General features: G+C 35.9%; 2 protein-coding genes, 1 long non-coding RNA gene and 1 other non-coding gene across 13 annotated transcripts; 3 read left to right on the forward strand and 1 right to left on the reverse strand.

Annotated features, from left to right (window-relative positions):
- Window positions 1-3,685: 3,685 nt before the first annotated feature.
- LOC113314478 lies at window positions 3,686-3,843 on the forward strand. Its single transcript, XR_003342420.1, has one exon. It is a non-coding gene; the product is annotated as a U12 minor spliceosomal RNA (small nuclear RNA).
- Window positions 3,710-12,117, forward strand: LOC113307995 (DNA repair protein RAD51 homolog 4-like). 6 transcript variants are annotated; one of them, XM_026556458.1, is made up of 9 exons: window positions 3,710-4,072; window positions 4,388-4,467; window positions 4,568-4,683; window positions 4,774-4,855; window positions 4,967-5,101; window positions 5,367-5,481; window positions 5,568-5,654; window positions 5,896-5,966; window positions 11,955-12,117. In XM_026556458.1, the coding sequence occupies exons 1-9, from the start codon at window positions 3,985-3,987 to the stop codon at window positions 12,105-12,107; spliced, it is 927 nt and encodes a 308-aa protein (XP_026412243.1). In that variant the 5' UTR covers window positions 3,710-3,984; the 3' UTR covers window positions 12,108-12,117. The 6 variants fall into 6 exon arrangements, with proteins under 6 accessions (XP_026412243.1, XP_026412242.1, XP_026412247.1 ...); XM_026556457.1 differs by having other exon boundaries at window positions 5,367-5,480; window positions 5,564-5,654; XM_026556462.1 differs by lacking the exon at window positions 11,955-12,117 and adding an exon at window positions 11,582-11,855 and having other exon boundaries at window positions 5,367-5,480; window positions 5,564-5,654.
- A 28,561-nt stretch (window positions 12,118-40,678) lies between these two features.
- On the forward strand, window positions 40,679-43,807 carry LOC113313462 (protein SLOW GREEN 1, chloroplastic-like). Of its 3 annotated transcripts, none has more exons than XM_026562244.1 (2): window positions 40,679-41,783; window positions 43,629-43,807. In XM_026562244.1, the coding sequence occupies exon 1, from the start codon at window positions 40,773-40,775 to the stop codon at window positions 41,736-41,738; it is 966 nt and encodes a 321-aa protein (XP_026418029.1). In that variant the 5' UTR covers window positions 40,679-40,772; the 3' UTR covers window positions 41,739-41,783; window positions 43,629-43,807. The 3 variants fall into 3 exon arrangements, with proteins under 3 accessions (XP_026418029.1, XP_026418028.1, XP_026418027.1); XM_026562243.1 differs by lacking the exon at window positions 43,629-43,807 and adding an exon at window positions 42,413-42,979; XM_026562242.1 differs by lacking the exon at window positions 43,629-43,807 and adding an exon at window positions 42,986-43,429 and having other exon boundaries at window positions 40,680-41,783.
- An 8,315-nt stretch (window positions 43,808-52,122) lies between these two features.
- LOC113309396 lies at window positions 52,123-56,049 on the reverse strand. 3 transcript variants are annotated; one of them, XR_003340564.1, is made up of 6 exons: window positions 55,722-56,049; window positions 55,586-55,639; window positions 53,985-54,136; window positions 52,883-52,966; window positions 52,439-52,695; window positions 52,123-52,306 (listed from the first exon to the last, which is right to left on the reverse strand). It is a non-coding gene; the product is annotated as an uncharacterized LOC113309396 (long non-coding RNA). The 3 variants fall into 3 exon arrangements; XR_003340563.1 differs by having other exon boundaries at window positions 52,123-52,695; XR_003340565.1 differs by having other exon boundaries at window positions 52,123-52,695; window positions 53,048-54,136.
- Window positions 56,050-72,089: the final 16,040 nt, after the last annotated feature.

The following is a 72,089-nucleotide window of genomic DNA, read 5'->3' on the forward strand; positions in this document are numbered from 1 at the left end:
TTTTTATTTTTTTAATTTTGGGTTTGCCTTATAACCGAGCTTGTGATAATTCTGATTTTATATTAAAAATTCGTAGAAAACTGTGATTATCACAAAATTGAAATTGTGAAAAATGGAATTTTCATTAGGATGATAATTCTGATTATCATATAATTATGAAAATCGAAGTTTTCATTGGTGGTGATAATTGTAATTTTTTCAAGACAATTGTGAAAATTCGAGTTTTTAATAGTGGTGATAATTGTAATTTTTTAAAAAAAATTGTAAAAATCAAAATTTTCTATTATGGTGATAATTGCAATTTTTTCAAAAACTTGAAAACTACAATGTGAAAACTAAAAGTTTCAATGTGACAATTGTGATTTTGCAGAACTTTCAGTTTTTTCTACCATATAGTAACTTTTTTCGGTGTGTGCTTATAAATTTAAAAGAGGCAAAAAGAATATGTTTTCACTCTTAACGAGAAGTAAAAAAAATTAAAAATAGGAACGTAGAGATTCTTGTTTGGATTATCATTAATTAAAACAGTTTTTTAGGGAAAAAATCACGTTGTTTTAGTTAAAAAAACTTATTTGTTCCTTAATGTATGGAAGAATCGCTAATTTAAGATTCTCAATTTTGGAAACAGAATTAGTCTCCAATATTACAAAAAATTAATGGGGAACGAGATTTTGGGGATTTTCCTAAATAACTTCCTTATTTACGTTAGTTTAATAAAAATAGCAAGACTAAAACTAATTATGGGTTTTAGATATCTATCATGCAGATCCCATGTCCCCTTCCTCCATGTGCCCTCGTGTCCCACTAGTTAGATTTCGACATGTGGCTTCATTTTTTTTCCATAATTCAAAAAGGGTAACAGTATATATGTTTTTATGTTTTCAAAAAAGGACAAATGAAACCACATGTCAAAATCTAACTAGTGGGACACGAGGGCACATGGAGGAAGGGGACATGGGATCTGCGCCCTCATCTTATTGGTGGGTTTTAGATATAACAAAAAAGGAATACGGGCTAAAAATATTTTTCCCCAATTAAAAATCTCATAAAATACGCTTTTAAGAGGAGATTTTCTCTAAAATATAGAAATATTAATGAATTAGTCAAAAAATAAAAGAAAAAAATTCAATTAAGTAAATACGCTAACGGCAAACCAAAAATAACAAAATTCTTGATATTCTTATATCTTTGACTAATATTATTTTCAAAAATAATCTTTTTTGGATTATCGGTGTCCTCTATAAAAGACGTTAGTCAAAGTAAACCCATTGTTCTGCGTTTGCGCTGCTTTTTTGTTTTATTTTTCAGTGTTTTTCAATTTAGGGTTTTACGGTCTGATGCGTTTGTATTGTCTGTTTTGCAGGTATCTCATTATTAAACATATGTAGTCGATTGTTTCATTTATTCCTCTCTTTCTCTATTAGTTGTTTTTCTCCCATGTCTTCTTCCTTCAATTCATTGTGTATTATGTTGTAATTATTTTATTTATGTTCTATTTATTGTGATTATTTTTGCAAGTGCGACTTTGGCAGAAGAAGAAAACAAATCTCGATTGGTAAACCCTAACCCTTTTCTTCTGCTCCGGTTTCTTCTCAATTCTCCCTGTACGGGTTTCTTATATTTTGTTTTTACTTTCATTATTATTGAACTGATTTGAAATTATTAACTTTTGATTTATATCATATCATTGTGTTTTTTTTATTTTGTAGCCGAGAATCTCCCCGCACTCAGCTTGCCTATATAAATCTTTCAAAATCAAATTCCTTATTTTCTGTCTGACTCGCTTTTATTTTTTTTACGTGTTTTGTTCAGTGAAAACAGCTCGGGTGATATTGTCTGTAGCTTTTTTATCCATTTGTGATTTGTTTTTTTGATAAAGTTGTTAATTGTTCTGATAATCCATCTCTTCAATGTTTTGATAATCTGTAAATTTTATTTGTGCACGTCTTATTGATGGATAAGCGAGTTTTGAATCTTTTATTGTTGCTCACATTAATTTTTCGTTTGTCATGTGGTTGTATTACTATATAAGATGGGATCTTCTGAATCATAAGATGTTTGGTGTCCGAGATTTCTGTTGTTTAACGAGATGCTGAATAGTTGAGCAATAATACTATTTTGGTGTTATTTTGAGATTACGATAATTTAAATATCTATAAATGATAGCTACTGGAAATGAAAATGTTTTCATACTTTGTTGGCTTGGTTTGTTGCATGAGTCGTAAATTAGAAGAGTTTGTTATCCGGTAATTAACGTGGAATGGGAGCTGGTCGTAACCACGAGTCTCACCTTGGAAGACAAAGATGGGATGACAAGTCTTACAAGAAGTCCCATCTTGGTAAAGAATGGAAGAAGCCTTTTACCAGTTCTTCGCATGCCAAGGGTAGTGTTTTAGAAAAGATGTGAGTATGTTATGTAAATTTAAAATTCATGTTGCTCTTATTATATGTTGCTAAATTATGTTCTACGGTACGTTAGAATGATTTACTTATTGTCACAGAGATATTAAAGCTAAGCACCTAACTTTGTTATCCGTAAGTTCGCTCCTGTTCAATTGATTGCTACTTTTGTATCCAATATAGTTGCTTAAACTACATGGAAGAAGACGTAAGAATTTAAGATTTATTAGTCGGTCAAACGATACATCTGAGTCTTTGTAATTCACGATTTTTTTTTTCTTTTTGATCGATCAAAGAGGATAGATTAAAAGGCACACAAGCTGTGTGCCGACGTATACTACTAAAGTGAGCATAAGACCAAAGAAAAATAAAAAGCACAAATCAAGAACAAAAGAGAAAGAAATTCAAAATTTCAAAGTACACAAAGAGGATCAACAGAAAAACACATATCTTGTTGTACCTGAAATTCAAAAGACAACTTGCAAACTAAAACACATCAAACATGAGACTCTTCAGCATCCCCAAAGGTTAAACCAGCATGGCTATTCGCACGGGTGCAAAACTAGTTCCCTAAAGGATTAGCAGCTGCATAAAGACGAGCTCTTCCTTTTTGCTATACAGAAACCAATGATGAAGCACACTGATGGTTTTCATGCTTTTAGTGGAGAGATTGTAATAATAGACCAAGAAGGATACCATGATTAGCACATTTAGCAGCTGCATGACTGAACCTATTACATCAACCAGGAAGCACACATTTTAACAGCTGCATGACTGAACCTATTACACCAACCACCACTATCACTACTAGCTTGTGCGAAATTTTGACCAGAAGGATACCATGATTAGCACATTTGAGTTCAAAACATGACCCACGGCTTAAACCACTGTTGAATATGTTGAATATTACTGCTCATATAGCCACAAGCTCCACCTGTTAAGAAGCAAAAAAATCATAGCAATCTTTGATTTGAAATTAATGTAGGTTTAAGGGTTTGAAGAATTTAAGAAGCGCGTTTTGGATTATTATTCATACCCATAGTACATGAGCTCTTTGTCAAGCACCTCCTTGATAAATACCAGGGAGTTCAGCCATAGAAACGAGAGACACTAAGAAATGATTAACTTGGTCCATCGTGCGCATACGGAGAGGAGAGTCCGTTCTCCCAGATGCCAGAAATCTGTTTTTCTTCTACTTCAACTCAACAATTGTCCCACATCGAATGAAATAAAGAGTAGGCCATATTTGCTACGCTATATAAATCAGGCCCAACTACTTAACAAGTTGCCTTAAACTAATGAGTAAGGAAAACAAAGCGATCGGTGAGAGCCGTTCGCCGCGCTAAGCAAAATATCTTGCGCATTAATTTTTGAAGGGGTTATAGGCTGGCCAAGTGTTGACGCTGCTTACTTTTGCAGAACTCGCTTGTGCGGGCCTCCCTAAACCCTACAAATCATAATACCAAAATTTACCCTAACTCTCCGTATTTAATTTAATTTACTGTAGTTTGAAAGTGCCCTCCCGCGAAATAAATAGAGATCAATAGAAAACCCTAAAATGCCAGATCAATAGAAAACCCTAAAATGCCACCGTTGGAGTCTCTAGAGCATGAATTTCCGATTATTGATATTGGTTTCCGTCAGTTTTGTGCTTCTCATAGTCTTTTCTCAGGTTAGCCGTTTCTTTTTATCTCTACTCAATGTTTTGAATATTGGTTTCAGCGAAGTTATTACTCGATCAGAACTGATTTTTCCCCTAATTACGAATATTCGGTAGTAATCTATTAGGATTTTGAGGTTCTGTATTATTTTTGACTATTAATAAGATTAGTTGTTTTGAAGTGTGAGGATCAATTGAATTCCAAATTTACATGTTAGGATCAAAACCCTAAAAAGCAATTCTGTCCTAGTGAAGATATATTAGGTTTTATCAGTTAAATGCAGTTTTCAATTTAGTATTAAATTAAACATTTGAAAATCTCTGCAGTTGAGGATTTCCTTGTCCATGATATCACTGTATTAGTTCGAGTTGCCGAACACCAGTCTGATTCTAACAAGTTGAAGCAGGTTAATATTTTTGCATCATTTGGCTTGTACATCTTACATGTTTAGGCTTTGTTTCTTTTTACCTAGTCCTCTTAAATGTGTACTTGTTCCGCTTGTGTAGGGCATTAGCCAAATCCTCTCTATTATAGATAGTCAGCATCAGCCATGGGTCAATGGTGTGGAGTTGTTAAAAGATGCTCGGCAGAATAAGCATGTTCTGTCTACGGGATGTGAAGGGTATGCATTATTCTGTATTTAATTCTAGGGTTTCATCTAATACGCTCAGTAGTTTTATATATATGTAACATGTCATTGTGCTGCTTTTAGGCTTGACTTAGTTCTTCATGGTGGATTGCGGAAGGGTCAGTTGACAGAACTTGTTGGTCCATCATGCTCGGGTAAAACACAAGTAAGAACTTCCAATGTTTACGAGTGTCGATATGTTCATCTAGATGGATTCTTTTAAGACGTCACTTGATGTTATCCTCTGTTAGGTGATTTAATGTTCTATGGTGGTCAGGTCTGCCTACAAGCTGCTTCAAATGTGGCGTACAAGTACGTGAGTTCTGTTATGTTTTTAGATATGAGTAACTCGTTTTCCGCCAAACGTGTTTCTTGCTTCATCGATCATCTGTTGGGTCCATCTCCTGCACAGGTCAAACTTGCTCAGATTGTATCTGTTTTTGTTCGCATCTTTTTACTCTTTTCCAATCCCTTTTCTTATTTTAGAAATTATTGTGGTAACAGGATTGTGTTCTTGGCATTACATCGAATAGTGTTCTTGGCATTACATCGAATAGATCTGTCTTGCATACTAAGACTTCGTAAAGATAGCATATATCTACCAACCGCAAGGCATTTGTATGCCGTGGAAGGCCTGGTACAGGTTTTCTCATCCCCATCCTCTCTTTTTGTTTCAGGTCACACGTGAAAGCCTTGAAAGATTAATGAACAGCATATTATGCCACTTTGTGTTTGACATTTTTGGGCTGTTGGGCTTACTGCATGAGCTAGAATTGAAGTTGAAATCTCAGGTTTGTCTGACTGGGTTGTAACTATTCTTTTAGCAGCCTGTAATGCGGTAATTTACATGACACCAGTTCTTCTTTTTTTCCAGGTAGGAACTGGAGAAGGCAATGTACGATTGCTGATCATTGATTCAATTTCATCCCTCATAACACCAATACTTGGAGGCTGCGGTGCTCAGGGTATAAATCCAATTTTGTATACTTCGGTTCCGTGATATAGGTATCTAGGGGCAACGTTATACATTTTTTTTTGACAAAATAATCTCATAGGTGTCAACATATCGTATTGAAACCCATAATCTAAAGAACAAAATCCATAATACTAGGAAAATCTGAATGGCCAAATGCATCTTGCTTACTGTGTTATGTGCATCTCTCAAATTAAGAAACTCTTGATGTCCTGTCTGATTTAAAAATGCAGGACATTCTTTGATGATCTATGCTGGGTATCTCTTAAAGAAGTTAGCACACGAGTATAATATTGCTGTGTTGGTAAGTTCACTTTGACTACTCAAAGGTTATTTGATCTCATATATGTCACCAACTACTTGATTTGTCATATCCAGATTTAATTGTTGTTTTTAGAAGCATATAAAGTTCCAACTCATTGTTTCTTACTTCGGGACATCGGTGTCCTTTTAAATTGTGCTATGCTCAAACTTTGGTTCATTCAGTGAGCAAACTACTACATATCTGCATAGCACTAGCTCATGCAATATGCGATGTGGTATTACTTTTTTATTTTAGTTATTACACTTCCAATGACTTACAACTTGGACCTCAATCCAAGGGCATCTTTTTTTTTTTTTTTTTTTGCTGAATCACCCTTTTTATCAATTATTGACAAACTAAAAGGATACAAAAGTTACTATAAAACAATAGACAAAGTGAAAAAATTACAAAAAAAAGGAATCTTAAGAATGAATTTTAAGGTGACCAAGAATTTGGTTTTCATAGCTATTATTCCACCTGATCCCTTTTAATCTGACACCATGATCTTGAATAACCTTCATGACCCTGTGCTTGAAACCATGAATATTAACATCTCCTCCTTCAAAGAACACTCTGTTTCTTTGAAACCATAACTCCTTAATGACAGTACAAGCAGAGATTATCCAAACTTCTTCAATGATAGGACTGTGCTGTTTTGCTGCAGAAAAAACTTCTGAAAAAGAGTGGCCTGGGAATTGAAACATATTGCTAAGCCAATTCCAAACCTGTACACTGAATTCACAAAGCCACAGTGTGTGCTCCATAAAATCCTGCTCTGATTTGCAGATACCACATCTAGAAGGCATTTCATATCCCTGTTTTCTTTTCATGTCATCATTCACATAAACACCTTGCAGAAGCTTCCAAATGTTGCTGGCAATAGTTGGGTGCAAAGATTTCCTCCATATATAAGAAGACCAATCAACCTTGTCTTCCTTGTGTCTTATTTTCTCCACTGCCTTTGCATTATTAAACATTCCACTACTATGTAGGTTCCATATTATGGAATCACTTCCACTGTGAATCTGAGGCAAATTATCAATCTGTAACAAGTGCTGCAACTGAGGATGTATATTCCATTGGTTATTACTGATTAAGTTCTGAACTTTCAACTGCATATTGTTATGAATAAAATCAGTATAACCAATTTCATTAATTAGTGGTGATGATCCATACCAGTTATCAAACCAGACTGAGATGCTAGCACCATTTCCAATCTTCCAAGAGATGTCTTCTTGCAAAGTAAGCCAAGCCCATTGCAACCATGCTCTTACTGATGATAATTTCCATTTTGAAAACCATATGCCATATTTATCTTTGAACTTAGCTGTAAAAAACAGAGCCCATTCATCTGATGAGTATACCAATTTCCACATCATTTTCATTAGCAAAATTTTGTTAAGAACTTCTAGCCTTCTAATACCCAAGCCACCTTCACTATATGGCACACAAATCTTCTTCCAAGATAAAGTTTTGTACTTTCTAACCTCTCCATCACCTGACCATAGAAAGTTCCTTATTAGTTTTTCACATATCTTAATAACTGAAGATGGCCATTTATAAACTGCCATATTGTAAAGAGGGTAGCTGCACAAAACTGTTTTAACAAGAATCAGTCTATCATGAAAAGATAATAATCTCCCTTTCCAAGCTGCAAGTTTGCTCTGAAGCAGAAGAACCATTGGCCAGACCATTTCAGTAGTTACTCTTCCTGGAGCTAGAATGATACCAAGATACTTATCAGGAAAATTAGATATATCCATACCAATTATGCTGCTAATTTGTTGCTTTCTGGTTGAATTAGTACCATCAATAAAACACTTGCTTGTGGCTTTGTTAATCATCTGAGCAGAGCTATGTTGATATTTTTCAATCAGTTTGAATAGACAAAGCAAAGTCTTCTTAGCTCCATTACAGAATAAGAAAATATCATCAGCAAAAAATAAGTGTGTTGGATATATTCCATTTCTAACTACCATTGGAGTTAGTTGCCCTGTATTAACCAATTTTGTGATATTTATACTCAATACATCTTCCATCAAGATAAATAAAATAGGGGATAATGGATCACCCTGCTTAAGACCCCTATGCATATGGTCCTCCATTGATCATGACTGATAATTTTGAAGATTTAAACATGGTTAACAACCAATCACACCAAGATGATGAAAATCCATATTTGTGCATAACTTTAAGAAGAAAAGTCCAACTTACAGAATCATAAGCCTGTGATATGTCCAATTTCAAAGCCACATTACCTCCTCTTCTTTTTTTCCTCATTTCATTTACCATCTATGAAGCTAGAAGAATCTGTTCTTGAATACTTCTTCCTTTAACATAAGCAGCCTGTTGTGATGAAATTAACTTCTCCATGAGTCCATTCATTCTGACAGAAATTATCTTTGTGAAAATTTTGAATAATACATTACTCAATCCAATTGGTCTATATTGACTTGCTTTCTTAGCACCTGCACATTTAGGAATGAGGGTTAAGAAATTTGAATTCAGGCCTTTGGGAATAAATCTTCTTCTCCAACAAAATTGTATGGCATCTTTTAAATCCAATTGAATTATATCTCAGCAACTTTTATAAAAGGATCCAGGAAATCCATTTGGACCAGGGGCACTATCTGATTCCATTTCAAAAACAATTTTTTTGATTTCTTCATTGGTGGGAATGGAGTCCAACATTTCTTGGTTTTCATATGTAATAACTGAAGGAATAACATCAAGCAATTCTTCAGAAACATCAACATCTTGAGCTTCAAATTTTTGTTGAATGTGCTTGACTAAAGTATCTGCAATTTGAGATTGATCACTAATAATATTTCCATTTGCATCTTCAAGTTCACTAATTGTATTTCTTGCTTGTCTAATCTTCATTCTAGCATGGAAGTATGCAGTGTTTGCAGAACCATCTTTAATCCATTTTGCTCTTGATTTAAGTCTCATAAGAGTATTTGCTTGAACTTCTCTTGTTGCATGTTCATTTTGAGCTGCTACTAAATTGGCTAAAAGATCTTCATTTAAGGGATTTTGATCAGATAACTCCATTGCTTTTTGAACTTTCTCTTCTGTCTCCTTAATTTTTGTACTAATGTTACCAAATATACTCCAATTCCAGTCACTTAAGAGATTTTTTAACTTTTTTAGCTTTTGCATGAAAATAAAAGATGGATCTCCAATAATATTCTCATTCCATACTTTCTTCACTTCACTTAAGAATGATGGATGTTCAATCCACATTTTCTGAAATTTCCAGGGTACATTCTTTGGTTTGGGTATGCTTGCACAACCACATAATAAAGGAGCATGATCAGAAACTATCCTCAATCCAACCTTATATCCCCAATCACCATACTTCTGTAGCCATAAAGAATTGAAAACAGCTCTATCTAGAACACATAGGATTCTTTTTGTTCCTTGTTGACAATTGGACCAAGTGTATTGCTGACCTGTGCTAGGAGCTTAAATTAAGTTGCATTCATTAAGGCAATGAAAAAATCCATCATTGATATTCTGTCAGGAGCTTTACCACCAAATTTCTCTTCAGGTGAAATTATAGCATTGAAATCACCTAAACAACCCATGGTTTTTGTATCTGACTAATGATTTCCATCTCTGACCAAAAAATTTCTTTGACTCTTTTTAACATGAGCATGAACACCAGAAACTAATACTTCACCAATACTGACAGTTACCATTTGGCTAGACATTGAAATAACTTGAGGAGTAGATAAAGAAGCATTCCAGAATAACCATAAATTACCTTTTGTAGATGAGGTTGAATTATGTATCACCATACTTTTCATTCCAGAGAGATTTAATTGACTGCAAAAGAAGAACTACAAGAAATTTTTGGTTCTGCAACCCAAACTAGAGATGGGTTAAATTGATTCACCAAAGACCTTAGTTTATTCTGAGCCCTAGGTCTTCTTAGGCCCCGAATATTCCAATATATGATCTTCATCTTGGTGGTGGAGGATTTTTGGTACCTCCCTTACCATGATTTTGTCTGAGATTATGTTTCTTATTGTAAACAATTGGATTACCACCTTTAGCTGCACCTGGATAATGTTGAGAAGTGGAAGAAGTAGAAGTAGGTTGCTTTTCAACCACTTTTGACCATGAAGTAACCTTAACAGTTTCATCAGAACTGTCCCTGTCTTTCCATCTACAAATTTGATTTGAGGAGTTTTACAACATCATCTGTCTTATCTTCATTAACCACAATATCTTCAAGAATATTTTCTTTGACACATTCAAGAGGACTGAATCTTCCAGTAGTAGCAGTGTGAATAATTTGATGAACTGGAACTGGTGGAGTAGCATGAATTGTATGAATGACAGAGTCTTCATTGTTATCTGCTGATGTATCACAAATATCAAAAGGCAATGATCTAGTTACTCTTGCAGAATATAAAACATTCAAATTATTTTTTGAACTTGATTTAGGCTGCTGAGGAGTTTCTGAGGAACTCTTAGGCTGTTGTGGAGTAATTATGTTTTCTGACTTAGTTTCATTCCTTTTTGCTTTTTCAACTCTACATTCTGTGATAAGGTGACCTACCATTTTGCAGCAGCTGCAGTATTTTGGACAATCTGGAATGGAAACCTCTTGAGAAAAAACCCCATATTTAGTCCCAATCCATACTTTGTTTGGAACTGAAGAAGCAAAATCTACCTCAACCAAGACATTTGCATAATATCCAACATCACATTTAGCTGTTGCCTCATCAATTTTAGTTGGAGTTCCTATTTCTTTACAAATCTTGAACAGAATTGATTCACTCCAGAATTCAAGACCTAAACCTGGGAATCTTACCCAAACAAAAGCCTTAGAAGTTCTTTGACTGGTAGGTCGAAAATTATACACCCAATTTCTAATCTTCAAAATTTGATCTGTAATTTCCCATACTTGAGATTTGATGTAGTTACGGTCTGTAACATTATCCAATTTGATGGTAAAGAAACCTCTACCTAATGGAATTAATTTACATTCCCCAACTAATTTCCATTGGTTTCTAAGAATTATTGCAGCATCAACAAATTTGATCTTCTGTAAGTTTAATCTACCAATAAAGAAAAACGCCATGGATCTAAGCTTTTCTCAAATAGTTCATCAGGTAATTCAATCGAAGGAATTTTCATTCCTTCTACTGAAGAATTATTTTCAGGCTCAGATTTCGTTGGAGATCCCATTTAATGAAGTAAAACACCTGAATTAAAACCAATGAATTCCAGAAAACATGATGAATGATGTAAGATTCAAGAAAATCACCTGAAATTAATGCTTTGTTTGAACAGAAATCAAGGAATCGATGAAGAAAAATTTCCGAGTTAAGCACCGATTCCGTCGCCGAGTTACTTTTGCTCTCTTTTCACCGAGTTCTTTACTCCAAAAAAATGTAATTTTAAGAACCCTAATTTAAAAAGATACCCAAATTAACATTCACAAACTTAATTTATCAATTCAACTTCAATAAAACATTCATAAATTGAATTAACATAAACCCATATCTTAAATTTGGGGAGTTTTAAATAAATAATCACGAATTTGATAAATCATTCATCAAACAATATCATAAGATCTGACATTTTGAAATCCATAACAGATGCTAACGGTGTTTTAGTGAAGACGAAAACACCGTGCAGAGTGAGTGAAGTTGATAAAGATCTCTGAAAACCATATGCAGCAACAGTAGAAGAGATGAAGAGGAAGACATGTTTTTTTTGTTTACTGGAGTGAGTGATTGTGAAACGGTGCGAGTGATTTTGAGTCTGTGATAAGCGTATTAGGATTTATAAGGGTAAGTTTGTAAAGTGGACAGATTTTCTTGACCAAGTCAACTAAAAATGATTATAAGGAAAGGCTAACGATTATGGCATTTAATTAATTATAAAAAAAGCGGTGGCACTTTATTAAACCGGATAATAACGAAAGTGTGTCATATTTTTAAAATTCCCATAACTTATTGGCATATACAGTTTGGAAGGAACTGGAGAAAGAAAACAAGGACTTCTTTGAGGCCTATGCTAGAAACAGAGGAGACCGAATGTCTGAATCAGAAACTACCGAGAAGATCCAAAAAATGCTCTCGGAGTCATCTGCTACTTCACCCGGCTGTCGGTCATCCGTAGGATCCCAAGACGAAAATGACCGAGACGAACATGATTAAGTAATCCTTATTCCATAATCATCCTCTCTTTACCTCTCTTTGATACTCATCACGCTTACAGTACCCTTTTAGCTTAGTTATCTCTTATTTTATCTGGTTCTATCTGCATAATATCCAACCATGCAATTTAAGATTGCGGTTAGAGGAATAAAAGAGACATAGTAAAAATAAAAAGTAGAGCAAAAGAACAAGGGAAAAAACAAATAATAGTCCAAGTTGTGTGTACCATGTTTGTGTGGGAATCTGATGTATATTGACATCAAATATAAGATGTACTACGTACTACTCTTTGATGAAAGATTTGAATCGAGGGAAGCCGATATCAAGTGGGGTCTAAATTTGAAACTCAGTCCTTTCTCTCCTTTCATATGTTTGGATGCGGTCACGATCAGGATCATCGATGATGAGTAAGTAATTGAAAAGCGTGACAAAATTTATTGTATGTTCATTTGGACTTGTGAACCTGCTACTGATATGTAGAGTAGGAAAGACATCGACAGAGATGGACACGTGTGCGAACGAACGCGGCAAGGCTTCTGGGTCTTTTTTGTTGCTCATCTGATTATCTGAATTTGTATTTCAATTGTTTCTATTTGTTTCTTCTTCTTTTGCTCTGCTCTTATTAATAATATTGCACATATGATTATGTTATAGCATTTAGCTGAAGTTCCTCCTTTAGATTAATATATATGAAAATGAGCCCCTATTACTCAATGGATTTTTTCTCAACAAGTAGTAATTAATGGAAGTTTTCAGAACAAAAGATGAACAGGTACTGATAGACAGATAGAGAGAAATGTCCTGATCCCACAGTTTACGATAGGGTCTCTCTCTAGCAACTTGTCTATTTTCTTTCTTGTCTAAACTCTAAAGAGAGGGATGCTAACGTCTCTATTTTTGGTTTGTCATCAAATTTCGCCCATTCTCAGTCGCCACCACCACCGTCCAGTCCCTGTAATGATGTCTTGTTTGACAAATTGCATTTGTATGCTTGTTGATACTATAGTTAACTATTACCTTACCATCTTTTCTTGCTCTGGCTGTAACTTCTTGGGGATGAGTTTCCGAGAAGTTTCCTTCGGCGGAGCAAAGAAAACAAGAAGGGGAGCTACTGCTTTCATGTTGTGGCTTCGCCTCGGCTACCAATCAGCGGAAGCATATATATATATATATATATATATTCCGAAACCGAAATATCCAACGATGAAATTTAACTAATATTCTTTCACAACCAACCATGCTGAAGTGAATGACGTTCTGTTCTAGTGTCTAGTAGGGGTGAGCATAAAAATCGGAATCGCGGATTTAACCCGTATCCGTCCGTAAAATTGTGGATTTCACCCAAACCGCAAAACGTATGGGCCGGACACGGATGGGATTCTCAAATCCGCACGTTTTAGCGGTTTGGGTGCGGTTGAATATTGAAAACCACGGATTCACCCGCAACGCATCTGACTCTGCTCCATTAGCTATAAGCCACTAAGCCCAGCTAATTGAATGTGATGTCACTAAGTCCATATCAAAAATGGATTGCTTATTTGCTTCTTTAGCTTGATGTCACTAAGAAAGCAGGCCCAACATGGGAACTGGATCGAACCAAAGAGCCGAGACTCCGCTGCTCAATGAGCAGAGATGTGATGATGAGTTGGGAATTTGAGTTTTCTTCTTTTCTTGCTTGAAAGTTTTTTTTTTTACCAAATCCGCGGTTAATCCGCAACCGGCCCGTACAATCCGCGGATCCGCGGATGTAAAATCCGCGGATGATTGGGCCGGTCACGGTTTGATTTTTCAAATCCGCAACTTGGACGGTTTGGTTGCGGGTGACCCTTAATCCGCAACCGTCCGTCCGTTGCACACCCCTAGTGTCTAGGCTGATACCTGCTGTGGGCTTAACGAGATCCCCAAAATGGCATTGTTACATATGTTGGCCCACTTATAAAGGAATGATTTTTTGGGCAGTAGGGGTGAACAAAAAGTTCGGAATCATGGATTTCATCCGTATCCTTCCGCAAAATTGCGGGTGAAACTCAATCCGCAAAGTCTATGTGCCGGACACGGTTCGATTTTTCAAATCCGCAATTTTAACGGGTTGGTTGCGGTTGGACTTTGGAATCTGCGGATTCACCCGTACCGTAAGGTAGTATGGGAAATTGGTTACGCCCATTGTAGTCAATATCGGATTTCCATGAATATCTGTCGAGTACCGAGACGCGATATTTCGGTGAATACCAGTGAAATATCGGCGAAATACCGGACAATACCGGTAATATCGGCATCTCGGTGAAATACCAAAACCGATATTATCGGCGGTATCTGGGCCGAGATTAACTACACCGGTTACGCCAAGGACAAGCAGGAATATGAAGATGTTGGAGGCTTCAGTGTATTTTATAAACAAAAGCGCCTCTTTACAAACACCAAAGTTGACCAAATTGACTTTGGCAAGTAGCCACCAAGTAATAACTCTACGTAGAAATAAATGGTACTTTTCTTCTTGGCATGGACAACAACAGTGATATGATTTGAACCGGTTGAAATCCTCTGTGCCTAATATTTTCCTGTCCTCTGTCCCGACCTATAAGGTTTCTCCATGTGTCTTCTTAATTTAACTGTCGTTTAATGGCATCTCACACTATTAGTCAATAACAATATTTGATCAAAATTGCCTTTCTTCTTCTTTTTTCACTCGTAATCTGTTCGTTCTTTCAGAATCTTATTTAAGTGTCTCACTAATTAATCTAGCTATGATGAAAATTGAATGTGTTATGGCTCGTTATAAGAATAGATGTGATTGTATATAGGGTGTAGTTTTAGGGTTTACTGGTCAAAGAAATCCAGTAAAGAATCAAGCTTGATAATATCAAAGGTATCATTCATTAGGAAGAAAATCAGCAATTACGTTTTCTTGTCTTCCAATTTTGTTTCTTCATTAGCTATTGTCTGGATATATTTATACCCTTATTTGATATGGGTCCAACAAATCATGATGATGATTCAAGACCTTTAAGTTCTCCTCTTTTTTATGGTATTGGAATATAAGGATCCAATTGAATCATTGATTTTTAGGGAGAACTTTTTGCAGATGATTAAAATTATACACTATGGAAGAACCATGAGAAGAAGAAGAAGAACGAGTTTTATTAAAGTAGAAATTCGAGTAATAACTTAACGGGGCTAAATAGGGAGATACGTGGCACGATATAATTAGTTGGGACAGGGGACAGGAAAATATTGGGCACAGACGATCTGGACCCGATTTGAACATGCTTGGTGAAATCTCGATTTATTCACGTATGTTTATGATTGGTTATGAGAGACGAACGATTTAACCTTATTGGGCCTTGAGAAATGAGCAACCGAATTGGGTTAGGTCAGTAAAGCACATATAACAAAAATCCTGTCGAGTCCCGATCCAAAGCACCGGTTTCTAATGTGTGTAAACCTTTTTTTTTTTACTAGGAAAAGAAGGGCACATGTTCCATACCGATTCTTTTTTTTTTTTTTTTGTACTAAATCCGCGGTAAATCCGCATCCGGCCCGTATCACCCGTTAATCCGCGGATCTTAAATCAGCGGGTGATTGGACCGGACACGGTTGGTTTCCAAATCCGCAACTTTGACGGATTGGGTGCGGGTGACCCCCAATCCGCATCCGTCCGTCCGTTGCAAACCCCTAGGCACTACTCCATTTTGGTGGGGGACTATCATGTGATAAGAATATTTACTCTATAATTATAAGGGGTGTCCTAAAGTGTGGAAATAACTAACCTACTCTTAACCTAATTTAATTTTAAACCAACCTAATAACCACCTATATATATATAACCACCACCTCCTCCCACCACCTCCGCCCACCACCACCAACCATCACCTACCACCTCCGACTACCACCACAACCAACCACCACCACCACCTCTATGTATATAGCTTAATTTAAATCATTAACAAAAATACTCTCACAAACTCATTACTTGTCATTCGTTGTTGGTTGAAAAAAATGAGAAGTAATCATCAAAATGAGCTGAAAATGGAAGTTGCAGATAGAAGTTCGGCTAGGAATTATGTGAAAAACTTTGTCGAACTAGCCGAACTCAACTTTAATGGAGGCTTTTTTATTTTTCAGAAAAAAGTTCGTTTACGTCTGTTTGAGGGTGAAAACGGTTTCTGCTGATTTTGGTAATTTCGGGTGCGTGGGTGAGAAACGAATTTAAACCCTAAACAATGTACTGCAAGGGAGTAATTTAGATTTGAGAGATCAATCTGTACAAATCCGACTTAAACCAAGAAATGGTCGTTCCAGATTTGCTTCGGTCACAAAGTGAAGGAGAAGGGTTGGTTTTGGGGAGGGAAACGAAGAAAGTGTTGAGACCAGAATAGTTGATTCTGGAAGAGTAGTTGTTTTCTACGACTTGTATCAGAAAGTGGGAAGCTAACAGATGGAAAGCTAGCAAATGTTTTCTGAGTGTTGTATGCTCCTGACCTGAACTTGTTGTTTGGTGGAAATAGGTAATGCCTATTTATACAAGTCGAAGTGAAACGTACTCTAGTCTCATTAAGAAATGAGAAACGGGTGAGTAAATGGGAGGAGGTGGTAACCGGTAACGCCTGGAATTGATGTTCCATAAAAGAAAGCGTTTCACCATTACTCCCTGTATTTACTAACCGCCTCATCCTTATGACACTTTCTTATAACGGGCGTAGTGTACGCCGCACGCTGTAAATCGCCAAACCAATACCCAATGAGCATCCCCCAGTTTGTGACATGCATTGATGTCTCGAGTGTTTACATGGAAAACATGTCGCACGTTGTTGTTGTCTGGCAAGTTGAGCTTGGGAGACTTGCCGGCTCGGTGGTGACCTTCGACGATAGAGATTTTGCATCTTAAGAGGAAAGGTAGCATTTGATTATTGCAACCCTTCGTTTGGTAGACAATGACATGAAAGCATGATCAGTATGGCTTTAATTGGTCTAGTTTAGGCGCGGCCAAAAGTTAGGGTTTTGGCTTTGTTTAGGCGCGACCAAACTAGGGCCAAAGGTTGTCATGCGTTAGCTGGTAACCTTGGACGGTTAAGATATGCACCTTAGATGAAAGAATGGTCGTTGATTGTTGCAGGCCTTCGTTTTGGTATCCGCGTAGGGAAGGCCGGCATGGTATGACGCGGCAAGGTGGTTGGCATGCCATTGGCACATGTGGCATGGCATGCCTTGGCGCGGTTTGGCGTGACCAAAACTAGGGTTTCGGGCCAAAGGTTACCATGCGTCGTTTGGCGACCTTGGACGGCTAAGATTTGCATCTAGGATTGAAGGGTGGTCGTTGATCGTCGCACTCCTTCGTTTTGGTAGCCGCATAAGGAAGGCCGGCATGGTATGGCGCGACAAGGTGGTTGGCATGCCATGCCTTGGCGCGGTTTGGTGTGGCCAAAACTAGGGTTTTGGGCTAAAGGTTACCATGCGCTGTTTGGCGACCTTGGACGGCTACGATTTTCATTTAGGATTGAAGGGTGGTCGTTGATCGTCGTACGCCTTCGATTTGGTAGCCGCATAGGGAAGGTCGGCATGGTGGGGCCAAAGCAAATGGCGCAGACGGCTTGGCATAGTGGGGCCAAGGGTTTGGTACGGACGGCTTGGCATGGTGGGGCCAAGGCAAGGTGCGGTTGGCTTGGCATGGTGGGGCCAAGGCAAGGTGCGGTTGGCTTGGCATGGTGGGGCCAAGGGTTTGGCATGCCATTGGCGCATGGTGCGACTAGCATGGTTGGGGCCAAGGCAAGGTGCGGTTGGCTTGGCATGGTGGGGCCAAGGCAAGGTGCGGTTGGCTTGGCATGGTGGGGCCAAGGGTTTGGCATGCCATTGGCGCATGGTGCAGCTAGCATGGTTGGGGACAAGGCAAGGTGTGGTTGGCTTGACATGGTGGGGCCAAGGGTATGGCATGCCATTGGCGCATGGTGCGGCTAGCATGGTTGGCATGCCTTGGCGCGGTAGACGTGGCTGGCATGGTTTGCCATCGGCACAGTGGTACGGCTGGCATGGTTGGCATGCCTTGGCGCGGAGATGTGGCTGGCATGGTTTTCCATTGGCACAGTGGTGCGGCTGGCATGGTTGGCATGCCTTGGCGCGGAGATGTGGCTGGCATGGTTGGCATGCCTTGGCGCGGAGATGTGGCTGGCATGGTTTGCCATTGGCACAGTGGTGCGGTTGGCATGGTCGGCATGCCTTGGCGCGGAGATGTGGCTGGCATGGTTTGCCATCGGCACAGTGGTGCGGTTGGCATGCCTTGGCGCAGAGATGTGGCTGGCATAGTTTGCCATTGGCACAGTGATGCGGCTGGCATGGTTGGCATGCCTTGACGCGGTAGCATGAGAATTAGGGTTTGGCATAGATGATGTCAGTCGATGTTAAGGGTTCTGCCGTGGAACATGACCCATAAAAAGAAGGTACCCCGGTAATTCTTGCGTAGGAATGCTGTTTGATTCAATAAATGTGCTAATGGTCATAGTGACGTTATGTTAGTTGTACAGTTTTACGATTTTAACCCTAAGCTAAAAACCACCATCAACAACGTCGTAAAAAAAATGTCTCGGCCAAACTTTTAGTTCGGTTACGTCACAAAAAAAATTCGGCTACGTCGTAAAAAGTTCGGTCGCGTCACAAAAAGTTCGGCTACGTCGCAAAAAGTTCGGTTACGTCGCAAATTTTTTCTCCTGACCGAACTTTTCTCTGAAAAACCTATATATTGAGTTCGATTATGTCGCAATTTTTTTCTCCTAACCGAACTTTTTTTTTTGAAAGAAAAAACTCCATTAAAGCTGAGTTCGGCTACCTGTGTTTTCAGAAACATTAGCCGAACTACACTTGCAGATGAGTTCGGCTACCTGTTCTTCAGATGTCGTAGCCGAACTTTTTTAACCAAACCGAAATCAATTTGTAAATTGTTCATTTTTAGGAATGTTTTGGCAAATTCAAGCACCATTAACTAAATTTGAAGTATCCGTGAGTACCCAAAACATCATACTCTTGTTGTGGCTCTTAAAGAAAAAGATCTAACTTTTTTTTCTTCTAAAACCCTCATCTTCATTATCATCTTCTTCTTCATCTTCTTCTTCTCCCTCTTAATGATTCTTCTTTTGAAAAAAAATCAATTTACTAATTTAATCTCAGTAATCATTAATTAACTCACTAATCACTACACTAACTTAATTAGAAAGGGTAATTTTGGTACTAAAATAAATATATGGATAAGGGGTGTTTCACTTTACTTCCAAATATCCACCAAAAAAAAAAAATAGTAGTCCCCCTCCAAAATGGAGTAGTGCCCAAAAAATCGTTCTTATAAAGTGAATTTCATGTGTTAGGGGACAACATCAACATCACATCACTTTAAACCTCAAAGATACTGGATACAAATAAAGAGTCGGACTCTACAATCACCGATGTAATTCACACTTTCACGAATAGTGCTACGTTGACCGGGGCTGGGTACCGGGAGAAATCCCGTGTCTCACAATCCCTGGGACCCGCTGGAACTTGTAGAGGATGGGCTTATGGGTCTCACCGTGGGTCCCTCATTTTTTGTGTCTCGCGGTAGCATTCACGGGATTCATGCCTCGATAAATGTAGCATTGTTGCACTTTCACATTAGTATATTATCTTGCTGCAGTGTGGGACAACTTATATTGCCATTGCCATGGGAAAAAAGCACTAGAAAAAACAATTAATTTCCTACGCCTCTCTTCGTTTTTTGGAAAAAAAATACTTCCACTTTTACTTTAGGGTACATTATTTATATGACCTTATTTTTGAAATCCAATAAATATATCCTTATACAACAGTAAATATGTCTCTACCTTTTAATAACCTTCTCCATTTAAAATTAGATTACCTTAATATCCTCACCAATATAATATTTTTCTTTTTTCAAAATGGAACAAATTTCTTCCTATATCACTTCACCACCACCACTAGCACCACCAACATTCAACTAACATTCCACCACCACCGTTCAACCACCACCACCTACCAACTGCCACCACCACTCCTTCACCACCATCATTACATCACCACCAGTCCTCCACCACCACTAGTCTGTCGCCGCACCACCACCACCACTAGTCTGCCGCCGCCACCACCACTGATTCAGATATTTTTGTATCAACAACAATAATTGATCCAGATAAAAAAAAGAACCAACGATAGAAGTTGATCCAATTTAGGGGATCAACAACGATAGTTGATCCAAAAAAAAAGGATGATCTAATTTAGGGGAACAACAATGGTAGTTGATCCCCTAAATTGTATCAACAATGAAAGTTGATCCATGTAAATGGAGTGAACTTGGCGTGAGTCGAACACGCATCATCTGACATGGATTCAGTCATGCTACCATTACACCACAAGTTCAACATTGGAAGAAAATTACAGGATTTCAACTACAAGCATGATTATACTTATCCAAGAAAATATTGTCAACAATAGGAGTTGAAAGGACCAACAACAATAGTTGATCCCATAAAAAATTGGGTCAACAACAGGAGTTGATCCCATAAATGGATCAACAACCGTAGTTGATCCCATAAAAAATTGGGTCAACAATAGCAGTTGATCCCATAAATTGGATCAACAACAGTAGTTGATCCCGTAAAAACTGAAGTAAGTAGGTTTACTGAAAGGACAGTTGCTATACCTGGAACACCATCAACAAATGCAACCAAAATCACACCCAATCTCAACGACAATCACAGTCAAAACCACCAACATCACCACAAACATCCAGAACCACAATCACAGTTTTAGAAAAATAAGAATTTAATCATATACAAAACCTCTAAAATCTGTACTCACAATTAAACCACTATCATTTTACCGTCAATTTCATCATTTGAACCTCACCGCCACCACCATCACCAGAAAGTTAAACAAGAAAAGGAAGATAATCACTACAATTGTAACAATCCCATTTTATCTCCATCACCAATTTGAAAATTAATAGAACTTGAATTTCGAAAAGAAAAAAACAAATCATACCTCCACCACCGAATCACATTACAGGATGAAAAAGAACAAATCATACCTCCTTCACCACCGCCACCGCCACCACCACCATCATCATCTTGAGCTTCAATAATTCAAACGAGTTCACCTTTATAATTACTAGAAAACAAAACCTAAAATTAAATCTCGATCTCAAAACAAAATCTAAAATCAAATCTCTTTGAATCTGTATTTAAAAATTAATGTTCAGAAGAAGAAGAAGGATCTCTGAATATGAATCCTCTGTTATTGATAATATTTTTCGATTGAATCCTAAATTTATTGACGGCGGCGAAGGTGGTGGTCGTAGCAGAGATGGTGGTGATGATGGTTGGAGAGAGAGAGAAGAAAGACGGTTTTTTTTTCCAGATGTGATGAAGTGAGAAGTCGATCTGTACAAGCAGGGTATTTGTGGGATTATTAATAAAATAAGATTCTTTTTAAAGATTGATGGATATAAATATTGTTGATAGAGATAATTGTGAAGGCCCATCAAAACCTGGCCAAATTGGGGTATACCAAGATTAATTGGGGTACACCCATTTTGTTTCCAACCATAATAGAGTGTTAAGGGGTGTCTAATATGTGTAAAGATACCTAATTACCCTTCTCCTAATAATAACCAAAACCACCCCTTTTGGGTTTTAGATCAAAATCTTATTAATTTCTTTCCTTCTCCTTCATCATCAATCTAATGATCAATTCCTTTCTCCTACTGATTATAGATTTTGATGGGTTGTAGTAATTAAGGTTCAAACTCTCGGATTTGTGAAGGATAGTTTTTTTTGACTTAATAAAAAATAAATAAATAATTTTATATGCACAATATTAACAAAATATGGGAGAGAATTTTTACCAGGGATCAGGATTCCATCATTCACCAAAATTTATGTGATTCAATAACAATTCTTATCATGCAATTCTAGACAATATAACTCCAATCAAAGGAAATTGTGATTCTAATCATTTCCTAAATTAGATTTTGAAAACATCCACTGTTAATCGCGAGCATGAAGTATCAAAAGCAATTTACTAAGCATACTCCATCAAGAGAAAACACAATTGATTAATAAAAATCATTTACTCCATTTTTATTCGGTGCAATTAATCATAAAAGAGTTGCATAAATAAATTTAAGTAAATTTTACCACATAAATTTTGGAAGAATGGATTCCTCCGTCACCCCTGGGATTGGGATTAGCTACTCATGATGAAAAACCTCTCAAAATATTCCATTGATACTCACAAGTGTTTACAATGAAGAGAAAGATAAGTAAATGTTATAAAACAGGATTCTGCAACCCACAGAAGGCGTCCAGAAACAACGACACAGAAGAAATAAGACTGCTGTTTAGCGAAGTGCTGTGGAACAACGACAGTATTCTGCGACTGTTGAGCGTGGGTTGATGTTCTTTGTGTTCTTCAGCAGCACCAGCAGAACAACTTCTTCTTCCAGCGCCTGGTTCTTCGATTTTACGCCTCTATTCTCTTCCAAACTCTCCCTAAACTTGCATAAACCCTTCTGCTCGACACTAGGGACCTATTTATACACAACAGGTCACTCCAATCCTTGTAATAACTCCAAGAATATCCGGCCATAAAAAGAATATTTTCTGAAATATTTTTTCTTTATTTCTCTGATTTGTTACGGATTGTTTCCTGGTTTATCTCTTTCACGCATCATCTCTGAGCTGTAGGAGAAGTTTCCAGCCAATAGAGTTAACCCATACACGTCTCTTCCATCCAACAATTCCAAGAATAGAATATCTTCCCTATTTGAGAATATCTTCCCTGTTTTGATTCCCACCGATTATCTAACCAAATTTGACCGAATCCAACACCCATACCAGCTCTGTCTATGCCCTATGAACAAACCCATTTAATTTGGGCCGTTGAATCTCACTGGAACACCTTCAAATCCTCAACCCTAGTCACGACAGTTCAAGAACAAATTTTCCCGCCAAAATTTGAATTTCAAAAGGTTGAAGATGATATGCCCCATATCCTGGACTGGGGTGCGAATAGCAGATGCCTTGGGGGTGACCTGGGGGTGCCCCTTAGTAATTAGGTTACCCCTTATCCAAAAGCGAGAGTCCGAATAACACTTGTCCTCCGGGTGCTAAAATCAACTTTTCGAGCCGAATTTTCCAAAAATGTTTATTTCCTAAAAATACATAAAAACACAATATTAGTACAAAAATAGAGTTCCAACAATACGGACATTGAGGACAAATTAGACACAAAAATGTGTCTATCAAATACCCCCAAACTTATTATTTGCTAGTCCTCGAGCAAATTTATTCTAGAAAGGAAAATCATTTGAACCCCTAGGTGGCCCTATTGGCGGAGTGTTGTCTCCGGAGGGTTTACCAGAGGTGTACCCACAAAACCTTTACTCCAGACCCTAACTATCTACGCAAAATCTTGGAAAGCACTAAAGAACCTCCTTGGTTGGCATACTTCTTAATTATAGGAGGAAGTACCCTGATGCGAAATTCCAATTAATGTACACGAGTTTTCACTCAAGCATACTTGGTGGGTTTTATAAACAACCTACAAATTGACCTGCAAGTATACAGGGTCAATTGTAGGTAGAATGGGAAGAAAGGGAAAGTCCACAGGGACAAGGGGGAGCAAATGTTGTTTTCTAGCTTCTCTAGCTGCTTCCTAAGCTAACATGGAGCTGAATGCACTGATGTATGAGAGCTTTTGAAATAGCCCAACTGTTACTTGTTTGGTCTGCCCAGTTGGGCTTTCAAAAGTTCAGTTTTTCTAATTTAAAACTACAGGCCCAAATCAATCTAACACCACAAGCCCACAAGAAATTAAACAAACAAGCCCACAAGTAATTAAGATTACAAGCCCAAAGAAAATATAAGCCCAAATGTTGGGTTTAATATTACAAGCCCACAAGAAAAATGGAAGCCCACGGTTTGGGTTCTCTTAATGGGTTTAGGCTTACTTGCTTAAGCACAGCCCAGCTGTTCAGTTTGGTTGCAAAAGCCCAGTTGGGCTTTGGATCATCCTAAGCTTTTGTTGAAGCCCAGTTGGGCTTGGCTTATCAATGGCAGCAGCACCACTTCAGGCCTAGCAGCAGGAGCAGATCAGCAGCAGCAGCAACAGCACAACAGCAGGCTTTGGGTCAGGTCACACAGCAACAGGTGCAGAAGGCAGCAGCAGGCAGCAACAGGGAAAGTAATAGCCTCAGTTCCACCAGTTCACCAGCAACAGCAGAGGCAGTGCAAGCAGCAGCAGCACCAGGTTCAAGGCAGAACCAGCAACAAAGGTGCAAATGGGCTAAGCAGTTCACAGCAGTGCACTAAAGCAACAGGCAAGAAGATGCTCTGATGTTGTGCAAGAACAGCAAGCAAACAAATAGATGAAGATGCAAACAGCAAGAATGCACTGTAAACAGCAAATGATGCAAGTGCAGCTGCAAGCTAAGAGCAACAGCAAGCAAATGAGCAAGGAAAGAAAAACAACATATGCGCCGCAACCGAGTCCCCGGCAGCGGCGCCAAAAACTTGGTGGGTTTTATAAACAACCTACAAATTGACCTGCAAGTATACAGGGTCAATTGTAGCTAGAATGGGAAGAAAGGGAAAGTCCACAGGGACAAGGGGGAGAAAATGTTGTTTTCTAGCTTCTCTAGCTGCTTCCTAAGCTAACATGGAGCTGAATGGACTGATGTATGAGAGCTGAATGGGGGCAGTAAACAGTGAGTGAAACAAGTAAAGATTGTGGTGTTAAGACACCACTGTGAGCATGAGGGGAAACAAACAGTGAGCAATGAAGGTAAAACAAGTGAAAGAAAACAGTGAAGAAACTGAAAACAGTGGGAATGGAAGTGTATGAAGATGGATGAGAATTCTCTTTCACCTAGCTAGTTAGCCTGGGATAAATCCTTGTCCCTAGAGGGTCTAGTTCAAGCTAGTCTCTTGGCCAGGGCAATTCATGTGGCAAGTTATCTAACCTAAAATCCTTAGATTAACCCCTAGCATTGCCTATCTGATTAAAGCATAAACAATCACAGGTCATTTAGGTTTCTAGGTCTCTAACTAATATGGCTGGTTAATCCCTTAGAACTACCACTAACCCCTAGCATTAGTGGTCTTTTTACAGCACCACTAATCACAAGTCAGTGAGGCTTTTAGGAATTTAGCTAGCCTAGACTATTTTGAGTTCTACAAGAATCAACCTAAAGGCTAACCAACAAGGCTTAAGGGTCTTCTCACCCTAGTGGTGGATTTATAACATGCTGAAGTTAGGAGTTTTCATGTTTGTCAACCATTAAGACTCAAAACAAGAACATGTGAGTCAAACAGGGGAATTACATGAACATTAACGTACACAAGAACATGAACATAACATCAGAACAAAGTTTAGAACACAAGAACAAAATTTAACAGTGAAGAACATGTACTGATAGTATTATGGAATTGAAATTGAAATTAAACATGAAATTAACCCAATTAGGGGGTATCTCGGATGACCCAAGAACCCCTTTTGCATTCTCTACAGCTTCCCTTTTATAGTTTTTCAAAAATACAAAACCCTAATTCGAAACCCTAATTTTTTTGGGGAAAATCAAATTCTCTCACCAATTTCCTGAATTGAGCTCGACCCATGCTTTGGGTATGTCCCCTCTGCTCTTCTGAAGCTTTTCCTGCCCTCAATTTTGTCTTCTCCTCGCTGTTGGTGAAACCCTAGCTCGAGCTTTCTTGTCAAACCCACACCTAGGGTTCAGAGATGTGAATTTGGAAAGAAGTCTAGGATAGGGAGAGATGTCGTGGTGTTGTCGGTGGTTGTGTGGTTCGAGAAGAAGGTGTATCTGGTGGAGGTGATGGAGTTGCAGAACTGTGGAGCAGCTCTCTGCAGTTTGGGGAAGATGAGAAGAAGAACTCGATGGAGAAGAAGGGTCCGTTTGGTTAGGGGTATAGAGTTCTGATGCTAGGGTGTGAGGCGGGTGTATCAAAGGTTGATGTCAGCGACTGAAAAGCGACGGATCAACAAACTAGACGGAATCGAACGACATCAAGGATACGGGATTAAGCAACCGTTGGATTGCGAGATACAACGAAGCTAACGACTCCAGATGGGGTTAGGTACTATGGTGTTTGACAGGAGCTTTGGATTTTGATGCACAATGATGAGGTGGCCGTTGGATGATGAGATGGATCCGATCTGACGGCTATCATGGAAATGGGTATGGATAATGGAAATGGATTTGGGTAAGGGTTTTGGGTCTTGGGTATGCCAAGCCCATATCTTCTTTAAGAACAATTCTTCCTCTTCAAGCCCACTTCTAGTTGATCCGGCTCTTGCAAACATCATTCTTCGCTTCTTCCTAGCGAGAGTCTTTGCCGTTCCTTTGCTCTTTTCGCTCCGTGAGATAACCAGGCTTTATTTAGTACCTAAAAATGCAAAATTAATTGATAAAAATATTTATTCTTGAAAACAATGAAAATACAGAATATGGGTTAAAATGGAGAATTAATGCACAAAAGATGAGTTAAATGCCAAGAAAAATATATAGAAATATGCACTTTTTAGCACTCATCAATACTAAAATTCATATAAGTGACAGAGCTCTACTAAGATAGTTTCACGATGGACATCATACTCGGAGTCAGGCTAATCACATGAAAATATTAAGAAGATGGAAAAAGAAAAATGTAGATGGTTGAAAAGTGAACGGTGTTTCCCATATCTTTCTGAAGGCCTCTGCCAAGATGAACCTAACCTAAATGACTGAGATACAAGTCTGACTAATATTAACACACTAGCATATACAAGGGAACCAGTGGTCAATAACTTAAATCTAGATCAACAAACTGGCAAATACAAGGGAACCAGCAGTTGACTACACATAACAATAACCATTTTTTTTTTAACTTAACGGCATGAATAGATCTTTTTGATCCAAGCGCATGCTTCTTGTCAGCAGATTACACGATAGTTCCCACGGGTCCTGCATTCCACGCTTTCTTAGGCGACGGAAACAGGGAGAACACACGCATATTGCTATCCAAGTGTTAATACTTATTCCGATTGGTCTAACTGGTCCGGTCTTTCTTTTTTTTTTTTTTTTTTTGAAAAGGTAACTCAGTCACTCTATTTCACCCTAGCAAAGGTAACAACTTGAATCGTGTGCCCCACCAAATCACTTGAAATAAAAGAAAACTAAAAATAGAAAGTGAAAAGGACTCGACGAGATATGGCGAAACTATCATGTTAATTCTAACACCTGAGCTCTGTGCTTTTATGAATAGACTCTATAGATGTTTCCATCTAGTCAGATTGGTTCCTCAACTCCTAAAACAAAAATGTTTCCATCCACTTAGATTGGTTAGTGCTATCCTTAATAGGCGTAAATTTCTAGGCTCTGGAGTTTATTTATTGCAACTAAAAAGTTTCTCCCATACCCCCAAACTTAAAATTAACATTGTCCTCAATGTTCTAAAGATGAAATTAAAAGCATGAACAAGGAGAGACAGTTACTATTTGAAGCAAAAGAGTGAAGGAAGGATTACCGGGTTGCATGAGATTGGGTTACCTCCCAAGAAGTGCTAAGTTTATAGTCTTCAGCCAGACTAAGAAAGGTTTAATCACCTCGAATCATATAGCAATAGCCGAAATAATTGTGGGTTATCGAAACCAAATAGAGCTATCACAAGTAAAAGGAATCTGCAACAAGCCAAGAAAATGAACATGTACTGCATACCCTTATCTAGTTTCCTGATTAAGATACCTATGTCCCATTGTGGTTCAGGTTCAGGTTCTATGAAAGGATCTTGATAGAATATTTTCATTGGATGCACTTCCTCATAGCTAAGATCCAACATTCAGGTTTAAAAGTCTGGAAAAACTCAATTAAAAATAATAACAACCTGAATAACTGGGGATCCTTAAAGTCAATCAGATTTGACTTACACAGCTGACCACAAAGAGAGTGGTGGTCTTCCTTAAACAGATGTGTCGACCCTAATCTCCTAAAGTAATTAGGTTTAGTCTCAAAACTTAATAATTGACACATCTGAAATTTATATGTTCCCACAATTGGTAGAAAAGTTTTTGGTGGGAAAACAAAGTCAATCTTGGTATTATTGCCTGGGCTAACCTCATCAACCAGAGGATGGGTTTCTAACAGTTGAGACTCGTGTTGAATATTATTAAGTTCGGGAAAACGAGTACGAAGATAGTCTTGTAAGATGGTTGAGGCATTGATGTCAAGTCCCACGTGAGGGATTTTTGTAAGAGTTAAAGAACATGGAGAATGATAATCACCCCCAAACTTAGAGTTTTCGGCGTCTCTAGGTAGACTGGTCATAATCTCCCTAATTTCTAGGTCATCAGATTCCTGAAAGTGGGCGATTGATTTTTCTAAGTCAGGTTCATCCCCGCTAATCTCTACGAGTTCATCTAAGACTATTGTTTCTAAATCGTTTGACTCGAAAACAGTACTCTCAAGATAAACTGGTTCCTCTAAACCATCATCGGTTTCGTAATCATCGTCTAAAACGGGGGTATTTCTAGTCAAATCCTCGTCCTTTTGAATAAGTAAATAATTATTAAAATTATTTGGATTTGAACTAGAAATATCATTATAATCATCATCACCATCCTCCTCATAATCATCACAATATACTTTTTTGATATTCACGAATTCTCAAGCTTTGTTCCCAACTACATGGTCTATGTTTATAATATTTCTCATAGATCATTAGAGGTGATTCCTCAATAAAAGTTGGAGTATCCATATATCGCTGCCCACGCATATATTCACCAAGAGTCATTTCCGAAGACGTCTCTTGATAACGAGAATTTCTAGAAACATATTCTCATAACGTCATCTCAGGTGGCGTCTCCTGAAAAGGATTCATCACCGAGGAAACACAAACTACAGAGGAATTCTACACAATCACAAACAAGGCTGACTCGACCAAATCAAACCTATAAATTCTAGCAAACAAAAAGCATGATGGATCCAATTAGATTGTTTCTAGACCAACTTCTATCTTTCGAAAGGGAATTCGTTGCAATTTGAGCAAACCCCTCTGGAATCAATCCGAGTCAAAGTAAGTTGAATAGAGACGAGGGAAGCTTAGTAGAGCTTTGATACCCAAGGCCTCACCGCATTAGAAGGCGGCGCAGTCACGCATTCAACTCACAGAAACCATCATGAACTTTGAAGTGTGCTTAAAGAGCAACCAATATTTTTCGAACGAGTTTCCTATTAAGCTCGTTACCCTATAGGTCTCGTTCTAGTAAAAATTTTAGGCTTAGGATCACGTTTGGTTTCGTTTTCCTAAGGCGGGCAAGAAGAAAACGGTGATGAAATCCGAACCCCTATCTTGTTTTGTCCAGGCCTTGCCATTTACTAGGAATTTAAAACAGCCGTATTCAAGTCCTCAGCATATATTCACCTTAAGGCAAACAGTAAACCCGCTTGCAGGAGATTCGCGGGTGTTTAGAAGTTTACCTCCCGTACCAGACGGGCGAAGAACCGCTGTAGTCGACTCGGGCCACTGACTCCGGTGTCAGTGTGCGAACCCGAGGGGCCGAGACGATATAGTAATCGTCGTCCTTCCCTGCAAACAGTTTGTATTTAATTTTTCTTTTAATTTATAACCCTTCCGTAGGGTTTTAAAAATAATGTCCAATGTCCGGAAAAAAAAAATAATGTCCAAAAATAAAAGATTACAAAAATAAAAACTTTAATTACAGTTTCTAAAAAAAATATATTAAAAAAAATATATTAAAAAAATATCTAAAAAATAATAATAAAAAAAAGTCCTTCGTCTTCTTTTCGTTCTTTTTGATTTAAGCTTTTCTCCTAGTCTTTATGAAATCGCCAAAAATCTTTGACAACTTCTTCTTCTTCTTTTTATTTTCGATCCAAGCCTCAAAACTTGTATCACATAGACAAATACCCAAAGAACGTAAAAAAGAACAAAGAAAAATAAATCTAAAAAAAAAATTCTACCTAAACACAATTTCACGTCGGCGGCGCCAAAACGATTATAGATTTTGATGGGTTGTAGTAATTAAGGTTCAAACTCTAGGATTTGTGAAGGATACTTTTTTTTGACTTAATTAAAAAAAAAAAAAAAAATTTATATGCACAATATTAACAAAATATGGGAGAGAATTTTTACCGGGGATCAGGATTCCACCATTCACCAAAATTTATGTGATTCAATAACAATTCTTATCATGCAATTCTAGACAATATAACTCCAATCAAAGGAAATTGTGATTCTAATCATTACCTAAATTAGATTTTGATAACATCCATTGTTAATCGCGAGCATGAAGTATCAAAAGCAATTTACTAAGAATACTCCATCAAGAGAAAACACAATTGATTAATAAAAATCATTTACTCCATTTTTATTCGGTGCAATTAATCATAAAAGAGTTGCATAAATAAATTTAAATAAATTTTACCACATAACTTTTGGAAGAATGGATTCCTCATGATGAAAAACCTCTCAAAATATTCCATTGATGCTCGCAAGTGTTTACAATGAAGAGAAAGATAAGTAAATGTTATAAAACAGGATTCTGCGACCCACAGAAGGCTTCCAGAAACAACGACACAGAAGAAATAAGACTGTTGTTTAGCGAAGTGCTGTGGAACAACGACAGTATTCTGCGACTGTTGAGCGTGGGTTGATGTTCTTCGTGTTCTTCAGCAGCACCAGCAGAACAACTTCTTCTTCCAGCGCCTGGTTCTTCGATTTTACGCCTCTATTCTCTTCCAAACTCTCCCTAAACTTGCATAAACCCTTCTGCTCGACACTAGGGACCTATTTATACACAACAGGTCACTCCAATCCTTGTAATAACTCCAAGAATATCCGGTCATAAAAAGAATATTTTCCGAAATTTTTTTTCTTTATTTCTCTGATTTGTTACGGATTGTTTCCTGGTTTATCTCTTTCACGCATCATCTCTGAGCTGTAGGAGAAGTTTCCAGCCAATAGAGTTAACCCATACACGTCTCTTCCATCCAACAATTCTAAGAATAGAATATCTTCCCTATTTGAGAATATCTTCCCTGTTTTGATTCCCACCGATTATCTAACCAAATTTGACCGAATCCAACACCCATACCAGCTCTGTCTAGGCCCTATGAACAAACCCATTTAATTTGGGCCGTTGAATCTCACTGGAACACCTTCAAATCCTCAACCTTAGTCACGGCAGTTCAAGAACAAATTTTCCCGCCAAAATTTGAATTTCAAAAGGTTGAAGATGATATGCCCCCTATCCTGGACTGGGGTGGAATAGCATATGCCTTGGGGGTGACCTGGGGGTGCCCCTTAGTAATTAGGTTACCCCTTATCCAAAAGAGAGAGTCTGAATAACACTTGTCCTCCGGGTGCTAAAATCAACTTTTCGAGCCGAATTTTCCAAAAATGTTTATTTCCTAAAAATACATAAAAACATAATATTAGTACAAAAATAGAGTTCCAACAATACGGACATTGAGGACAAATTAGACACAAAAATGTGTCTATCACCTACTTTATATTTCATCGTTTTCAAATGAAAAATATCGTCGATTATGATTTTTTTTATTGTCGATTAATCCTTTCAAACTCATTCTAGTACTTTGTTTTGTTATTTGAATGACAAATTAGATCAGAAAATTTGAAATTGTTGAATTGTAGTTACACAGTCGGCATGGTATTTGTTTGTCGAGCATGCCGACTTTTCATATTTATTTTTAGTCGGCAAGCTTATAGGATGAATAACATGCCGACTTTTCATATTTATTTTTAGTCGGCAAGGTTATAAGATGAATAGCATGCCGATTTTTCAAAGAGTTTTGTTTCTGAAAGTAATATTTACAGGGTCGGCGCGGTATTCATCCTTATACCTTGCCGACTAAGAACTTGAAAATTTGAACCTTGCCGACTACAGTTTAGTCGACAAGGTTATGAAATTAAAACCTCTTGCCGACTAATTATGCATTTGTAACACCTTTCTTTGTATGTCAAAAATCTTATAGTCGGCAAGGTATTATTTGTCGACCTTGCTGACTATATGGCAGCCGGCAAGGTAAAAAGTCAATAAGATGTTGACTAGTGAAACATTTACAACAGTCTCCCTGTGTGTCAAAAATAATAAAGTCGGCATCTTCTTCATTCACCGACCTTGTCGGCCGGATATAGTAGGCATGTTATTCATCCATAGACATTGCCGACCAGATATAGTCGGAATGTTCTTCATTCGTCGACCCTGCCGACTTTAGTTTCAGAACTGAAAGTGTTGATTTCTTCTTTCATTTTGAGTATGATTTCACACATCAGCTTTGCAATCCCCGTTTTGGAAGTGTTTGGGTAGTATGTTTTCATTTCCGTTGCAAAAAAAATTCTCAAAACAATTTTTTTCATCAAAAAACTTTCCACATGATTTTTTTTTTTTTTGATAAAAGAAAGATTCATTCAACTAAAGAAAATAAAATACATTGTTATGCTTACAAAGAACTTCTAACCAACTTTCTTTTCTAGATTTCTCCCAAGATCTAGAATCCATATGCACATTCGCATATTTAATAAGAAATTTGGCAAGATTGTATGCTAAATTATTATACGATCTCCGAATATAAACAAAGGAAGGATTAGCAAGAAATTTAATAGAATTTTGAGCTTGTTGCAAGATGGCTCTCGAAATCCAATTAAAAACAAAATCGTTCTTCCTTAAACTGTTGATAACATTCATATTGTCATTGAGGAAGACTAGTCTTTCAATTCTGGTAAATTGCCTCCATCTTGTTGCTGCTCTGCAAGCTCTGGATTCAGCTTCCTCTAGACTTGAACACCATCCTGAACCTCCTGCAAAATTGAGAAGGTAGCCTTCGTTATTCATTTCAACAATACCATAAGCAAATTTCTTAGTCTTTATATTAGAAGCCGCATCAAAGTAAATGTAAACAGCCTTCTCCAGAATATCCTTTCTTTCATGCAAACAGCCAGGATGAATTAAATCACACTGAGAAGAAACCCGTTTACTGTCTAAATATATAGTCTTACTGCCCAAAAAATGTGGACTGTCCTTTTTAATGAATTCAATTAGATCATAAGGGTTAGGACAAACATTGTCAGAAACCACTTTGCACCTATATTTGCAAATATACCAGAGAACGTAAGAGTAGAAATCTCTATTAACACCATCCTTAAGCCAAATAAGACACCAGTCCTTGTAAGACATATTAACAGCTTTATAAAACACAACATCAATAGATAATCCCCTCCAAATAGCTTCAGTGAAAACACATTTAGTAAACAGGTGATCTATACTTTCACTGGCTAAACCATTACATAAGGGACACTGGATATCAATAGGGGTATGTCTACCCAAAATTTCTTTAAAAGGAAGACAATCACTTAAAGTTTTCCATAAAAATATTTTAACTCTCGGCATAATATTAATTTTCCAGATACCTTTCCAAGCAACAGGAGTATTAACATGTTTTCTATCACATAAGAAATTATAAGCAGATTTGACAGAGACCGAACCATCCGTGGTACCTTTTTTGTGAAATCCCTATCCATATCAATCATTTTTATCTTACTGATAGTATCATTATCAAAGACATTTTGAATCAGACTATATTTCCAAGCACCCTTGTTATCCATTATATCAGAAACTTTTGAGACTCTACTCACACTATTACTGTTTTTTAGTTTAGGACACTCACCTTTAGGCATCCACTTACCTTCCTAGATATTAATGTCACTACCATTACCTATTAACCAGCAGTGATTCTCTTTGATAATATCTAAACCTTTACATATATTACTCCAAACTCATGACTTAACATTTTTCTTCTTGTAATTAATGGGGTCAGATTTGAGAAAATATTTATGTTTTAAGATGATGCACCAAAGTTTATCAGGATTTTCTATCAATCTCCACGCCAGCCTAGTGAATAAAGCCAAGTTAAATTTATGAGGATTCTTGATACCTAACCCCCCACTAGTTTTACTAGAGCAAATGAAACTCCAAGCTTTAATGAATAGACCTCTATTACTTCTACTTTTCTTCCACCAAAAATCCCTTTGGATAACATCAAGCTTATCAAGAGTTTTTTTAGGAAGCAAAAAACACATCATTTGATACATGGGCATAGCACTGGTTACTGAACCAATTAAAGTAGTCCTACCTGCTTGTGATAAAAACTTAGCTTTCATCCTTGCACCCTATTATACACTCTATCTAATAAGTTCTGGTAGTTAAAGCTCTTGGATCTATTAAAAAATAAGGTAGTCCCTAGATAAGTATCATTCTTAGCCATTCTGCCTACTTTAAGAATCCTAGCTAGTAATTTGCAATGCTTATTTTCAACTTTTTTACTAAAGTACACTCCAGATTTCTGATAGTTTATGACTTGGCCCGAGGAATCACTAAAAATTTGAAGGATATCTAGCAAATTCCTATCTTGAACTATGCTGGCATCAGTGAAGAGAAACGAATCATCCGCAAAGAATAAATGGGAGATTAGCGGGCTCTTTTTAGTAACTTTAACACCAGATAATTTACCCCTAGATTCAGCACGAAAGAGTAATTGCGATAAAGCTTCCATACAAATGATGAAAATATAAGGCGACATAGGGTCACCCTGTCTAATTTCCCTGTTGGGAAAGAATTTTTCACCTGGCGAGCCATTCACAAGGACCGAAGCAGAAACAGTGGATATGCAATTGTATATAAGCTCACAGAATTTGTTTGAAAAGCCAAATTTTTGAAAACGAAAATCACAAAGTCCCACTCAAGCCTATCAAAGGCTTTAGATAGATCAAGTTTTAGAGCCATGTGACCACTTTTCCTTTTACTAGTCTTCATAGTATGAAGAATTTCATGCGCTATAACTATATTATCTGTAATATGTCTATTGGGAATAAACGCAGATTGGTTTTGAGATATTATTTTATCTAATAAAGGTTTGATCCTATTGGCAATGATCTTAGTAACAATCTTATAAAGAGCATTACTAAGACTAATAGGCCTAAAATCACTAGGATTCTTAGGAGCTTTAGTTTTCGGAACAAGAGTAATATAAGAATGGTTTATTTTTTGATTAAATCTTTTTTCTTAAAAACTTTTTGAACCCATAGAACTATATTATCTTTAAGAAGGTCCCAATGTTGCTGATAAAAACCCAGGAGGGAACCCATCTGGGCCCCGATCCCCCCATGCATTCATCATAAAAAGGGCATCTTTTATCTCCGTCTCACTAGGAATTTCATTTAGCTTATTGTTATCGGACAAACTAATGGATGGTTTTAAGATTTCATTGAAAACAGGGTGAATCTCATTTCCATTTGAATTAGCAATACTCTTAAAGTGATTAGTTAACAGAGAACTTAAAGGTTGTTGACCTTCAACCCACAGACCAGTATTGTCTCTTAAAGTATGTATTCTATTATACCTATTTCTATCTGAGGCATACTGATGAAAGAATTTAGTATTACTATCATTTTCCTTAATCCATTTTTCTTTGACATGCTGCCCCAGTAAGATTTTTCTATTTCATACCAGCTGGATAGATCATTTTGCAGTTGGTCAATTTTAGTTTTAGTTTCTAAACTATACTGTTTTTTATTCTCAGTTTCTAGATCCTCCAGAATATTAGATATATTTCTAAAAATGTTTCCAAATTCCTTTTTATTCCAGGTTCTAAGGTCAAATTCTAAAGATTTTAGCACTTTACACAGATTACTACTTTTTTCCTTACTAGTTTGTATAGACTTTTCAATTATATTACTATAATTCTTATGTTCCATCCAACACTTCATATACCTATATGGTCTCATGCATTTATCACTGTCCGGAGTAGTTTCAAGTAAAATTGGAGCATGGTCTGAAGCTACCCTAGTCAGATGTTTATTACAAGATTTAGCAAACAATTCTAACCACTTATGATTAACAAAGACCCTATCAATTCTCTCTTGTATGTGATGTTTACCTATTCTTTTATTCGTCCAAGTAAAAGGGAGACCAGTAAAATTAAGGTCAACTAATCCTAGAGTCTGAATACAATGAAAAACATAAGAAAGGCTTCTAGTAGATGGGATATTCCCACCTTCTTTATCATCTTTGTGAAGGATGAAATTCATATCTCCTATAATAGCCCAAGGAGTACTCAAATCACTAATACTTTTTTATAAAATCCCATTGTTCATTCCTAGAATTATTATCTAAAGCTCCATACATGAAAGATATAAGAACACTCATGTTTTCTTTAAAAAATTGAAAATGAAATATATTATTCTTAAAAGACAAGAGTTTAACAGAGACTCCCTGGTTCCAAGCTATTGTGAAACCTCCAGATCTGCCAATAGATGGCATGATAAACCAGTCTTTCAATTTTAAGGTTTTAAAAAACTTTTCGACAACTGGTAAACTAACTTTTGTTTCAGACAGAAAAATCATATCAACATTGTGAGTTTTGGTTAAATATCTCAAATGGTCTTGCTTTAACGCATACCTAATTCCTTGAAGATTCCATGACAAGACTTTGAAATCATACCTATATTCTTTATTATCGCGTACCATATACCAGAAAAACATTCTTCTGTAATAAGGCAGAAAACTATCGGTAATGCTTTCAGTGACTATGCAAGTAAATATGGTTATACAACATATAATGCAGTTCAAAGACTCAAATTTCTTACTGGTTTGATAATACCTAATAATACCATTGACCCAGTAATGATACCTCTTAAAAAATGCTGAACAACAAAGACATCATTCTAGTATTTTCTTTTCAAATAAGATTTAACTAGAAGCAAGACAAACTTTATATTTTGTAAAATCCAATAAAAAACCTCATGATTTTTGTAAGACACAGATTGAGACATTGAGTAATGTGCATGGAATGAAAAAGCATCCAATTTAACTATTGTATACTATCTGGATCGATTGCATATTATTTATAAACACACTCAAACTCTGCATATTCCAGGGTATACTTTTTAAACCATGCTCATGTGCTCTAATTCCCTGAAGATACCAGGGTAACAACTTAAAGTCATCCCCATGATTCGAATCATCCATCACCATATTTGTAGAAAATAATTTTTGATGGAAAGGTAAAAAACTAATACAGGAACATTTCAAAATTAAGCATGTATAATATACACTAAGCATAACACAATTTTTAAAGAAAGCTGAACTATGCTTAACAGATTTAAATAAGTTGGTTAACCAATCTATATTGAAATAGGCTAAACTAAAATTGTTTCGTAAATCAAGATAAAAAGGTGATTAACTAAATTGGCAAAAATTTTAGAGTTAGGCTCTTTAAAAGTGAAGTAACCGAAGAATACCTCAAGAGTTGCATTATTATCTGCATGGGTAGCATTATCAGAGCAAACACCAGCATTGGCCATCTCCATTGATATCACCTCACCGTATTTTTCCGCTTCTTCCTCAATTATGCTCCAGCAAAGTGCATTCTCAGCCTCATCAGTAATTATCACAGCCTTTTCCTTATCAACCCCAGCCTTACCAATTCCTCCAATTATGTTCTTCTTATTAATCATGACCCAAGAATTTTCAATCTTCAATTCTGAGTAGTGATCAATAAGGCGAAACCAGTTTTCTTGCCTTCTCTTATGGAAACCTTCTTTTGGTATAGATCCACTGCTTTTAGACATAGGAGATTTTCCTTTGTCAGTTCTAATTCTTCTTATTTCATCATTCATATTTTCTTCAATGTTAGTGCTGCTTTTTTCTCCAGCATCACTGAAATTACCAACACAAGTAACTCCTTCTTTATCACTTGCATCCCTTCTCCTGTCTCCAATAATACCAACTCCTGTCATCTCCAAATTGTTGAAGCTGGAGATACCATCATCTTTTAGTCTTCTCTTCTTTGTTGATCTTCCTTATCAATTCCACTATCATATATTTGAATCCCAGCAGCTTCATTGATTAAATTCTCCACCCCAACATTTGTTTGAATATCCTCATTCCTTAATTCTTCTTCTTCATTGTAGGCAAACACTTTGGGGAAGTTTTTATTATAGATGCCTCTCCTAGCATTTCATTTCTCCTCAGAATGAGAAGCATCAACATGCCAACACCTAAAGCATGTTTGATGTGGAACTTCCATAAAAAAAGATTTTCACTTTAACCGTTTCTCTGTCAGTTGGATCAATAATGATGACTTTAACTTCATGGACAAGAGACTTTCCATATGAAATGTCAGCTACGACATGAGCTTGATACTCTCCCTTATCATTCAGAGGACCAATCAGGTTAAGGACTTTTCCAATTTTGTCAACTACTTGTTTCGCCACATATTGTTTTTCAACCAAGTCTCCCCTAAGAATAAATTTTACCCAGTAATCTTGAGCAGAAAAATCCACATTCTCCACATTAGTTTCATTATTCCACATTCTCATTGTCAGAAGGAAACCCTGAGCTCTGTTTGGGATTGAGTAGATTACAGCAGCAAAATCCGCAGCATTAGAAAATCTGATGATGAACACCCTTGGGTCTGCTGTCTTCCTCACCATTAATCTTCCAGTTGGCATCCAAGACATATTCAATGCATGAACTAGTTCACCTGTTTTAAGACCTCTAGGATCATCTCCTTTCTTTATCTCCTTGAAAAGCTTCACAATAACTCTAAGAAATTTCCTGTTTTCAATATCCACATCAGCATTTCTAAGAAATTCAATATATTTCTTAACAGATCTTGTGATAGTCTGAGTTTCATCTTCTAAAATACTAGTAAGGTGAAAAATATAGTTCCTAGATGGAACATCAGACATGTTTACTAATTTAAAATGATATGAAAGCTTCTGAGTATTTTTAAAAAGACAATGAAGGTAGTTTTTTTACTTGGTTTTGTAATCCTTTTCTGCAAGGTTTTTCTTGAGATGTTTTGTGTGATTACCAAGTAAGTTGCTAGTGCATATATAGGCAAACTTAATAGGAGTATATGACACTTGTAAGCGTTTACAAGGGGGTGACTGAGGAATGGAATGATTATAAAAGCAGATTTTCTGTTTGCATGCAATCTTAGAACAGTAGTAACTGCAAAAATGTGCCACTTGTAATGAAATTTTATGCATTCCTGATTCAAGTAAGTTATTAATGAATATATAGGCAATATTAATGGAGGTATAAGACACTTGTAAATGTTTACAAGGAGGCGACTGAGGAATGAAATGATTGAAGGAGCAGATTTTCTGTTTGCATGTAATCTTAAAACAGGAAAATTGCAAAAATGTGCCACTTGTAATGAAATTCCCTGTATTCCTGATTCTTGAGGACAAAGTTTAGTTTTGTGATTGATAGGAGAAACATTTCTACTCAAGGAAATTGACACTTGTAATAAGAGATCTTTATAAACAATATTTTGATTTATATATTCACTGACAGGAACTGTATTGTTGATGCTAGCGTTTTTCCTTGATGAGATTATCAAGTAATATATATGTCTGAAAGCAGAGGTTACTTCGATTAAAAATAATCTGGAGTTGTCTTATAGGGATTGTCCTTACTCAAGATGGCAGAAACTTTTCTTGCACCCAAAGTGTAAACTTTTTGTTGACCCGAGTAATTTTCGAAACACTGTAGCAAATCGCTCCTTCTCTAAACGGAGGTATTGACCGGAAATGACCTCAACTGAGCATTAGCTCCAATAATGCTTTCCCTGCATAAACAGAAAAGCAAACAAATGATTGTACAAAGGTTATATATATAATAATTACTCATAATTGGAAAATCGTTTGAAAGCAATAGGCAGAAAAACAATGGAGAAAAAAAAGAGAGAAAAAAAATTAACAGGTAACTAAAGGAAGAAAATCAGACGAAAGAATAAGAATAATATGTTGAAGAAAACCAATTGAATTTGTAAAAGAACTGAATCTAACAAAAAGGGAAAATTAAATTCGAAGAAAACCTAGAAACCGATTCAGGAAGAACAATTAGAGAAAAAAAACAAATTTTAACAAGAAAACTAAATGAAATTCAGTCTAGAAACTAAAGAAGAGAAGAAGGGTAAGACAATATGGAGATTAATCGAAGATTTCAGAAAAGAAATGGAAGAAAATAGACATAAATTGGAAGAAATTCGAAAATTTGATAACTTAAATTCATAAGTTTTAATCTACTTAATTAACTCATCTAAACTCAATTTTAATTAACCTAATCTCAATTAATTAACCTAATCAGAATTTTTGGTATTAATTAAACAATGGTATATTAGCCATTTAGACAATACAAGGTTAAGGGATGACATGTTTTACTTCAAAATGATCTGGCTTTTGTCTCATTAAGTATACCCAATTAATTTGGGTATATCCCACTTTACATTTTAACCTAAAAATGGACCAAATTAAAAAAGTAATTTCACTATCTTTATTTCGAAAATGGAGGTAGTAATATTTAGCTTCACACTACCTGACCCGACTAGTACGCAGTGGAATCAATGAGTAATTGCTGTTTTAGATTCAGATCCGTATAATAATTACTGAGGATAATAATTTTGGGTTTCACTCAAAATCCAAGCCCGCTAGACAGACCTACCTTACTCACTCTCTTGTGAATTTTCAAGAGAAACAGTGAAAGAAAAATGGAGTCTGTTGCAGGAATCAAACTCAGCAATCATCGATTGCTGAATCTGTCACCGAACACTAATATAATACCATTTCCAAAATCCATTTCAACAATCTCCTTCTCAAAAACCACTGCCAAAACGTCATCTATCCAATTTCATCAAAACCCTAACAAGAAAAAACAACCACAATTTGAAACCCTAAAACCACTCTCTTCTTTTCTCAAAACTACGTGCATAGCCATTACTGCTACTGCTCTTTTCTTCAATCGCATGCAAAAACCCTCCATTGCTGCTCCTGTTTCTACACCCACGGTAGACAAGGAAAGTATTACAGAAGAAACTGATGAAGAGAAAGAAAGAGTGTTGGACGAGTATCTAGATTCAAACCCAGATGATGTTAAAGCCTTAAAAGCAGTAATGGAAGTTAAAATCAAAGCTGGAAAAGTCGAAGAAGCGATTTCAATTATCGATCGTTTGGTTGGAGCTGAACCAACTGAAAAGGAATGGCCACTAATGAAATCTCATCTTTTGAGTTATAGTGGAGATACAGAATTGGCCAAGTTAGGGTTTGAAGAGGTCATTTCTAGAAACCCTTTAGATGTTGAAGCTTATCATGGATTAGTAATGGCTGCATCTGAGTCAGAATCAGGTGAACTAGATAATGTATTGAAAAGGATTGAAAAGGCTATGGAGATCTGTAAGAAAGAAAAGAGAAAACAAGATGTAAGAGATTTTAAATTGTTGGTTGCACAAGTCAGAGTTCTTGAAGGTAAATATACAGATGCTTTGAAAATTTATCAACAACTTGTTAAGGAAGAACCAAGAGATTTCAGACCTTATCTTTGTCAAGGTATTATTTATGCTATGTTGAAGAAGCCTGAGGAAGCTGAAAAACAGTTTAGTATTTATAGAAGACTTGTTCCGAAGGGACATCCTTATGCTAAGTATTTTCAAGATACCATGACAACGAAGAAGTTGTAGAGGACCAGAAGTGATTGCAGAACAAGACATGGCGTTTAGTAACTGGTAAGGGCAGTTTTTGAATGATAAAACTAGGTTAGTTTTTTAAAAAAAATTGCTTGCTGAATTTGTTCTAAATGTTAGTTAGTTCCTCTAGTACAATTTTGTAGCTTCTTATGATGTTATGATAATGTTTCTCGTAGTGTTTCATCAGTGATATGGTTAGTTCAGCATCTAGTGTTTAGTTCTTAATTGCTTGACATTGAGTAGAAAATGCACCACACTTGTAAGGTAGAGGAAATGCTGATCAAAAATACTAGAGGGAATAATTTTCAAGGAATGGCGTGTTTTGGTGATAGTGACATTTTCTATTCTAGTTATCACCCTCTCTGTCTTGCAACAATCTTTTGTAGCTGACTGTGAGCTTGTTTTAGTTCAAACTACAACCTTGGAGAGGATACTGAAACCCTTCATGTTTATATTATTTCTACTATTTTGGTCAAATTGTCCCTGCATTGTTACATATGAGAGGATGCACAGAGATTTGTATTTGGGATTGTAAAATGACGGGAAATGATATAAAGATGGTTAGTATTTAGTAAGCATTTATAATTGTATTATGTAGAGTAGTGTTGTAGTCTACTTCAGTGGTCAATACCTTCCATCGAGGGACACTAAATATTACATGGATACAGGTGTTAGGGAAAGTCGGAACAGGGTACAAGATAGAGTTGATTTGTGTTCACAACTAGGATATTTATCCCAGGGCTGAGCTCTGATTTAAGGTGATTATGAACGAGATTATGATGATATTGGAGATGTGTTGAGATGGGATCTCTCTCAAACTTGTACTGTCTTCACAGTTGTAACTTGTAGACCTTAAGCCGTGTTCTTTATGTTTTCTCAATCTTTAACTGTGAAGCTATTGCTATTGACGCAAGTTGTATCATGTGGGTATTATTTATAGCCCGGTGATATACTAGTGAGTAGCTGTTAGATAGGCAGCAAACAAATCAATGAACAGCAGATTGTTAATTAGATGTTAGCTATTCTGGTGAGGGTTCAATTAAACCAAGAGCCCTTCTGCATTTATCCATATACGTTGGCCCCTGCCTTCTTCATGGTTGAATATTCTAAGGCTGTCTAAACTTTGGGAGGGAGTGGATCCAAACAGTCGATGGCTGGAGCAAATGCCTAACTCTGGCATATTTCTTCTATCTCATGTTATAAAGCATCAGGTTCATGATCTAGTATCTCTAACTGTGCAGAGCTCTTTTGCCTAACCAAACGAAGGATTCTGATTATATGTGCAAGACTCCCTTTTAGGCTCTAAAAAGTCAGGCGTGAAGTGCCGGAGGGGAGCCAGCTGCGTCAGACAGAGCAGCTGCAGATAGCCCAGAAAAAAAAGCAGTGCCAACAGCGCTGTCATTCTGCTGTTCATCGATGGACGAAACTCTCTCTATGTCAAGGGGGAGGTTCTGGAGCACCATTGGCGGTGTGGTTGAAGTCTAGACTGTTTTACCGAAGGCGTGACATGGCGTTATCCAGAACTGTGAAGATTGCATTTTTGTTACCAATGTCTATAAATGATAAGGTCTTATCTAGTAAGAGTGTTGCTAACTATTTATTTTGTTTTTTGTTTGATTGATCTAACCGATTGAACATTTTGTTATCTTGAGAACCAAGAATAGTTGAAACTGTTGGCCCTGTTAGCATGTGTTTTTCCCTTTAGATCATCGAGGTTGCTTTTAACAATTGAAAGTGGGCAGGATATCAGAATATAATTGATAACTGGTTTGAATTTGGACTCTTGAGGTATCCGAAGAACAACTGAGGAGCATTTTGGTTGTTCTACTAAAATTTTAGTTCAATTCACTTAGTTGGAAGGTTGATGTTGGTGGGATCTCGCAGGTTCAGTTTACATGAAGGCCATCGAACATCAAGCAAAGCAGCTTGCCAATTCGGTTCCTTGCAAGATGGTTTCGTAATGGGAGACGGCAGTAAATAACATTTTGGACTTTGATGCTTAGTTGCTTCTATAGTGTTCACGGAAAGAAAAGTGGTTCGTGGGGTCTGAGGGCGGTGCTGCAGCAGTATTGTGCACAAGTGCCTCGTTACAAAGATGAACATCCTTACACCCATACAGATGCAAGTTATGAAGTTAGGCTTAGACCGGTTTGAGGCTATATAATAAAACAAAATTTGCATCATAATTGGAATGTGTTCTGATTTTTGAAGAACAAGATTCACAGTCGGCTTAAGTTCCTGTCATCCTGAAACACGTTTATTTGAAACTCAACAGAACTGAACCTCGGGAATTGAGAAGTAACTCAGGTGAACCTGAGATCGTAATTATTGAGGTTGGCCTAAATTTGACAAATTAAAAAAAAAAAAAAACCCATTGGTCCAGCAGTAATTGCTTTTTCATTCAACCCCATGCATTTCATTGATTAGATTAGATTAGATTAGATTAGATTAGATTAGATTAGATTAGATTAGATGAGTTTATCTTGTCTATATGTTGTTGGTTCATGGCATCAAATTAGTAAGTGGGGACCAGAATTCGCCCAATTGGGTACCTTAAAACCTACCTGTTCCAGTTCGTGATGCGTATCATATATACGGGACGAGTTTTGCGAACCCTCCATGTGCCTCCTATAATTTGTAAAAAAGGTCCAACAACATTATGCATCGCAAACCAGGGATGACACATGGTTATGCAAACCGCGTGATTTGTCAAAATTATTTTGTCTCCTTGTTGATGGCACTGCTCAAATTTAAAATGGTATGTGATGACCGCGAAATACGATCGAGGTCTGTCGCAAAACCTAATACTTTATTCGAGCTTTGTTCATTTCTTAGAGATGAGTACAAACATTTCATTTCTTTTTTAAAGTTTCGATACATGGTACCAGTAAATTGGGCTCACAACTTGAGATGGCCGACACAGCACCCGCTCCAAGTTTTAAGTTTAACACAATTTCCAATTTTGTTGTTTTGTAATTTGGTTGAATCCCATGGACTGCTCACTCCAACAACAAGAAGACAATCAGTCAGACTATTTTCAACTGCATTTTCCCGCTTTTAGCCGGGTGTTAAACGCCATTCGCATAGAGCAAGGATTATGTGATGGACAGTGTTTGGCCTATTCCTATGCACAACGTTAAAAGATCTGTTTGACATGTCAGGTGGTATGGTAAATGAGTTGCGCTACTATGGAAAATTACGGAGCGACAGAGATTCTAACGAACGAAATAGATAATACCGCCAGCGATAAAGTCTTTATCGCCAGTGTTACCGTGAATATCGCTCATAATAAAGTCTAGCGCCAATAGTTAGTTTTTTGTCGCCTATAAATTGAAATGAGTTTGAAATTAGGTATTTATAGATGGGAGAAATTGTAGCCGTTGGACGATGAACTGATGAGCAATGATCAACTCAACGAACGACATGGTAACTATTGCTGGCGCTGGAATGGGCAACGAGCGATGTTATGACCATATGGCGATGGACTCTCTATTGTTCGTTAGATACTCCGTCGTGTATGCCTAAGTGGTATTTCTGGCACTTAGGCAGATATGTTTGCCATTTTGACATACTCATAGTGGGTGCTAAACTGACAAAATCAGCCACCTGATATGTGCATTGGAATAGACCTTGGAGTTTATTCTTTTCAAAATGAAAAAGAGGCACCGAAGGAGTGCAAAATCCATCGTGGAATAGAGTGGATAATAGGCTTTACCGGAAAATTGTGCCTTTTTTTCCATTTCATTTCAAAAATTAAATTGTTTGCCTTCTTTCTTCGTTTTAGTTTCATAAAGCAAGTTGTTTGCTTTTTGATTCATTTGAGCTTCAAAAAGCAAATAATTTGTTTTTTTGTTTGTTTTCATTTCAGCTCCAAAAGGTGAATTTTTATCGCTTTTATTTTGTTTATTTCACACGGCTAAGTGTATGCCGTGTAGTGACGACTTTCACTGACTCAATCGGCTGAAAGAGAGGTTGATTGAGTTTGGGGTGTAGGGGTTCCTCTACCGATAATAAAACCAAATTTGATCAGATCTTTCATTTTAAAAGATACTTTTAGGTTTCAACCCCATAATCCTTTCTCTTAGAAGCCAAAAAAATGAAAACATTATTTGCCAAATGGTCTATGTGCAATACCGACTGATATTTGTCACAACTCACGGTCAATATGGAAAATCAGGTTGTTCCCTTTGTACTTCTAGTAGCATGTCAATATGGTATTTGTACTTATAGTGGGTGTAAAATGGGTGTAAAAATTTATGTGGAAATTTATTCATAATTAATTAAAAAACTAATTAATTGTTTTTCTATAATTTTTAAAAGTTATTCCAAATTACTAATTATAAATATATAACGAAAAGTTGATTAAATTTGATTACATAGAGGTATAACAGAAAGTGTAGATAAGTTTTTTCACGAGACTTTTTGTTTGTCGTGTCACTATTCTTATGTCGTCGGATCTAACCATACATATGGATATATATATGATTTAAAGATGTTATCTTCTTGTTTTTTTTACCGAAATGTTATTCAACTCCCTCTTTTCCACCTACCTATTCACCTTCCTACAATCTAAACCACACATCTAGAATTTGATTCACATTCAGGTACATGTGAGTTCATCATTCCTCAGATTTGGGGTTTAGATTGTAGGGAGGTGAATATGGAGGTGGAAAAGAGGGAGTTGAATAGCATTGTGGTTTTTTAGGCCTTTAGAAAACTTTGTGTTGTTGAAGAGAATACACTTTGTGTTGTTGAAGAGAATACTCCAAAGAACATTTATTAAAGATATGACTAAAAAATTACCAAATGGATATTGTAAAGGTTTATAATCAAATCAAATTAAGAAGATAAAATAAGTAAAATATTGAAAGGTACATCCATATTATATAAATAAATGTTATATTTCTAGGCTCTAGATTTCTTTTTGAAATCAAATTCATCGCTAGACTAACTACTATAGCTCTCCAAATTCAACGTTCAAGTTGACGACACGTCATCTTGAATCAGGCTCTTATTGTATTCAACTATATTCTTAGCAACAATTTTACTATCAAAATTATGCTTTCCAACGCTGATTTCAACTCCGCTATATTCAGATATATCCTTAGCAACAGTTTCATCGTATTCTAAAACTGTTAGAGGAGTATAACCATTGACTAATTGCACCCACGTTTGGAAGCGTGTAGCTATTTTCCACCATATATATTCGTGCCATCAAAGGTTGGTGGTACGTTAATAGAGATAGAACTCTTGTCCATAGATTCAGATTGCTACAGACACAAACTTATTAGGTGTAGCTGTGCTTTCCTGCTCCGATACAAATTGAAAAGGAGAAGGTACCAAGTACACCACCAAATTTTTCGTTCGACAACATGTATGGGAAAAACCTAATACAATCACAAGTATGTCAAAGCAGAGACACTTGAAGAAGATTTTATATAGAGTTTATCTCTTTCTCTTCCACAATCAATGTGTACAGACTAATAGTCCATGTACCTAATTGTGCAGAAGAATTCTTGGACGATCTCAAAAATCAATATCCAAGATCAATCTAGTCGTATCTAAATTAAGAGGATCCTAATTCTAACAAGTATGAAATTTGCAATCTATCTTTGAAGATATGAATTCAACAAGAACAAGTTTTGTTGTTTAATCTTAAACAATATGGACTTAAACTATCTATATTGACTACGCACTACTTGTGTTATTCCTATTATAAAGATAAACAATAAAATGTGGAAAGAAAAAACACAAGACACAATAAATTTTGTCCACGAGGAAAATTGCACCTGCAGAAAACCTCAGGACCTCCTCCAGCTTTGAACATCATATTTAAACCGCTACTAGCCCACCATCAGACTTAGGACTGGAATGTAGTTGAGAACGAACTAACCCTCCAAGCAATTTAGCTGCAGTCGTGTTCCTTATGTCCCCTGAACCTCGCACGATCTACGCACTTGATTCCCTTAACTGACATCCTTTACAACCTAAGAGTTACTTCAACTTCAGTGAAGACTTTTGATACCAATCTGCCAGATTAACCTATTTGATTTACCTTTTGATGTGTTTCAATCTAGATTTGGAAATCTGTTTGCAATAAACAAAATTCCAGCAAACCTTGTGAATCTGAAACACTTAAACTCAGTTAGCTGAGAAACCCGGATTACGGGACTTTTTTGCATTTGCGGTTTCCTCAGTAAGACGGACATTCTACGCACTTGATTCTTTATTCAAAATTGGACTAGGTCCCGTGATTTTTCTGCATTTGTGGTTTCCTCGTTAACAAAATCTTTATTTATGTTCTTTACTTTACTTCCGCACTATAATTGTTTTATTATAATAAATTAAATACACTTGTAGATTAATCATAATCACTTGACTTTGATCCTATAGTCAATCGGTTTTGTACCGTAACTAATGTCAAGTGAATATCAAGTTGTCGTATTATCTCGACTTTGTCCATAAACGATCACACTTGGTATCAGACTTATAGGTTGAAACAAAACGATTGTGGTGTATTTTGGTACCCTCGTCATTTCACAATGAATGTCCCCCTTAGCAATCTTAGTTAGAACAATTTATTGTTCACAAACTATTTTTATTTCAAGTTGATGATTTGGAAATTGCCCAAGCAACAGTGCATACTGTCTATGGCTATTGGGAATACTTAAAAGTTAATTATGAGAGATATGGAACTACCTGGAAGGTAAATATACTTGTATGTATAACCTAAGTCAATTTAAATTTCGTAGAATGTAGAGGTTTTGTTAGAGCATTGCTCAGTTGAACCCATTAAGCATTGGTATGTAATGTTTTGTAAAACAATATTTATTGCATATCTTTAGTACTCGGTCACGCACGTGAATCTCGAGACATAAGTCACTATCTTGGGTTGCTTTACAGATGTAAAGACTTGTGCACTCAACTCCTTTTGATCGTTTTCCAAACAGTAAAGGAACAAATCTGTTTGGTAACCACTCTATTCAATATTTGGTATAAAGATATGCTGAGTCGTTGAAAAAGGCTCTTATGTTTAATTAATCTAATAAACTCCCTTGTCTGGTTAGATCAATATGAATCTTAATTACCGAAATAATCAATTCCCGTACCCGCAATCAAACAATATAGAACTCAAAGAGAAACTACAAAATGATGCCGATCTTATTAACTAGATAATCACAAGTCTATCAAAGATAAATAAGATCTAGTTGATCCCATCTGATCAAGATATGTGCACAAATTGCACAAGATACGAAAACTAATTAGATAAATATTCTTCGTATTTAAATTGTACAATTGCTTTCAATTGTACCTGCGCACAAAACTTGAATCCTCTTGTGATCAATCACGCACAAAACAGAGTCTGTTAACAGTGGATTATCACAAAATGTCTTTCATTGATGCGTAAGGTAGGCGCACAAATTAATTCACTCATCTTCTACTTTACTAATGAATAATACAGCAGTAAGTAAGATTTGTTCCCTCGAAGAGTAGGGAGTTCTAGTCGTGAAATGTCACCGAAGGGGATTTTTATTTTAGATTAATTAATAACAATGCAAATAAATGTAATTATGATTGCAAGCGATGGAGATAAATATAATCATGGAATCCTTCTTCGTTACTAATCAGTCATCAAAGTAGTATATTCACATATTCTTTATTAATCACAGATTATCACCGCATGTACGCTTAGATATCCCCAAAAAAATTTATATCAATGGGAAATAGATACGCTTAATCTCAAGATTCTGTCCGTCTGAACCACCTTGAGATTTTCTTACAAGATGTAATTCATTCGAATGTCTTAAGGTTTGTGAACTTAGATTTGATCCTAGAAGTTAAACTCAATATCCTCGGTCGACTTACTAGGGTTGTATTTACTTGTGATTGCTCCATAAAATCCCTCGGCAAGGTTTCACAATTTCTACTTGTGTAAGAGTTATTCAACAATTACGGATATCCTAACTCATTACTAGCATTAGATTCACTAATAAACTAACTTAATTGGTCACCTAAACAAATTTATCAATCAAGCATATATTTATTAAAGTAAAAACAAACGATAATCATATATATGAAAAATTAAAAAATATTTACATGCTAAATTAAGCCATGTATTAGAAGTCTAACTACTCATGGTATTAGTGAAACTCATGAGATAAATATGATAAAAGTAAAAGTTACGGTGATGGAAATCGCTCCAAAACCCTAGCTTTTCTTATCTTGTATTTCTCCCTCCAAAACTTGATAAAAGCTTGTGTAGAAGTCCAATTACAAAAGTCTCTTGTATAGTACCCCAAGCGTTGATGTGTACGTGCGCCAAATCCCGGTCAAAATGGTTGCAAAGATTTGCCAAAAATTCCAAAAGTCACGTCCAAAAATCTGGCCGTGTGAAAAGATTAAAATTCTTCGTAATGGGCTCAAATAAAACTAGAAGGTCGAGCCCAAAGGACATCAATGGCTTATAAGTAAACTATTGGAAATGCAGGACTGTCAGTCCACTCCCTTAGAAATTTCCCGGAAATTCTTTTCTTTCTCTATGTCTTTACATACAGTTGGAAATCCCAGCCAGAACTTTATATGTGTTTTGCTACAACTGGAAAACTCCACCATAAGCCTCCATGTGATTACCTATAGTGGGAAAAACCCACACGTGGGTTTCCTTGACATTTCCTATGGTTGGAAATTCCACTGTAGGTTAACCTGAGTTCCATTATCTCTTCTTTAACTGCCGAGTACTATTTTCCAACAACTCTAAACAAGAAAATAACTTTCCTTTTTTTATCCAAAACTCGATAATCACAGTAACACTACACACTGATCATCATAACTTCTCAATCTTCTTACTATTCTTCTATGCCATCACCACCGATCATAAAAACATTCTTTCATCCCCCCTTGAATTCAATCATCGATGGAAGACAACGTCTCAACCATTTCATGTTTCCTCTCAACCCTTCTCTGCCAGTGTCACTCCATCATATTACCAATAACCATCATTATTTCACTGCCATGTTCTGTCTGAACGTATCTCCATCAACCACAACACAGACCCACTCTCTCTATTCATCTATGTCTATCCACATCAGAAACCACATCGCCATAGACTCGATCTCTTATTTTTCTTTATTTTAGATCGACCAAAAACCCATCATTCACCAAGTATTAAATATATGATAATGGCGGTATCCAAGACTCCTGACCTTCTTATTCTCTTCTATTGCGTTTGAGCTCTTCCTCCATAAACCATCGTCAGTCACCATTACTAATAGTTAAGGACATAAAACTTTCTCTCATGTTTTCTCGGCTGGCACAACTTCCCTGAACTGGCCACGAGAATTGAATGAAGAAGATGAAATGTGGTGTCCCGAGCAATGAATCTAATGTTATTATCAACTTATGTGGCTGCTCCGAATAAAATTGCAGGCGCCTAATTTTACCTGACTTCCTTTAGTAATTTTTTTCTTTCATAACTTTCTCAACTTTGACTTGCTTCGAATGCTTATAACTTCTTCTTGTGATGTTGGAATGACTCCATTCGTTTGCCATTAGCTTTGTTCGTCCTCTTAAATATGATGAGAAGAAATCCTGAACTTTAACAAGTTCCATTTGGCCTTTGGCCTTTGTCCATTTATAGCTAACTTTTTTATTGCACAATTAAGTGCCAATTCACTTTTTCGGATGATTCATCTAGTAAAACAAATAAACTAGAAAACAATTATAATGCACAACAATTCACAAGAGAAATAAAAAAAATACTAGCATGAAATTGACATTAAAAATACGGTAACATATGCAGTTATCAAATTCCTCCTCACTTGGTTTGCAAGTTCCCGAGCAAACTACTTAGCCTAAATTACAGTACAACAACTCCCTTTCGTTGAGGACACGGTTTCACTTAGCATATGCAACAAGCCTTTAAACCCCTAGGTGTCCATACACTACACCAAATCCAGGTTTTTGTCACAGAGTAAATCTGTTACTGTTTACATTTGTAACACATATACGCGGTTGCAGAAGTGTGATAATAATTGTTGTTACCCGTTGCAACGGTTTTTTTTGTGACAACTATTATTTAAAGTCACACTTATTAACAGTTATACCATAAAACAGCAACGATTAACCTAATTTAAAAGTTGCGACACGTGTCCAATTTGTCACAATAATTCCAACAGTTATAGTTGTGAGTGAATTTTGCAACAATATTAGAGGACACGTGTCTATTTTTATGACGGTTACGTAGGTGTTACCTATTGCTTGTAACATATCTTTGAGTGACACGTGTCGTCTTCTTACATCAACACTGAGATGATGACACGTGTCTTTTAAGTGACACTTTTTGTTACAATTATTCTAGTGACAATTCTTTAAATTACAATTAAAAAAAATGGATAGTCCAGGTCCATTATCACGGGCCTGGACTTTCAGTTTACAGGCCTGCAGTTTCTTATTTCCCAATCTGCAGAATATTCATTACAGAATTTTCCCATTCATATTCATGACAGACTTTTACCATTCACATTCATTAGCTTATTCCAGCTTCATCTCTTTACATGAGGAATCTTCACAAGAAGAAAATAAAATGAACCAGCGAAGGTTGCAAAACATGATAACAACAAGCAGATAAAACCTAGATGCATAGCAAAAGTAGATGGATATCCTTAGATTTCACAAATCAGTGAGCAGGGAGTTACCTCAAACCCTTCCAGATATCGGCTTTTAACTCTTGCGGAACCAGCCTCCAACAAAGAAAGAAATAGGGCACTGCATCCCAACAATCTACACTATGCAAGTAGCAAACTATTCAGCATGATCACCAATAATTCTGTCAGCTTCGTCGGAAGTAAGCAACAGTTTCAGGCTATCTACATGACTGCATTCACAGCTGCAGGATCAGGTGGTGAAACTGCATTTGCTTCATTGTTGGGAATATTACTTTACTTAAATTCATCTGCAAGAAATTAGAACAAAAATAATCACACAACATGTTTGTAAGAACAACAAAACCAGAATAGCATTGACTTCAAGGAATGAGTAGTATGGGATGGGTTAATCCTACTTTTAAATGCAAAAGTAATGGATTAGTAAATACAAATAACTTAAGACAGTTCTGATATATTATTGCAGTACGTCAATACCTCTGGTCGCATATAACTAACAATCACAAGACGCGGTTCTTCCCCTTAGAAATCCTCATTGAAATCATGAAGTAGCCAAGGTTCCTGCAGTAATAGCATATTATGTTGTGTCAGGATCCAACAAGCACAAAACAGAACCATTGGTTAATCATAATTGACACTTACACTAGTCTTTTTAGTGTTACATTATGGGTTCCAACCAATATTAATGACCATCTTATAAACTCAGTGAACACCAAGAAGAATTTCATACCAAAGACACGCCTGGCAAATGGTTTCAACATGATTTTTTCATTAGAAATTTAAGCATGTGCAAAAAAATTAAAAAGCATTTACAATGTGCCCTCAATAACAAGGTCGTTGGAAGGATCGACATCCAACAACTTCACCACCTAAAAGAATCTTAAGAAGAAAATCAAGCAGCAAATGCAGATTGGACGCATAAATGGAATTTATCCGCAGTTAAGAATAATAGTAAGATATGCAAAAGCATCTCACAATTCAGGATTATTTCCAGCCTAAACACACACGTAACGAGATGAAAGATCAAATATGTAAAATTAATCTGAATGTATTGAGTTAATCTCTAATCTAGTATCTGGTTGTTTGAGATAGGATAAATATCCAGCGGAACCTGACCTTCGGGATAGGTGAATTTATTTTCTATGCTTTCCCTAGAGACGAAGCTTATGACATAGGTACACCATGTCCCTTCAAATGTTCAATTAATCGGTTGGCACCAGGAAGAGGTCTTATTTAGCACTAGCTACAGTAAACAAAATAATAGTTTAATAACCAATCATGGAAACACTCATAGATCGTACAGACACTACCAGTTAGCCAAAGGCTCGCTATTGTCTTTGTGATATCCTAGAGAGAAGATAGTCGATGACAAAATTAAAAGAACACAAGAAAGAAACAAAGATAGAAAGAACGAAAAAAAAAGCAAGAGATCTGTATCTATCCAATAGTGCAGATACATCTTACGTAATAGTGCAGAACTGTCTTAAGTTATCTGCATAATATTAAGTGTTTTACAGTCCATACTACTCATATATTAACACAGTCCTTATACATACATACGAGCACAAATCGAGCTTACCCCGAAGTTGTTGTGCTTGAGAACCCCTAAAATCAAATTCATCATGCTTCTCTGCTCTTGACTGATCTTGTCAACGATCGCGGAGGTATGCAGCAATTGGTACTGCATGTGGTGAATTTGTAGCATTCAGTACCGCCACCGAGGTGGTGAATCTGTAGCAGACCAAACCCATATATTAGCACCAGATAAATAAAATAATTCAATCAAGCTATACTGACTGCATAATCCTATTTCCTTGGGAGACATAAACAAGATCACCAAGTTTCCAGTAAGAAAAAATTAAGAACCCTAGAGAATTATTGAACATCAAAACAGTGACTACATCCAACCCCTAGATGATATGTTCCCAACAAGCAGTACTTGTGTACAGACTTGTGTACAGACAGTTTGAGAAAAACCGTAAAATCATCAATTTGAAAATAAATCACTATGACATATAAGATCTTTACAAAACCTCAAGACCTTATACTGGAAACTCCTCCTCGCAAACATGGAAGGCAGAAAATAAGTACAAGCAATTATCCTGGATACATACCAACTGCAAATACAGCTAAACGACACCACCAACAACATGAAAGGCCAATTTGAAGCTTGGACTGATTCATTGACAGGAATCAGTCAACCACCCAAACCATAATTACCAAAAGTAATCTTAATTTCAAATTAAAATTTAGAACTACATATATTTGTAACCATCACTTTCTCTTATCAATAGGGAATAAAAAAAGTAAACTTCCTGAGGGAAAAAACACAAAACAGTAAACGAAAAAAGAAGAAAACCCCTTTAAAAGAAAAATCAACAACATACTTAAATAAGATATATACATTTTAAAACAGAATCATCAAAATGAGTACTTGATATGCCTAAAAATAAACTCAAAATGATTAAAAGGAATTGATAGATTGAAGCAAGGAGATTGGGAGATAAGAGACATGTACTGAGATTAGGAATTGATACATTTTCAGAAAAGCAAGTCAGATGAAGCTACAAACTTAATCAAATTTAGCAAAGGCAAGCAAATAAATAAAGCCAGAAAATGAAGCAACTTGGCTTTTTATAGGTATCTAATTAAGCATAAGAAAACACTTAACTAGCTATTTAGTTAGTCAGTAAGGAAACAAAATCATCCAAATTTAATCTAATTACCTCTTCATCAACTCCAGAATTCAGATTTTATAATTGATCACTACGATTCATTACTTTCATATCCCTAAACAAATCAATAAGCTAAACAGATTTTTACTTCATAAAACAAATTTGTCCACAATCTTCCACATAAAACATACAAGTAAACCTAGAATAAAAAATCTCTAAACACAAAACATAAACCGAAAGATAAGAGAAACCCAATCTTCATCTCATGTTTAAATAATACCAAGACAAAGAAATAAATCCTAGAAAATTGACAAAGCCAGATATGAAGAAAACTGAAATATAAATTGAGATTAACAACATGTCATGTTTTAAAACAGCATGAAATCCAATATCAGAAACATAGAAATTGAAAATTTATAAAGAGATTTAATCTACATAAGAAATCAGGCTCACAAAACCGAGTTATTAAAATTCAAAACAAATAAAAGTTGAGGAGAATTTATACCTGGAGAAGTTCAAGAAATCCAACTGAGGTTGATTGTTCGTCTTCTAAAAACTCCTACAATAAAACCCAAAAGAGATTTCAAACCCTAATAGCAAACAAAATCAACGAGAACAAAGAGAGAAAAAGGGGAAATTACATTTAAAGCGTAACTTTAGTTCCAATAAGAAGGACTATTAATACCACACAAACAACAAAGATGAAAAAGGAAATGGTTAAGAAGAATGGTTTTGAGTTAAGATTGAAGAAAATGGTTTTATATCGAACATAATGATATAAATAGATCTGGAGTGAAGAAGGAAATGGTTTTTCCTCCTGGTTCATGGTGTAGTGTTCATGAAGATCTGTTAGTTTTTGTAAGAAATCCGATGGATCTGGAGAGGTAAGAAATTTTTCTTCGGAGGCAGAAAAATGTTGAGAGAGAAGAGAAGAGGGGACTTCAGAGAAATGGAAGAAGAGGCAGCAAAACGATAAGGTTTAACTAGGTTTGGTTAAGAGAAGAGTGGGACTCACAGCTGTTGGATGTAGGGATGCACTGAACCGAGCCGAACCGAGCAAACCGAGCCGAACCGGGGTGAACCGAACCTTAACCGAACTGAACCGTTCATCCAACGGTCAGTTTCAGTTCATAACAAAAGAATTGTTGATCTTTCAGTTCAGTCTACGGTTTGTATGGTCAAGCCGAACCGATAGAACCGATGAATATAGATCCTTGATTTGTATCACCCTAATCAATCCTAGCCGTCTATATCTAAAACCCTAACTACTTAAACTCTCAGCTGGTTCACCTGATTTCATTTTTTTCTTTCCATTTCTCTTACCTCACCAGTCGCCTCCACCACCACTCATCAGAGAACCACCTCTCCATCGATCGTCACCACCTCTAGTAAGCCAATTTATTGATTTCTTTTTAGTTTCCTCTTCTATTTTTCCTTACTTTCTTCTTTTTTTGTTCTTCTGTTAGTTTTCAGTTTCTAGGGTTTCTTAGTTTGTTGAACAAAACCAATGGATTGATTTGTTTTTAGTTTCTGTTTATAAATCCATGTTTGTTGTCAATCGATATGGGTCTTAATTATTTTTCTGTTTTTTTTAATATGCAGAAAGACTGAGAGGAGCAACAACATTTCTTCATCAATTATAGACTGTATAGTTGTGTTTGTGTTAAGACTTTAAGGAGCAGGTAACTTGTGTTTCTTCCTTTTCAGAGATCTTTTTAGTGTTTTTCATTACTAGGGTTTCTCTATTTGTTCTTTTGTTTGGGTTTAGGGTTTCAATTTGTTGAAGTAAATCAACCGATTGATTTCTTTTTAGTTTTTGTTTATCAATCGATTTTTGTTGTCAATCGATTTCTTTTTAATTATTTTTTCTGTTTTTTATTCATATGCAGAAAGACTGAGAGGAGCAGCAGGAGTTCTTCATCAGTATAGTTGCGTTAAGACTTTGAGGAGCAGGTAACAATTTTTTTTTTCCATCTAGAGATTTTTCTTTGTTTTTCACTTCTTTTGTGCAAGGAAAATAGATTTAGAGATGTTCATGTCATGTGCAAGTGTTGGGTTCTAGAGTTGTTCTTTTAATTTTGGGTATATGAAATATTTGCAAGTGTTCATTTTTCAGTTTGATAAGAGTGTTATTTTGTTAGGTTCTGAATATAACTTTTAAAGTTTCTGCATTAAGAAAAAGAATTAGTTGCCATGAATGATGAACTCAAGCTTATTGGCTAGAAATTGATGTTGTAACATAAGGATTGCAATGGATAGAATTGCAACCAAAGAACTTTTGTTTATTGGCTTCTAATACTAGCCATGAATTACAATGGTAGGCTGGTAGCTAGATAGTTTTTCATGGACCTGCAAAGAAGTTAAGTTGTTTTGTTTATTTTTCATGAATTTAGTGGGTCAGTTTCGAGTCTTTCGACGCATAAGGATTAGATCATGGCCTGTTCCTATTAGATTTCGTATGAGTTATGTACTCGTGAGAGTCTGAGACTAGTCACTAGCTTGAAGGGTAGAAGAGAGTTCTGTTGTACATGTATAATGTTCTTAAAGAGTTTCAATTTTCAAAGCTCATATAATTTGCATTTTTATGCAGAATTGGATTTTTTTGCTATACCCGTCTCTTCAGTTGCATCCGAGTCCGCATTCAGTACAGGAAAGCGTATTCTTACTCCATGGAGAAGCTCATTGTCTGCCAGGACAGTTGAGGCACTTATTTGTGCGTAAAGCTGGTTACAACACCCCATTTCTCTTGATTTCATATCTGACTATGTACCGGGTGATAATGCTAGCATCGGGGATGGTAATGGACTCTCTCTTCTTATTTTTTGACTTAAAATTTGTATTGCTTTCAACTTTTCATCTGTTTTGATTTTGAGTCATTCTGTTTTCTTATTTGTGTTGCCTTTCTTCTTTGTATTAATCACAGAAATTTTGGGACCATTGCCAGAGATTTGAAGGTTGAAAATTGATGGGATGATTGAAATGGACTGTAGTCTTTTACTTGGTTTAAAGCTCATATTGATGCAGTATTTTGCTTGGAATGCAGTCAGCTTAGTTCATACTGATGCTACATTTCTTTTGTTATGTTAAACTTCAAGACTATTAGTTTTTGAACTTTAGTATCCTTGGTTTTAGAATCCTCTCTTTACTTGGTTTATTAAGACTGTGTGTGGGTTTATTACTTGGTTTTTTTAAGACTATGTCTGTGGGTTTATCAGTTTATTAAGACTTGTTTTTTTTGTATCAGTTTATATCTACTTCAGTTTATAGTTTTCAGCATGTACAGGGTATTGTTCGGTTTCAGTTTTAAAACCGAAAAAATAACTGAACCGTGTCAGTTTAGTTCACAACCGAACCGGTAGATAAACAGTTCAGTTTCAGTTTGAATTGGAAGAACCGAGCGTTGTACAGTTCAGTCCATGATTTCACCTGAAAACCGAACTGACCGACCGTTGTGCAGCGCTAGTTGGATGAATGACAAGTCCCGATCTCCAAAATATCTACTAGGGTGACAACACTATCCACATATCCTCGTCCAAGTCAATAAAAGTCCTGATACAATGGTAGTTTGACTTTAGTCAACGACACTTTCTGATTGCCTAAATAATGCGATACCAGTACAGTATAACCCCTATAAAATAATAGCGTCGGCCGATAAAATTTATCAATTTATCGCGATATTAAATAATCGCATAAATTAATAATTATTAATTTATTAATTTATCAAAGTTCTTACAAAATAATCAACAAAATGAACCAATACACCTTATTCCATTGCAAATTGTTTACGTCATTGTAAGATTCGTTCAATGGATGAAACCGGATCAAAGTATCCAAGTAAATCATTAGATAATGAAGGAAGTAGAGAATTGCGAAATCTAATCAATGGATTGAATTATCACAGTGGAATGGATGTTGAATTTCTTTTAAACTGCCTTCAAAAGGATATTATTTCAGATTTGTTGACTGACGAAGAAATATGTGAGAGTGTCATGGGAAAAGACGATAGTGATGATGTGGAAGTTGAAGATGAAAGTGTAGTTACACAGCCACCTTCCCTTAAAGAAGCTATCAAAGCTGCAAAGATATTGAATAGGTTTTTATTGCATCAGGAAACGACAAACAAAAAACTTTTCTAATGTTAAGAAAAATCCAAGATGAAATTCAATGTGACATCAATTTTAAGAAAAACCAATTAATAGTGGAATCATTCTTTACCAAATTAGCATAAATGTAAAACCAAATTTATATAAATTGCAGAGTTATTAATTTATATATTCGAAGGGACCTAGAGTTAGACCTGAGTCTCTCATTCGGATGAACTAGAGACGAAATATATCAGGTTTGAACATCCCAGGTTCGAAGATTACTAGAGTTAGACCTGAGTCTCTCATTCGGATGAACTGGAAAGGAAATATATCAAGTTTGAACATCCTAGGTTCAAAGATTACTAGATTCAGACCTGAGTCTCTCATTCAGATGAATTGGAGACGAAATATATCATGTTTGAACATCCCAGGTTCGAAGATTACTAGAGTTAGACCTGAGTCTCTCATTCGGATGAACTGGAGACGAAATATATCAGGTTTGAACATCCCAGGTTCGAAGAGTACTAGAGTTAGACCTGAGTCTCTCATTCAGATAAACTAGAAAGGAAATATATCAGTTTTGAACATCCCAGGTTCAAAGATTACTAGATTCAGACCCGAGTCTCTCATTCGGATGAACTAGAGAATAAATATATCATGTTTGAACATCCAAGGTTCAAAGATTACTAGATTCAGACCTGAATCTCTCGTTCGGATGAACTAGAGACGAAATACATCAGGTTTGAACATCCCAGGTTCGAAGATTACTATAGTTAGACCTGAGTCTCTCATTCGGATGAACTGGAAAGGAAATATATCAGGTTTGAACATCCCAGGTTCGAAGATTACTATAGTTAGACATGAGTCTCTCATTAGGATGAACTGGAAAGGCAATATATCAGGTCTGAACATCCCAGGTTCGGAGATTACTAGAGTTAGACCTGAGTCTCTCATTCGGATGAACTGGAAAGGAAATATATCAGGTTTGAATATCCCAGGTTCAAAGATTACTAGATTCAGACCTGAGTCTCTCATTCGGATGAACTGTAGACGAAATATATCAGGTTTGAACATCCTAGGTTCGAAGATTACTAGAGTTAGACCTGAGTCTCTCATTCGGATAAACTGGAAATGAAATATATCAGGTTTGAACATCCCAGGTTCGAAGATTACTAGATTCTGATCTGAGTCTCTCATTCGGATGAACTAATATATCAAGTTTGAACATCCCAGGTTTGAAGATTACTAGAGTCTGACCTGATTCTGTCATTCGGATAAACTGGAGACGAAATATATCAGGTTTAAACATCCCAGGTTCGAAGATTACTAGAGTTAGACCCGAGTCTCTCATTTGGATGAACTGGAAAGGGAATATATCAAGTTTGAACATCCCAGGTTCAAAGATTACTAGATTCAGACCTGAGTCTCTCATTCGGTTGAACTGGAGACGAAATATATCAGGTTTGAACATCCCAGGTTCGAAGATTACTAGAGTTAGACCTGAGTCTCTCATTCAGATAAACTGGAAAGGAAATATATCAGGTTTGAACATCCCGGGTTCAAAGATTACTAGACTCAGACCTGAGTCTCTCATTCGGATGAATTAGAGACGAAATATATTAGGTTTGAACATCCCAGGTTCGAAGATTACTATAGTTAGACCTGAGTCTCTCATTCTGATGAACTGGAAAGGAAATATATCAAGTTGGAACATCCCAGGTTCAAAGATTACTATAGTTAGACCTGAGTCTCTCATTCAGATGATCTGGAAAGGAAATATATCAGGTTTGAAAATCCCAGGTTCGAAGATTACTAGATTCGGATCTGAGTCTCTCATTCGAATGAACTAGAGACGAAATATATCGGGTTTGAACATCCCAGGTTCGAAGTTTACTATAGTTAGACCTGAGTCTCTCATTCGGATGAACTGAAAAGGAAATATATCAGGTTTGAACATCCCAGGTTCGAAGATTACTAGAGTTAGACCTGAGTCTCTCATTCGAATGAACTGGAAAGGAAATATATCAGGTTTGAACATCCCAGGTTCGAAGATTCCTAGATTCAGACCTGAGTCTCTTATTCGGATGAACTGGGGACGAAATATATCAGGTTTGAACATCCCAGGTTCGAAGATTACTAGATTCAAATATGAGTCTCTCATTCGGATGAACTAGAGACGAAATATATCAGGTTTGAACATCCCAAGTTCGAAGATTACTAGAGTCTGACCTGAGTCTGTCATTCGGATGAACTGGAGACGAAATATATCAGGTTTGAACATCCCAGGTTCGAAGATTACTAGAGTTAGACCTGAGTCTCTCATTCGGATGAATTGGAAAGGAAATATATCAAGTTTGAACATCCCAGGTTCGAAGATTCCTAGATTCATGCCTGAGTCTCTCATTCGGATGAACTGAAGACACAATATATCAGATTACTGGAGTTAGACCTGAGTTTCTCGTTTGGATGAACTGAAGACGAAATATATCAGATTTGAAAATCAAAGGTTCAAAGATTGCTAGAGTTAGACCTGAGTTTCTCGTTCGGATGAGCTGAAGATAAAATATATCAGATTACTAGAGTTAGACTTGAGTTTCGTTCGGATGAACTGAAGACGAAATATATCAGATTCGAACATCACAGGTTCAAAGATTACTGGAATTAGACCTGAGATTCTCGTTCGGATGAACTGAATACGAAATATATCAGATTCGAACATCACAGGTTCAAAGATTGCTAGAGTTAGACTTGAGTTTCTCGTTCGGATAAACTTAAGACGAAATATACCATAATTGATTAACAAAGGTTCAAATACTACTAGAGTTATACTTGAGTTTCTCGTTCAGATAAACTGAAGACGAAATATATCAGAATTGATCAACACAATTTCAAAAACTATTAGAGTTAGACTTGAGTTTCTCGTTCGGATGGACTGAAAACGAAATATATCAGAATTGATCAACACAGATTCAAATACTACTAGAGTGAAAATGACCAGACTACCCTTATCGGAAATAAGTAAAGTAAATATTATAGATTAAGAAAATGACCATATTACCCTTATCGGAAATAAGTAAATTAAATAGTACAAATAGTGAAAATGACCATATTACCCTTACTAGAAATTAGTGCAATAAATATCATGTAGATAGTGAAAATGTCGTACTACCCTTGTCGGAAATAAGTGAAATAAATATTACAGATTATGAAAATGACCATATTACCCTTACTGGAAATAAGTGTAATAAATATTATGGAGACTGTCAAAATGACCAGACTATCCTTATCGGAAATAAGTAAAGTGAATATTATAGACAGTGAAAATGACCATACTACCCTTACAGGAAATAAGTGCAATAAATATTATGGAGACTGTGAAAATGACCAGACCACCCTTTTCGGATATGAGTATAGATATATTACAATTTGTGAAAATGACCATTTTACCCTTAGGGGAAATAAGTGCAACAAATATTACGGAGACTGTGAAAATGACCAGACTACACTTTTCGGAAATAATTATCACTGACAGTGAAAATGACCATATTACCCTTACTAGAAATTAGTGCAATAAATACCAAGATGACAAAGAAAATGACCAGACTACCCTTATCGGAAATAAGTTAAGTAAATATTATAGACTTCTGAAATGACTATTTTACCCTTACTGGAAACAAGTGCAATAAATATTATGGAGACTGTCAAAATGACCAGACTATCCTTATCGAAAATAGGTAAAGTGAATATTACAGACAGTGAAAATGCCCATACTACCTTTACTGGAAATAAGTGCAATAAATATTATGGAGACTGTTAAAATGACCAACTACCCTTATTGGAAATAAGTGAAATACATATCACACAGACGGTGAAAATGACTATACTACCCTTACTGGAAATTAGTGAAAATGACCAGACTACCCTTATGAAAATAAGTAAAGTAAATATTACAGTCTGATAAAATGGCCATTTTACCCTTAGGGGAAATAAGTGCAATAAATTTTATGGAGACTACCAAAATGACCAAACTACCCTCATTGGAAATAAGTGCAATAAATATCACACAGACGGTGAAAATGACCATACTACCCTTACTGGAAACAAGTGCAATAAATATTATGGAGACTGCGAAAATGACCAGACCACCCTTATCGGATATGAGTAAAGTAAATATTACAGTCTGCTAAAATGGCCATTTTACCCTTAGGGGAAATAAGTGCAATAAATGTTATGGAGACTAACAAAATGACCAAACTACCCTTATTGGGAATAAGTGCAATAAATATCACATAGACGGTGAAAATGACCATACTACCCTTAATGGAAATTAGTGAAATAAATATTATGGAGACTGTGAAAATGACCAGACTACCCTTATAAAAAATAAGTAAAGTAAATATTACAGACTGTGAAAATGACTATTTTACCCTTACTGAAAATAAGTGCAATAAATATTATGGAGACTGTCAAAATGACCAGACTGTCCTTATCAGAAATAAGTAAATTGAATATTATAGACATTGAAAATGACCATACTACCCTTACTGGAAATAAGTGCAATAAATGTTATGGAGACTGTGAAAATGACCAGACCACCCTTTTCGGATATGAGTAAAGTATATATTACAGTCTGTGAAAATGACCATTTTACCCTTAGGGGAAATAAGTGCAACAAATGTTATGGAGACTGTGAAAATGACCAGACTACACTTTTCGGAAATAAGTAAAGTAAATATCACTGACAGTGAAAATGACCAAATTACCCTTACTGGAAATTAGTGCAATAAATATCAAGGTGACAAAGAAAATGACCAAACTACCCTTATCAAAAATAAGTTAAGTAAATATTATAGACTGTGAAAATGACCATTTTATCCTAACCAGAAAATGACCATTTTACCCTTAAGGTAATAATCATTTTCACAGTCTCCATAATATTTACTGCACTTATTTCCAATAAAGGTAATATGGTCATTTTCACAATTTGTAATATTTACTTTACTTATTTACGATAAGGATATTCTAGTCATTTTCACAGTCTCCATAATATTTATTGCACTAATTTCCATTAAGGGTAATATGGTCATTTTCACAGTTTGCAATATTTACTTTACTTATTTTTATAAGGGTAGTCGGGTCATTTTCACAGTCTCCATAACATTTATTGCACTTATTTCCACTAAGGTAAAATGGTCATTTTCACACACTATAATATTTACTTTACTTATTTTTGATAAGGGCAGTTCAGTCATTTTTATAGTCTCCATGATATTTGTTGCAATAATTTCTAGTAGGGTTGCCAATGGGTACCCATTACCCGGATCCGGATCCGGACCCGGTATATTAGGGTCCGGTTCCGGGTCCGGGTCCTAAAGTTGGACCCATTAGCTACTTAGGACCCGGCGGGTAATTACCCGATTGGACCCGAATTTAAACGGGTCCAAACGGGTAATACCCATTGGGTACCCGCGGGTATCGGGTACCCGTTTATTCATTTTTTTAGCAAAATTATAAGTATTTTTTCTAGTTTTAGCTTTGATATTTTACTCATTTAAATTTTTTCTCTTATATTTAATCTTTATTTAGTACATTCATAAGAAATAATAATAATTTTTTATAAAAATTACTTAAATCCAAGCTAAAAAGAGAAATATATTAAGTTTTTGAGATTTTTTAAATAGTTTTCTTTAGACCCAATGGGTACCCGGAACTGACGGGTACCCGGGTATTTAAACGGGTCCGGTTCTGGGTCCACAAATTTAGGAACCGGACCCGATCTTTATAAGTAGGGTACGGGTCTAGTGATACCCGGGAGGACCCGGACCCGTTGACACCCCTAATTTCTAGTAAGGGTAATCTCGTTATTTTCACAGTCTGAAATATTAACTTTACTTATTTTTAATAAGGGTAGTCTGGTCATTTTCACAGTATTGCACTAATTTCCATTAAGGGTAATATGGTCATTTTCACAGTTTGTAATATTTACTTTACTTATTTTAATAAGGGTAGTCTGGTCATTTTCATACTCTCCATAACATTTGTTGCACCTATTTCCCCTAAGGGTAAAATGGTCATTTTCACAGACTGTAATATATACTTTACTCATATCCGAAAAGGGAGGTCTGGTCATTTTGCAAGTCTCCATAATATTTATTGCACTTATTTCCACTAAGGGTAGTATGGCCATTTTCACTGTCTGTAATATTCACTTTACTTAATACCGATAAGGATAGTCTGGTCATTTTGACAGTCTCCATAATATTTATTGCACTAATTTTCATCAATGGTAATATGGTCATTTTCATATTTTGTAATATTTACTTTACTTATTTCCGATAAGGGTAGTTTGGTCATTTTCACAGTCTCCGTAACATTTATTAACCTTATTACCAAAAAGGGCAAAATGGTCATTTTCACAAACTATAATATTTACTTGACTTATTTTTGATATGGGCAGTTTGGTCATTTTATAGTCTCCATGATGTTTATTGAATTAATTTCTAGTAAGGGTAATATGGTCATTTTCACAGTCTGAAATATTAACTTAACTAATTTTTAATAAGGGTAGTCTGGTCATTTTCACACTCTCAATAATATTTATTGCACTAATTTCCAGTAAGGGTAATATTGACATTTTCACAGTCTGTAATATTTACTTTACTTATTTCCAATAAGGGTAGTCTGGTCATTTTCACAGTCTCCATAATATTTATTGCATATGTTTCCAATAAGGGTAAAGTGGTCATTTTCATGGTCTGTAATAGTTAATTTACTTATTTTTTATAAGGGTAATATGGTCATTTTCATAGTCTCCATGATATTTATTGCACTTATTTCCAGTAAGGGTAATATGGTCATTTTCATAGTCTCCATGATATTTATTACATTTATTTCCACTAAGGGTAATATGGTCATTTTCACAGTCTGTAATATTTACTTTACTTATTTCTGATAAGGATAATCTGGTCATTTTCATAGTCTCCAGAATATTTATTACACTTATTTCCAGTAAGGGTAAAATAGTCATTTTCATTGTAAGTAATATCTACTTTACTTATTTATGATAAGGGTAGTTTGGTCATTTTCATAGTCTCCATGATATTTATCGCACTTATTTCTAGTAAGGGTAATATAGTCATTTTCATAGTCTCCATGATATTTATTGCATTTATTTCTAGTAAGGGTAATATGGTCATTTTCACAATAAGGGTAATATGGTCATTTTCAAAATGTGTAATATTTCCTTTATTTATTTCCGATAACGATAGTCTGGTCATTTTTATAGTGTCCATAATATTTATTGCACTTATTTCCGGCAAGGGTAAAATGGTCATTTTCACAGTCTGTAATATTTTCTTTACTTATTTCTTATAAGGGTTGTATAGTTATTTTCACAGTCTGTAATATTTACTTTACTTATTTCCGATAAGGGCAGTCTGGTCATTTTTACAGTTTCCATAATATTTATTGCACTAATTTCCATTAAGGGTAATATGGTCATTTTCACAGTCTGTAATATTTACTTCACTTATTTCTGATAAGGGTAGTCTGGTCATTTTCACAGTCTGCATAATATTTTGTTGCACTTTTTCCATTAAGGGTAATATTGTCATTTTAACAGGTTGTAATATTTATTTTACTTATTTCCGATAAGGGTAGTCTGGTCATTTTCACAATCTTCAGAATTTTTATGGCACTTATTCTGATAAGGGTAGTCTGGTAATTTTCACCGTCTTCGGAAGAAGCAGATATGTCAAAGTCAAATTTCTATAAAGTCATGACTTGTTGACTTGGTCTTGATCCTGTTTTCTAATATTAAGAAAATTAAAAGAAAAAGAAAAATGTATTTTGATTTATAGAAATGAAATATAATTGTTAGTTTGTACAAATGTGAAAAAATTAGCGACAAGTAAAATTCAAAGTGTTATAATTTTGGGGTTGTTTTAGATGTGGTGAAATATTTAGGTGGAATCATCACTTTGAATTATAATTGTGATTGTCTGTAAAATTGTCAACAAATATTATTGTGACTAATAAAAGAATTTAATATTCCTAAATATTATCACGAATACAAAATTTAATAACAATTATAACTGTTGCAAGACTTATCACAGATGTATCAGTGACTGAAAAATAAATTGTGACAGGTTGCACTGTTACAAAATCCTGGTTTTGGTGTAATGATATTGGACGAGTTATAGTCTCGTGAAGGTTTACAAGAGGTATACCCACAAAACCTATACTCCAAACCTTAACTAATTGTGAAGAATCTTGGAACGACACTAAACAATCTTTATAGTTGACCATTTATATTTCTTATGCTATGGAAGGAGTTACACTGTATGAATCAAATTATTGTACACGAGTTTGCACTCAACGTACTAAAATTCATGTATAAGAATTCAAGCTCGATATGATCATTTGCATCGGAAATTTTCAATTGATCCACAAATTAATTCATAGAACTAATATTTTTAAGGACCTTTGAACATCTAATTGTTAAATCATATTTCGAGATTTTTCACAAAACAAACTTGACTCGAAACTTCTTCTTTGTAATTCTACTATAAGTCATACGACATAATATCAATAGATAGAATGATGGTATTGCATCATGGTAATCATCTTCTCAGAGGCATCCTCCTTGGCAACTTGAGGTTGTAGATACTGTTTGTTGAAAACCACCTTGTCCCACATATGGATTACGCACAGCAGCTTGCTTCTTTGAATAACCTAAATTCTGGTGATCTTTGCAACCTGAATTACAAGTATTCACCTTAGCAACCTCTTCATACGAAGGGAAACTGAGATGTTATACATTGAACCATCTGTATCTCTATCAACCACAACAGAGACCCACTCTCTCTATTCATTTTTGTCTATCTACACCAGAAACCATATTGCCATAGACTCAATCTTTTTTTTTCCTCTCTATTGTTGGCCTTCTTATTCTCTTTTGTTGCGTTCGAGCTCTTCCTCCATCAACCATTGTCAAACACCATTACTGATAATTAAGGACATAAAACTTCCTCCCTTGTTTTCTCGGCTGGCATGACTTCCCTGAACTGGCCACGGGAATTGAATAATGAATATGAGATGTGGTGTCCCAAGCAATGAGTCTGGTGTTATTATCAACTTATGTGGTTGCTCTGAGTAAAATTGTTGGCGCATTTAACACTATTTGAACTGAACAACGAATGCCTTTATTAGTTCTATGCTTTCGCAACTTTGAATTGCTGCAAATGCTTGTGACTTCTTCATACGACATCGTAATGAATTAATTCTTTCGCTATTGGCTTCGTCTTTTCGTAGTCATCAATATGATGAGAAGAAATTAATCTTGAATTTGAACAAGTTCCACTTGGTCTTTGGCCCTTCTCTACAAGTAGATAACTTATTTTATTACATAATTAAATGCCAGTTCACTTCTTTTGGATGATTCACCTAGTAAAACAAATAAACTAGAAAACAATCATAATACACAATAATTCACAAGATAAATAGCAAATACTAGCATGAAATTGACACTAAAAATATGGTTAATATGCAATTAACGATAATAGTATGCTTTGTTGTATACCATCTGGAATTGAGACTAAAATTGTTCTTTCTTTACGGAACTCGACAAATGCCCGGGTGTAGATGAGTTCTCACCTTATTCTTCCAACAGAATTTAGAAACAATGGGAATTGACCTAATTCTTATGATTCAAATTTCTCCATAAGTGGTTTCTGCCAAAAACTAAATACCTCTTTTATTTCCAAAAACCATGAACTCTACCACTGATGTGGAATTCAGACTAATAGCTTTGAGTAACATTTCCTACAAAATTAAATCTAAGCTAATGAAAAATATGATTAAAGGGCTGCTAAATAGAATAATCAACACATGCCAATCTGTATTTACACTAGGAAGACAAATTCCGGAAAACATAACCATAATATACCAAATAATTTATAACATGAAAAACACGAGAAGTAAGAGTGGACCGATGGGATTCAAAATCGATATGTGGAAAGACTTTGGCAAAGTAGAATGTAAATTTTTAATAGAAATAATGCGAAAATTTGGTGCAACTTAATTCATCAGTGTATCTCGAGTACGTCTCTTTCAATTTTACTTACATGGATCTCCTGTCAAAGTTCTTTAAAGCATCAAGAGGACTAAGATAGGGAGATCCTTTATTTCCGTATCTTTTCCTTATATGTGTGGAATCGCAAACAAGAATAATCTTAATTGTCGAAAATAAATGGTTAATAAAAGGAATTAAATATAAAAAAAAATGCTTCTTCTATCAGTAGTATACTTGCAGATGACTGCCTTATATTTTGCAAAGCAAATGTGAAAACTTGTCACAATTTATTAGAATTATTTAAGGAGTTTGGGATAAATTCAGGTCAGCTAATGAACCTCACAAAGTTAAGAGTTTCTATTCAGTCCAAAAACGGACCACTCCATAACAAATAATGTAAAACAAATAATAGGAGTAAAATCTATTCCATTAGATGGCAATTACCTATGGCTCCATTGTTTACGAATAAGATAAAAAGTTTTGAACCACTAATAAAAAATATGAGCAGCAGACTATACAGTCGGAAAGGAAATTGAATGAATAGTCAAGAAGTAATGTAACATCTTCCCTAGCACTGTATCAAATAAATTATTTTAATATTCTGATTTTTTTTTTTGTAAAATAGTAACTAAACTACAAAGAGATTACTAAAATCAATATGTAAACCATTAGAAAAATGAGGATTAGGAATCCAAAATATCAAAAACTTCAACTTGATTATGATAGTCAAGATTGGATGGAGACTGAAAGAAAACCCACATTCCTTATCATCAAAAATCTTGAAAGAAAAATACTACCAAAAACATGATATTTTACACGTAAAAAGAAGGCAAAAATACGGGGATAGTTGGTTGGATACATAGTTGAGTACAACATATAAAGAAAAACTGCATTTGGGAACTTGGGAATGGTAAGCAAATTGACATATGTGATGATCAATGGATTCCAGAACATTGCTCTAGTACATAAACCTCCAATTAACGTGGAAAACATGAAAAAGATGGGAGATCCCTTTGCTGATAACAAAGAATGGGATATGGATGAACTAAATGTGTGTCCCGATGAAAGTACAGTTGAGATGATAAAGCAAATCTACATGACTATGCATGATATAGAGGTTAAAACACACTAGAATTTGAACATAATATGTACATTTACGATAAAGTCACTTTACAATTCATAAATTGTAGTAATAATAACAATATTGATTGGAGTAGGATATGGAAATTAAAACTAACACCAACATTGTTCATTTGGAAAACGACGCACTCAATATTAGCAACGGGTATGAGAATTATTGCCATACGTCCAAACACTGACACAAAGTATAGCTTATGCAATAAAGAATAAGAACCCTTAAAACATCTTTTACTCAATTTTAATTTTGTAACACAGGTGTGGATGCATTTAAATTTTGATATGAACAATGTAAGTGATAGTTGAAACAGATTTCATAAATTATTGAATGATTGATTTGATGATAAGGGAGATGACATAGTAAAATTGTTAGAGTTTTGTAGTATAATTATCTTGCTATTTGGAAAGCCAAATGTGACACTACTTTAAAGACGAGGATACCCAAATACACCATAATCTTTTTATTTCAACTTATAAGTCCTCTACCGAATATAATCGTCTATGGACAAAGTCGAGACAATACGATAATTCGGTTCACACTTTGTGTGATCGTCTATGGATACGAGATCGAGACAATATTATGATAGACACATTTTTGTGTCTAAGTTGTCCTCAATTTTTTGTATTGTTGGCACTCGATTTGTACTTATTATGGTGTTTTATGTGTTTGTGGGCATTTTTGGGAAATAAACATTCTTGGAATATTCGACTTAAAAATTTGATTTTTGGCACCCGGAGGACACGTGTTATCCGGACTCCCAATTTTGGTTAAGGGACACCTGAATTACTAAGGGGATCCCAGCTTCTAAGGGGCACCCAATTTGCTATTTACACTCCAGTGCTATCAACACCCCGTAAAGGATAAGGGACGCTCCATCTTCCTCACGTACAAAAGAGAATTTTTGGCGGGAAAAACTACCTTCAACTGCGTATCTCTGGATTGAATTGTTGGAGAGATTTTTTCTGGGATTTTTCGTTGCTATGGTTTGGGATACACTTGATTTAAGTCAAACAGGATTGGTAATAGTCATCGAAACATAAAAGGAGAAGATCTTTATGGGGTTGCAACAAAACAGGGAGAGAATACTTACGGAGAAAGAACTACTCGGGAGCTTCTATTTGGAGTGTGTCATTAGTTTGTTTCCCCTCCTTCTGATCGTGTTTGAATGATTCCCAGCTTACAGACGCGTAACCAAGACAAAGATGGAAATAATTCTCAAAACAGAGAAGCATGTACACGAAAAGATATGTTCCCGGGATTTCATGGAATTTTCTTGGGCCGGCGTGTGTTTGAATATTGCAGCAATGGATATTCAGCTTGTTTGAAGGATGCAGGCGCGTGTAACTGATAAAGTTTCCTTCCCTTCAACAAACAGGGTAGTTAGAGCTTCAGATATGCATCAGATATTCTTTCTTGTATTTGGAGGATATGCTTTGATTGGGGAATATTTTGTCGGAGGATTTCCTTATTTGACAGTGGAGATACAATTGACAACTCATCCAACAACAGAGAAAATCTCCCGTAGCTGGAAGTTAACGCATGCAGAGGAAGATAATGGAAATATTCACGTGAAATAATATTTTCTTAACTGTGAGATTTTTGTGAGTTATTACGAGAGATTTTGGGGAGTTGTTGAGTATAAATAAGGTGCTAGGATGTCAGATAAGGGGAATGAAAAGTAAGGGGTGAGAACAGAATGTAGGAATTAGAGTTG

This window comes from Papaver somniferum, chromosome 9 (assembly GCF_003573695.1).
Source record: "Papaver somniferum cultivar HN1 chromosome 9, ASM357369v1, whole genome shotgun sequence".
In the NCBI taxonomy this organism is placed as follows: domain Eukaryota; kingdom Viridiplantae; phylum Streptophyta; class Magnoliopsida; order Ranunculales; family Papaveraceae; genus Papaver; species Papaver somniferum.

Bases quoted from the DNA above. Each gene is read 5' to 3' on its own strand.
- LOC113313462 (XM_026562244.1), top strand. From the start codon at position 40,773: ATGGAGTCTGTTGCAGGAATCAAACTCAGCAATCATCGATTGCTGAAT.
- LOC113307995 (XM_026556457.1), top strand. From the start codon at position 3,985: ATGCCACCGTTGGAGTCTCTAGAGCATGAATTTCCGATTATTGATATT. The intron at 4,468-4,567 runs GTTAATATTTTT...CCGCTTGTGTAG, and splicing joins ATTCTAACAAGTTGAAGCAG to GGCATTAGCCAAATCCTCTC. The intron at 5,655-5,895 runs GTATAAATCCAA...TTAAAAATGCAG, and splicing joins TGGAGGCTGCGGTGCTCAGG to GACATTCTTTGATGATCTAT.